The sequence below is a fragment of the Borostomias antarcticus genome, assembly GCF_949987555.1.
Source record: "Borostomias antarcticus genome assembly, chromosome: 2".
Classification (NCBI taxonomy): Eukaryota; Metazoa; Chordata; class Actinopteri; order Stomiiformes; family Stomiidae; genus Borostomias; species Borostomias antarcticus.
The window spans coordinates 16,505,251-16,577,339 of NC_140235.1; positions in this window are offsets into that span (position 1 = coordinate 16,505,251).

Genomic DNA, 72,089 nt, shown 5'->3' on the forward strand with positions numbered 1-72,089 from the left:
TCGTGTTTTATGGCGAAATGTCAAACTTTGGCGGGGCGCCACGGCAAGGGTGTTTGGTGAAAACTCAATTTTTCTGATAACTTTTGATCACAAAGGTCTTAAGATGAAGCTGACCCGATATGAAGTTGATCGGATGAAATCTGTAGGAGGAGTTCGTCGAAGTACGAGGCATGGAAATGGTCAAAACAAGGATAAAATGGCACATTAAAAGCAAAATGGCGGACTTCCTGTTGCATGTTGGGTATAGCTCTAAGAGACATTTTAGTGTGTCTCGATGAACTACATTTGCCCACCGAATTTCGTTCGCCTACATCAAACTGGAAGGTGGGGCTCGCCATTTAAAATTTTCCAGGGGGCGCTCTTGAGCCGTTTTGCCACACCCATTTCCGTCACCCATGAATTATCAAATTTTTCACCGGGACTGATGTATCTGCAAAGTTTCATCCGTTTTCATTGATGTTTAGGCCGCCAAAAAGGCATTTGTTTGGGGAGAAGAAGAAGGAGAAGGGAGAATAATAATAATCCTTCGAAATACAATAGGGCCTCGCACCGCCAGTGCTCGGGCCCTAATAATCCTTCGAAATTCAATAGGGCCTCGCACCGCCAGTGCTCGGGCCCTAATAATAATCCTTCGAAATTCAATAGGGCCTCGCACCGCCAGTGCTCGGGCCCTAATAATAATAATCCTTCGAGTTTCAATAGGGCCTCGCACCGCCAGTGCTCGGGCCCTAATAATAATCCTTCGAGTTTCAATAGGGCCTCGCACCGCCAGTGCTCGGGCCCTAACTAGTGCTGCGAGCAGCAGTGAGCGGGCCCTCGCACCCCACGCGGGTCGGGGTGTGGCGCCGTTAAAGGGTGTGCTATTTCGGTGTCCAGTACTGACAGAAACTTCCTGTCACCAGTAGGTAGCGCTCTAAGCGTGACTCAATACCGACGCATAGATGTGTTCAGGACAGTACCTTGATGAAGCGTGAGAAATGTTGTGTAAATCGGACAAAGTATGTAGGAGTTATGAGGACTTCCTGTTTCACCAGTAGGTGGCGCTGTAAGTGTGACTCAATACCGACACATACATGGGTTCAGAAGGCCACCTTCATGAAGCATCAGCAATTTGGTGCAAATCGGATGATGTATGCAGGAGTTATGAGGACTTCCTGTTTCACCAATAGGTGGCGCTATAAGTATGACGCAATACTGACACATAGATGTGTTCAGGACAGAACCGTCATGAAGCGTGAGATATATCGGACAAATCGGATAATGTATGGAGGAGTTATGAGGACTTCCTGTTTCACCAATAGGTGGCGCTATAAGTATGACGCAATACTGACACATAGATGTGTTCAGGACAGAACCGTTATGAAGCGTGAGATATATCGGACAAATTGGATAATGTATGGAGGAGTTATGAGGACTTCCTGTTTCACCAATAGGTGGCGCTATAAGTATGACGCAATACTGACACATAGATGTGTTCAGGACAGAACCGTCATGAAGCGTGAGACATATCGGACAAATCGAATAATGTATGGAGGAGTTATGAGGACTTCCTGTTTCACCAATAGGTGGCGCTATAAGTATGACGCAATACTGACACATAGATGTGTTCAGGACAGAACCTTCATGAAGCGTGAGATATATCGGACAAATTGGATAATGTATGGAGGAGTTATGAGGACTTCCTGTTTCACCAATAGGTGGCGCTATAAGTATGACGCAATACTGACACATAGTTGTGTTCAGGACAGAACCTTCATGAAGCGTGAAATATATCGGACGAATTGGATTATGTATGTAGGAGTTATGAGGACTTCCTGTTTCACCAATAGGTGGCGCTATAAGTATGATGCAATACTGAAACATAGATGTGTTCAGGACAGAACCTTCATGAAGCGTGAGATATATCGGACGAATTGGATAATGTATGTAGGAGTTATGAGGACTTCCTGTTTCACCAATAGGTGGCGCTATAAGTATGACGCAATACTGACACATAGATGTGTTCAGGACAGAACCTTCATGAAGCGTGAGATATATCGGACGAATTGGATAATGTATGTAGGAGTTATGAGGACTTCCTGTTTCACCAATAGGTGGCGCTATAAGTATGATGCAATACTGAAACATAGATGTGTACAGGACAGAACCGTCATGAAGCATGAGATATATCGGACAAATTGGATAATGTATGTAGGAGTTATGAGGACTTCGTGTTTTATGGCGAAATGTCAAACTTTGGCGGGGCGCCACGGCAAGGGTGTGTGGTGAAAACTCAATTTTTTTGATAACTTTTGATCACAAAGGTGTTAAAATGAAGCCGACCCGATATGAAGTTGATCGGATGAAATCTGTAGGAGGAGTTCGTTGAAGTACGAGGCATGGAAATGGTCAAAACAAGGACAAAATGGCACATTAAAAGCAAGATGGCGGACTTCCTGTTGCATGTTGGGTATAGCTCCAAGAGACATTTTAGTGTGTCTCGATGAACTACATATGCCCACCGAATTTCGTTCGACTACATCAAACTGAAAGGTGGGGCTCGCCATTTTAAATTTTCCAGGGGGCGCACTTGAGCCGTTTTGCCACGCCCATTTCCGTCACCCATGAATTATCAAATTTTTTACCGGGACTGACGTATGTGCAAAGTTTCATCCGTTTTCATCGATGTTAAGGCCGCCAAAAAGGCATTTGTTTGGGGAGAAGAAGAAGGAGAAGAAGGAGAAGGAGAAGAATAATAATAATAATCCTTCGAGTTTCAATAGGGCCTCGCACCGCCAGTGCTCGGGCCCTAATAATAATAATCCTTCGAGTTTCAATAGGGCCTCGCACCGCCAGTGCTCGGGCCCTAACTAGGGCTGCGAGCAGCAGTGAGCGGGCCCTCGCACCCCACGCGTGTCGTGGTGCTGCGCCGTTAAAGGCTGTGCTATTTCGGTGTGCAGTACTGAGAGAAACTTCCTGTCACCAGTAGGTGGCGCTCTAGGCGTGACTCAATACCGAAGCATAGATGTGTTCAGGACGGTACCTTGATGAAGCGTGAGAAATGTTGAGTAAATCGGATAATGTATGTAGGAGTTATGAGGACTTCCTGTTTCACCAGTAGGTGGCGCTGTAAGTGTGACTCAATACCGATGCATAGATGTGTTCAGGATGCGACCTTCATGAAGCGTGAGCAATTTGGTGTAAATCGGATAATGTATGTAGAAGTTATGAGGACTTCCTGTAAGCAGTAGATGGCGCTATAAGTATGACTCAATGCTGACACCCAGATGTGTTTAGGATGCGACCTTCATCAACCCTGAGCAATTTGGAGTAAATGGGATAACGTATGTAGGAGTGATGAGGACTTCCTTTTTCAGTCAGTAGATGGCGCCAAGTATGACTCAATTGTGACACATGTGTGCAGGACGGAACCGTGATGAAGCATGAAAAATCTGAGGCAAATTGGATAATGTATGGAGGAGTTATGAGGACTTACTGTTTCAACAGTAGGTGGCGCTGTAAGTGTGACTCAATACCGATGCATAGATGTGTTCAGGATGCGACCTTCATGAAGCGTGAGCAATTTGGAGTAAATGGGATAACGTATGTAGGAGTTATGAGGACTTCCTTTTCAGCCAGTAGATAGCGCCAAGTGTGACTCAATTGTGACACACAGATTTGTGCAGGACGGAACCTTGATGAAGCATGAGAAATCAGAGGCAAATTGGATAATATATGGAGGAGTTATGAGGACTTACTGTTTCACCAGTAGGTGGCGCTGTAAGTGTGACTCAATACCGATGCATGGATGTGTTCAGGATGCAACCTTCATAAAGCGTGAGCAATTTGGTGCAAATCGGATAATGTATATAGGAGTTTTGAGGACTTCCTGTTTCACCAATAGGTGGCGCTATAAGTATGACGCAATACTGACACATAGATGTGTTCAGGACAGAACCGTCATGAAGCGTGAGATATATCGGACAAATTGGATAATGTATGGAGGAGTTATGAGGACTTCCTGTTTCACCAATAGGTGGCGCTATAAGTATGACGCAATACTGACACATAGATGTGTTCAGGACAGAACCGTCATGAAGCGTGAGATATATCGGACAAATTGGATAATGTATGGAGGAGTTATGAGGACTTCCTGTTTCACCAATAGGTGGCGCTATAAGTATGACGCAATACTGACACATAGATGTGTTCAGGACAGAACCGTCATGAAGCGTGAGATATATCGGACAAATTGGATAATGTATGGAGGAGTTATGAGGACTTCCTGTTTCACCAATAGGTGGCGCTATTAGTATGACGCAATACTGACACATAGATGTGTTCAGGACAGAACCGTCATGAAGCGTGAGATATATCGGACAAATTGGATGATGTATGGAGGAGTTATGAAAACTTCCTGTTTCACCAATAGGTGGCGCTATAAGTATGATGCAATACTGACACATAGATGTGTTCAGGACAGAACCGTCATGAAGCGTGAGATATATCGGACAAATTGGATAATGTATGGAGGAGTTATGAGGACTTCCTGTTTCACCAATAGGTGGCGCTATTAGTATGACGCAATACTGACACATAGATGTGTTCAGGACAGAACCGTCATGAAGCGTGAGCAATTTGGTGCAAATCGGATAATGTATATAGGAGTTTTGAGGACTTCCTGTTTCACCAATAGGTGGCGCTATAAGTATGACGCAATACTGACACATAGATGTGTTCAGGACAGAACCGTCATGAAGCGTGAGATATATCGGACAAATTGGATAATGTATGGAGGAGTTATGAGGACTTCCTGTTTCACCAATAGGTGGCGCTATAAGTATGACGCAATACTGACACATAGATGTGTTCAGGACAGAACCGTCATGAAGCGTGAGATATATCGGACAAATTGGATAATGTATGGAGGAGTTATGAGGACTTCCTGTTTCACCAATAGGTGGCGCTATAAGTATGACGCAATACTGACACATAGATGTGTTCAGGACAGAACCGTCATGAAGCGTGAGATATATCGGACAAATTGGATAATGTATGGAGGAGTTATGAGGACTTCCTGTTTCACCAATAGGTGGCGCTATAAGTATGATGCAATACTGACACATAGATGTGTTCAGGACAGAACCGTCATGAAGCGTGAGATATATCAGACAAATTGGATAATGTATGGAGGAGTTATGAGGACTTCCTGTTTCACCAATAGGTGGCGCTATTAGTATGACGCAATACTGACACATAGATGTGTTCAGGACAGAACCGTCATGAAGCGTGAGATATATCGGACAAATCCGATAATGTATGGAGGAGTTAAGAGGACATCGTGTTTTATGGTGAAATGTCAAACTTTGGCGGGGCGCCACGGCAAGGGTGTTTGGTGAAAACTCAAATTTTTTGATAACGTTTGATCACAAAGGTCTTAAGATGAAGCTGACCGAATATGGAGTTGATCGGATGAAATCTGTAGGAGTATGTAGGTGTTATGAGGACTTCCTGTAAGCAGTAGGTGGCGCTGTAGGTATGACGCAATACTGACCTACAGATGTGTTCAAGATGCGACCTTCATCAAGCATGAGCAATTTGGAGTAAATCGGATAATGTATGTAGGAGTTATGAGTACTTCCTGTTTCACCAGTAGGTGGCGCTGTTAGTGTAACTCAATACTGACGCATAGATGTGTTCAGAAGGTGACCTTCATGAAGCGTCAGCAATTTGGTACAAATCGGATGATGTATGCAGGAGTTATGAGGACTTCCTGTTTCACCAATAGGTGGCGCTATAAGTATGACGCAATACTGACACATAGATGTGTTCAGGACAGAACCGTCATGAAGCGTGAGATAAATCGGACAAATCGGATAATGTATGGAGGAGTTATGAGGACTTCCTGTTTCACCAATAGGTGGCGCTATAAGTATGACGCAATACTGACACATAGATGTGTTCAGGACAGAACCGTCATGAAGCGTGAGATATATCGGACAAATCGGATAATGTATGGAGGAGTTATGAGGACTTCCTGTTTTACCAATAGGTGGCGCTATAAGTATGACGCAATACTGACACATAGATGTGTTCAGGACAGAACCTTCATGAAGCGTGAGATATATCGGACGAATTGGATAATGTATGGAGGAGTTATGAGGACTTCCTGTTTCACCAATAGGTGGCGCTATAAGTATGATGCAATACTGACACATAGATGTGTTCAGGACAGAACCGTCATGAAGCGTGAGATATATCGGTCAAATCGGATAATGTATGGAGGAGTTATGAGGACTTCGTGTTTTATGGCGAAATGTCAAACTTTGGCGGGGCGCCACGGCAAGGGTGTGTGGTGAAAACTCATTTTTTTTGATAACTTTTGATCACAAAGGTCTTAAGATGAAGCTCACCGAATATCAAGTTGATCGGATGAAATCTGGAGGAGGAGTTCGTCGAAGTACGAGGCATGGAAATGGTCAAAACAAGGACAAAATGGCACATTAAAAGCAAAATGGCTGACTTCCTGTTCGATGTTGGGTATAGGTCCAAGAGACATTTTAGTGTGTCTCGATGAACTACTTATGCCCATCGATTTTCGTTCGCCTACATCAAACTGAAAGGTGGGGCTCGCCATTTTAATTTTTCCAGGGGGCGCTCTTGAGCCGTTTTGCCACGCCCATTTCGGTCACCCATGAATTATCTAATTTTTCACCGGGACTGACGTATCTGCAAAGTTTCATCCGTTTTCATCGATGTTTAGGCCGCCAAAAAGGCATTTGTTTTGGAAGAAGAAGGTAGGAGAATAATAATAACTAGTGCTGCGAGCAGCAGTGAGCGGGCCCTCGCACCCCACGCGGGTCGGGGTGTGGCGCCGTTAAAGGGTGTGCTATTTCGGTGTCCAGTACTGACAGAAACTTCCTGTCACCAGTAGGTGGCGCTCTAAGCGTGACTCAATACCGACGCATAGATGTGTTCAGGACAGTACCTTGATGAAGCGTGAGAAATGTTGTGTAAATCGGACAAAGTATGTAGGAGTTATGAGGACTTCCTGTAAGCAGTAGGTGGCGCTGTAGGTATGACGCATTACTGACCTACAGATGTGTTCAAGATGCGACCTTCATCAAGCATGAGCAATTTGGATTAAATCGGATAATGTATGTAGGAGTTATGAGTACTTCCTGTTTCACCAGTAGGTGGCGCTGTAAGTGTAACTCAATACCGACGCATAGATGTGTTCAGAAGGTGACCTTCATGAAGCGTCAGCAATTTGGTGCAAATCGTATGATGTATGCAGGAGTTATGAGGACTTCCTGTTTCACCAATAGGTGGCGCTATAAGTATGACGCAATACTGACACATAGATGTGTTCAGGACAGAACCATTATGAAGCGTGAGATAAATCGGACAAATCGGATAATGTATGGAGGAGTTATGAGGACTTCCTGTTTCACCAATAGGTGGCGCTATAAGTATGACGCAATACTGACACATAGATGTGTTCAGGACAGAACCTTCATGAAGCGTGAGATATATCGGATGAATTGGATAATGTATGGAGGAGTTATGAGGACTTCCTGTTTCACCAATAGGTGGCGCTATAAGTATGATGCAATACTGACACATAGATGTGTTCAGGACAGAACCGTCATGAAGCGTGACATATATCGGACAAATCGGATAATGTATGGAGGAGTTATGAGGACATCGTGTTTTATGGCGAAATGTCAAACTTTGGCGGGGCGCCACGGCAAGGGTGTTTGGTGAAAACTCAATTTTTTTGATAACTTTTGATCACAAAGGCCTTAAGATGAAGCTGACCCGATATGAAGTTGATCGGATGAAATCTGTAGGAGGAGTTCGTAGAAGTACGAGGCATGGAAATGGTAAAAACAAGGGAAAATGGCACATTAAAAGCAAAATGGCGGACTTCCTGTTGCATGTTGGGTATAGCTCCAAGAGACATTTTAGTGTGGCTCGATGAAATACATATGCCCACCGAATTTCGTTCGCCTACATCAAACTGAAAGGTGGGGCTCGCCATTTTAAACTTTCCAGGGGGCGCTCTTGAGCCGTTTTGCCACGCCCATTTCCGTCACCCATGAATTATCAAATTTTTTACCGGGACTGACGTATGTGCAAAGTTTCATCCGTTTTCATCGATGTTAAGGCCGCCAAAAAGGCATTTGTTTGGGGAGAAGAAGGAGAAGGAGAAGAATAATAATAACTAGTGCTGCGAGCAGCAGTGAGCGGGCCCTCGCACCCCACGCGGGTCGGGGTGTGGCGCCCTTAAAGGGTGTGCTATTTCGGTGTCCAGTACTGACAGAAACTTCCTGTCACCAGTAGGTGGCGCTCTAAGCGTGACTCAATACCGACGCATAGATGTGTTCAGGACAGTACCTTGATGAAGCGTGAGAAATGTTGTGTAAATCGGACAAAGTATGTAGGAGTTATGAGGACTTCCTGTAAGCAGTAGGTGGCGCTGTAGGTATGACGCAATACTGACCTACAGATGTGTTCAAGATGCGACCTTCATCAAGCATGAGCAATTTGGAGTAAATCGGATAATGTATGTAGGAGTTATGAGTACTTCCTGTTTCACCAGTAGGTGGCGCTGTAAGTGTGACTCAATACCGATGCATGGATGTGTTCAGGATGCAACCTTCATGAAGCGTGAGCAATTTGGAGTAAATCGGATAACGTATGTAGGAGTAATGAGTACTTCCTCTTTCACCAGTAGGTGGCGCTGTAGGTATGATGCAATACTGACTTACAGATGTGTTCAAGATGCAACCTTCAATAAGCATGAGCAATTTGGAGTAAATCGGATAACGTATGTAGGGGTTATGAGTACTTCCTGTTTCACCAGTAGGTGGCGCTGTAAGTGTTACTCAATACCGATGCATAGATGTGTTCAGGACAGAACGGTCATGAAGCGTGAGATATATCGGACAAATTGGATAATGTATGGAGGAGTTATGAGGACTTCCTGTTTCACCAATAGGTGGCGCTATAAGTATGACGCAATACTGACACATAGATGTGTTCAGGACAGAACCGTCATGAAGCGTGAGATATATCGGACAAATTGGATAATGTATGGAGGAGTTATGAGGACTTCCTGTTTCACCAATAGGTGGCGCTATAAGTATGACGCAATACTGACACATAGATGTGTTCAGGACAGAACCGCCATGAAGCGTGAGATATATCGGACAAATTGGATAATGTATGGAGGAGTTATGAGGACTTCCTGTTTCACCAATAGGTGGCGCTATAAGTATGACGCAATACTGACACATAGATGTGTTCAGGACAGAACCGTCATGAAGCGTGAGCTATATCGGACAAATTGGATAATGTATGTAGGAGTTATGAGGACTTCCTGTTTCACCAATAGGTGGCGCTACTAGTATGACGCAATACTGACACATAGATGTGTTCAGGACAGAACCGTCATGAAGCGTGAGATATATCGGACAAATTGGATAATGTATGTTGGAGTTATGAGGACTTCCTGTTTCACCAATAGGTGGCGCTATAAGTATGACGCAATACTGACACATAGATGTGTTCAGGACAGAACCGTCATGAAGCGTGAGACATATCGGACAAATCGGATAATGTATGGAGGAGTTATGAGGACGTACTGTTTCACCAATAGGTGGCGCTATAAGTATGACGCAATACTGACACATAGATGTGTTCAGGACAGAACCGTCATGAAGCGTGACATATATCGGACAAATTGAATAATGTATGGAGGAGTTATGAGGACTTCGTGTTTTATGGCGAAATGTCAAACTTTGGCGGGGCGCCACGGCAAGGGTGTTTGGTGAAAACTCAATTTTTTTGATAACTTTTGATCACAAAGGTCTTAAGATGAAGCTGACCCGATATGAAGTTGATCGGATGAAATCTGTAGGAGGAGTTCGTCGAAGTACGAGGCATGGAAATGGTCAAAACAAGGACAAAATGGCACATTAAGAGCAAAATGGCGGACTTCCTGTTGCATGTTGGGTATAGCTCCAAGAGACATTTAAGTGTGGCTCGATGAAATACATATGCCCTCCGAATTTCGTTCGCCTACATCAAACTGAAAGGTGGGGCTCGCCATTTGAAACTTTCCAGGGGGCGCTCTTGAGCCGTTTTGCCACGCCCATTTCCGTCACCCATGAATTATCAAATTTTTCACCGGGACTGACGTATCTGCAAAGTTTCATCCGTTTTCATCGATGTTCAGGCCGCCTAAAAGGCATTTGTTTGGAGTAAAGGAGAAGAAGGAGAATAATAATAATCCTTCGAGTTTCAATAGGGCCTCGCACCGCCAGTGCTCGGGCCCTAATAATCCTTCGAGTTTCAATAGGGCCTCGCACCGCCAGTGCTCGGGCCCTAACTAGGGCTGCGAGCAGCATTGAGCGGGCCCTCGCACCCCACGCATGTCGGGGTGTGGCGCCGTTAAAGGCTGTGCTATTTCGGTGTCCAGTACAGAGAGAAACTTCCTGTCACCAGTAGGTGGCGCTCTGAGCGTGACTCAATACCGATGCATATGTGTGTTCAGGACGGTACCTTGATGAAGCCTGAGAAATGTTGAGTAAATCGGACAATGTATGTAGGAGTTATGATGACTTCCTGCTTGACCTGTAGGCGGCGCTATAAGTATGACTCAATACTGACCTACAGATGTGTTCAGGATGCGACCTTCATCAAGCGTGAGCAATTTGGACTAAATCGGATAACGTATGTAGGAGTTATGAGGACTTCCTGTTTCACCAGTAGGTGGCGCTGTAAGTATGACGCAATACTGACTTACAGATGTGTTCAAGGTGTGACCGTCATCAAGCATAAGCAATTTTGAGTAAATCGGATAACGTATGTAGGAGTTATGAGTACTTCCTGTTTCACCAGTAGGTGGCGCTGTAAGTGTGACTCAATACCGATGCATAGATGTGTTCAGAATGCGACCTTCATGAAGCGTCAGCAATTTGGTGCAAATCGGATGATGTATGCAGGAGTTATGAGGACTTCCTATTTCACCAGTAGGTGGCGCTGTAGGTATGACGCAATGCCTTTTTGGCGGCCTAAACATCGATGAAAACGGTTGAAACTTTGCAGATACGTCAGTCCCGGTGAGAAATTTGATAATTCATGGGTGACGGAAATGGGTGTGGCAAAACGGCTCAAGAGCGCCCCCTGGAAAATTTAAAATGGCGAGCCCCACCTTTCAGTTTGATGTAGGCGAACGAAATTCGGAGTGCATATGTATTTCATCGAGACACTAAAATGTCTCTTGGAGCTATACCCAACATGCCACAGGAAGTCAGCCATTTTGCTTTTTATGTGCCAGTTTGTCCTTGTTTTTACCATTTCCATGCCTCGTACTTCAACTCCTCCTCCTACAGATTTCATCCGATCAACTTCATATTCGGTCAGCTTCATCTTAAGACCTTTGTGATCAAAATGTATAAAAAAAAAAGAGTTTTCACCAAACACCCTTGCAGTGGCGCCTCGCCAAAGTTTGACATTTCGCCATCAAACACGAAGTCCTCATAACTCCTCAATACATTATCCAATTTGTCCGATATATCTCACGCTTCATGACGGTTCTGTCCTGAACACATCTATGTGTCAGTATTGCGTCATACTTATAGCGCCACCTATTGGTGAAACAAGAAGTCCTCATAACTCCTGCATACATTATCCAATTTGCACCAAATTGCTGAAGATTCATGAAGGTCGCATTCTGAACACATCTATGTGTCAGTATTGCGTCATACTTATAGCGCCACCTATTGGTGAAACTGGAAGTCCTCATAACTCCTACATACATTATCCGATTTACTCCAAATTGCTCATGCTTGATGAAGGTCGTATCTTGAACACAGCTGTAAGTCAGTATTGCGTCATTCCTACAGCGCCACCTACTGGTGAAACAGGAAGTCCTCATAACTCCTACATACGTTATCCGATTTGCACCAAATTGCTGACGATTCATGAAGGTCGCATTCTGAACACATCTATGCGCCTGTATTGAGTCACACTTATAGCGCCACCAAGCAGGAAGTCATCATAACTCCTGCATACATTGTCCGATTTACTCAACATTTCTCACGCTTCATCAAGGTACCGTCCTGAACACATCTATGCATCGGTATTGAGTCACACTTAGAGCGCCACCTACTGGTAAGGGAAGTTTCTCTCAGTACTGGACACCGAAATAGCACAGCCTTTAACGGCGCCACACCCCGACACGCGTGGGGTGCGAGGGCCCGCTCAATGCTGCTCGCAGCCCTAGTTATACATTTTATTTGGAATGCACTGTACATTTGATAACATCTCAAAGTGCTACAGAGAAACATGAGAATAAAAAATAGAAGCATAAAAAACAATAAAGCATGAAAACAGATCAAGTCAAAAAGTTGATTAAAAGTCAGAAAAGGTTCTGCTAAAAAGGAAGGATTTTAGTCCTTTTTTAAAGGCATCAACAGGCAGGTCAGAGACATCTTCCTGTCTGCTACTCTGAGGACAGAGCTCCTCATCATGGGTAACCTATCTTTGTCTCCCTATCTGTCTCTCTCTGTTTCAGGATGTCCAGTGGTCTCCTGAGGTCATCCATGGATCACTCTGTCCCAGAGGTGTGATGAAGCCGACCAGACCTGGTCCACACACCTCCGTCAGGACGCCAGACTATTCCTACTCTCTCCCGTCCTCTCTCTCTCTCTCTCTCGTTCTCTCATTCCTTCTCCAAACTTAAACACCTCCTGTATCATACAATCATCATCGTAGCCATGATCATCATCATTGTTAACATAATCTAAGATGCCTTTTTTCTGTGGACAGAAACATCAGTATGTTATTATCCACTGTACTGTAGTTCCTGTGTCCTCCCCTGTCTAAACGTACATGTCCTTGCTCTTTTTATATGATCATCTTATATTGTGTTATTATGTGTGTGACATGGAATCCATCTTTGTTTAAAAGCCATGCACGCTGCCATGTTTCCAGAACTTCCTCCTCCTCCTGCAGCCTGGGGACGCGTCATTGGCTAGTGACTGACCTTTCACCTTTTGTGTCTAAATGCTGTAAAAGCCAATCATTGGTGGTTCATCACCAGAACCCTCCAGTCCTCCACCCGTCTCTGCAGGGAGCTTGTGCATGTGTGACTCCTGTAGGGAGAAGGTTGCAGGGTGGGGCAGCAGAGGGTGTTAGATGCCCTATTCAGCTGGGGCATAAGGTGTCTGTCCATAAACAACCCCTCTCCTTGATCCCATCTCCTAGGTCCTATACCCTAGATCCCATCCTCTTGCTCCTATCCCCTAGGTCCTATCCCTTATGTCCTATCCCCTAGATCGCATCCCCTAGGCCCTATCCCCTAGGTCCTATCCCCTAGATCCTATCCCCCAGACCCTATCCCCTAGGTCTTATCCCCTAGATCCTATCCCCAAAGTCTCACCCCCTAGGTCATATCCCTCAGGTCCTATCCCCTAGCCACCAGCTCCCATCTCCTACCTTCTGTTCTAGTGACTAGGGCTCAGATCTGTGCTAGTGTACAGGGACTAGGGTTCAGAGTTCATCAGGAGTTCAGGGGTCGAGGGTGTGTTTCTGGGCGGGGCCTGTGCTGAGCAGACCCACTAAGTGCACTTTCCACTTCCTTATAAAGGTCGTCTTTCCTGTAATCTTTTCAGCTTTAATTTGTTTTTGTTTGTGGAGCCACAAATGACTGAGGAACAACATTTATGTAATACATCGGTTTTATTTGGGAATTGAATTGAATGCACAAAAATAAAATAATCATCGAAATGAAAGGTGTTTTACCTGCTTATGTTCAGAGGGTCCAATCATCCTGTGGTCTACTGGGGGATTGGGAAGATCCACCCCTCCATTCCTTCCTTGATTGACAGCGAGACTGAAGCACGGATTTCTCTTCTTAATGTTACAATCTTGTTACTTTTACTGCTGTTCATGTTGGTATGCATGTCTTCTTTTGTATCGTTTAGAAATGTAATCTTTCACAAACATCACAGCCATCATTCTGTAAATGCTAGATGATTCTAAAAGTTTATATACGAATGTAACCAAGATAATTATTGTTAAAACAAATAAAAAGATCCTTCTGTTCACAAGTTCCTGTCTATATTTCTCTATGATCATCTATTCCATCTCTCAGACTATCAGCATCCTTTAACCTGTCGATCTCCACACATAGTGCACACATCTATCTAGGTAGGGGAACCATCTCTGGTGAGAAGTTAAAGAACTTGGGTCTCGGGCAAGAAGGAGAGACGCGTCGCTTTTCTAACATACTCTTTATTATGATCTTATTTTTACCTCTGCGACAGCGCAGGGCAAGAGGTAATGTTTTTGGTGGCGTATGTTTGTCTGTTAGCAGGATTATGCAAAAACTACCTGACCAATTTTCATGAAACTTGGTGGAGCGGTGTAGCATGGGCCAACTTAAAAGCAATTACATTTTGGAGCAGATTCGAATCACGGGGTGGGTCCACGAGCCGCCCAAACATTACTGGTCATTCTTCTTTTTTTTTTTTATTCCCCCCACTCATTGTCAATGGGTGGAATTGAAATGGCCCTATCTCGACATGGGAAGGTCACAGAGACACGGGGTTTAGGTATAAAGCTCTCGACCTAACAAATGCAACAATGCCAAACATGTCCTGCTTCCACAGATGTGCGCGTGCACAGCCACGAAATGCATTCATGGGCGGAGGTCTGTTCTCTCCGAGCACCGTTTTAACAAAAAAAAACAAAAAAAAGACTTTGGGGACTTCAAGGGTCTTAATTGGCCACACAGTGAGACACACAACACATGTAAGTGAAGGGCAACAGCACGCACAACACAAACGCATGTCTTCAGTGGTCGCTGGTGGAAATTGTTCCCAGCATTTCTCCCATCCAAGCCATCCTCCAGGGGCAGCCAGGAGCAGTGGGCAGCCATCGTTCATGGCGCCCGGGGACCAAGTCCAAGTGCTCAGTCCAGGTCCTGGTCAGGGACCGGACTGAAGAGCCTCTGTTCTTCTGAGTGTTTTTCATATAGCGTTCTTTGGGAGGAAACCCCTGGCGAACATGGGGAGAACAAACTGCACAGAAAGACCCGGAGACCTGAGAGGCTCCTCCTGTCTCCTTCAGCTTCTCCACCACCTCAACCAGCATGGGGTTCCTCCTCAGAGCAGGCCTGGGAGTGAAGCTCTGCACTGGGGGCAGCTGTAGATTCCCTTCTGCTCATCCTGGTCCCAGCAACCCTGGACACAGCTGCTACAGTAGCTGTGGCCACAGGTGTGGGTGACTGGATCCTTAAGAGGTCCAGACAGAGAGAACAGCATAACTGGTCCTGGTCTAACAGGACTCCCTGCTGGGCCATGCTGGTGTGTTAGGAACATGGTCGCTCACTCACACAGACGCAGAGAGACGGAGAGATCAGTTTCCTTTTCCCAGAATAGAGAGAGAGAGGTGGGATGAGCCAGGGATTTCCTGGTTCTGCCAGAGGGCGTGGTATAGAGAGAAAGAGAGAGCATTGTACGCAATCCATTTGTGATAGAAAAGATAGATAGAACTCTAAACCAGATATGTTGACAGTTGATTGGCTCAATATGATTTCCAAATTATTAGTCGCACACTGGCTATCTCCACTATGCTGCCTTTCATCACTCAAAGTTATTTATGTATAAATATAATGACCACACATTTGACAGATTATTTTATTGATATCCTCAGTAGCATTGTGCACTACAGTTGAGAAAATAATACACCTTTTTATTAGGTGGGCTAACTTGCAAAGGCTAAAAATGTATGATATTCCCACTATTTCTTCTTCATAATAATAAAAATAATAATAATAATAATAATGTTATGATTATAATAAATAATAATAATAATAATTATTATTATTATAGTTCTATATAGTTATAGTTTTGGCCCTTAACTACTTTTTCTAGTAACTAGAAAGTACATTTCCTGGAGAAAATGTGAGGTGGGCTAGCTGCTGCAGCTGTATGTAACAGCTACTGCTAGAACTACTATGGTCAATCTCCATGCACCCACTAGCGAAGACCGTGCGTCTCTAGCCCACTCAGGGGCTGAATTGTGGGGTCCGTGGCGTGGACAGTGGCGCGGTGACGAGACTCCGCCCCCTCAGATCAGAGCTGGTCGGGGACAGTGTACCCCTCTCCGGGCCACCTACCCGCCCACACCGGTGAAGACCATGTGTCTCTAGCCCACTCAAGGGCTGAGTTGTGGGGCCCATGGCGTGGATAGTGGCGTGGTGGTGAAACTCCGCCCCCTCAGGTCAGAGCCAGTCGGGGACAGTGTACCCCTCTCCTAGCCACCTACCTGACTCCACCAGTGAAGACCGTGTGTTTCTAGCCCACTCATGGTCTGAGTTGTGGGGCCCGTGGCGTGGATAGTGGCGTGCTAGTTAGGCTCCGCCCCCTTGGGTCACAGCTAGTCGAGGACAGTACAGTGACCTCCGGGCAATTTCCATGCATCCACCATTGAAGACTGTGTGTCTCTAGCCCACTCAGGGGCTGAAAAGTGGGTTCTGTGGCGTGAATAGTGGCGTGGTGGCGAGGCTCCGCCCCTTTTGGTCATAGCCAGTCAGGGACGGTGTACTCCTCTCCAGGCTACCCACCGGCCCCCACCAGTGAAGATGATGTGTCTCTATTCCACTTTGGCTGAGTTCTGTGCTACCACATTAGTTATAAAAGGGTGCCTGTACCTTTAAGAGAGGCTGCACATGCACACATTTAAAAAAAGCAACAGCTGCCACCACTCTAATCCCAACTGACACTCTGATCCTAGACATGGATCCTTCAGACAGCTCTATGAATGTTACAGCTTATACGTATATTGACACCATACAGTAGGAATCCCGAGAACTTGCAGAACATTTCTATGTATAATATGTCCGTATAGCTTAAATACTGAAGGCATGGCGACAAGTTAGAAAAAGGGTAAAAATGCTAAATTAGCAGCTCAAAAGTTAGTGCGGCACCATACGTTTCAATGGTGAGCGTAGTTGCCGAACAAATCGCCATACAGCGAAAAGTATAAGTCACAAACCTTAGATACTTACATTGTACGAATCAGCACAGTTGTGTGAATGTTTGATATATAATATGTGTGTGAGCTTTCAAAACTGTAGGAGTGCCAGGAGTTTACAAAATGTGTAAATATTTTCAAAGCGACAGCTGCCACCACTCTAAAAATATGATACTGAACATTCCACCAGCAGTTTCAATGGCACAAAAATTACTATTAAAAGTTAAATTACAAAAAAACTATAAAAAATAACAAAAATCTGAATACATCCGTTAAAGAGCATAACATCGTGAACATTTTAAAGTTTGAATGAAGTTTCTAGCACAAAGTATGAAGAAGTTATAAAGGAGACAAAAAACAGGGAGAAATATACCTGCAAGCAGGAATGTGGGGGCCAAGCAGTTTAACTGCAAGCAGACAAGGAATCAGCTAGACTGACGTGGTGACATGTTTGACAAGGGTCAAGGATGGGCCCGAGATTTTCGGAAGTCAGACATATGGTTGAACGGGATTCGATCTCGGTACCTGCTGCTTGCAAGGCCAACATGCTAACCACTGTGCTACGCAGGATGTTACAAATGTCAATCACGCTAGTCCACAAGGCATGTTAGCCTTCACTAACCTATTAGCTGAATCCCAATCTGAGTCTGAGTCCTGAGCACTTTATTAATGTCAGCTGGAAGGGCCAGAGGGTGGAAGGGCCCTAAATTAAATGCTATTAAAGCATTTATGATACAACCCAAGTTCCTGTTTAGCGGCATTGTCGCCAAATGCAACTGGCTGTCACAAGCGAACGCATCCAAATCTCATATTGAACCTTTGTAGACTAGGATTGGTCTACAGATTATGTGTAGGCCTACCACGTTTCATGCAGATAGGAGAAAAATCTGACATGGGGTTGAACGAGATTTAAACTCAGTACCTGCTGCTTGCAAGGCCGACTTGCTATCCACTGTGCTACGCCTGATCTTGCAAAAGAGAATCGCCCTAGTCCACAAGGCATGTCAGCCGTTGCTTCCTCTCGATTGATTGAGGGGGGGTGTCGTCATTTAAATTAGCACATGGCGAAAAGTATACATAGCAGAGCGTAACTATTTACTTCTATAGAATCCAGACAATCACACAAACATTTTGAGGTATAATATGTCCTTCTGTCTTCAAAAGTGTAGGAGAGGTGACGAGTTAGAAACACAACATTGATTCAGTCATTTTCTGCTTCAAGTTAGAGCGTGGCTCCATTGGTTTCAATGGAGGGGGGGAGTCATCATTCAAACTGTCACACGGCAAAAAATTATACATCGGAGAGCTTAGCTTTTTGGATTTTACAAATCCCAAGAGTCATGTGAACATTTTTATATATAATATGTGTATAAGCTGTGCAAATTGGAAGAGGGATGGCAGTTTAGAAAATGTGTGACATTTTTCCTAAGTGTGTCTCTCCCCACTCTAAAATCTGTGAAATTTAGCAGAACACCAAAAGTGTAACTTGCATTCTGCATTCAAGAGAATGAAAAATAATGAAACCATGGTATGTTTTGAACTCGGCTTGACGCAAGGAATCCAATGATCCCTGAATCATTAAAATCGAACAAACGGTTCAAAAGTTACAAGCATAAACGTGACTCCAACTTTGACACGTTGGTGGCGCTAGAGTGCTCAACTTGTCAACATGTGACTTGGTTATAGAGGTCATGGGAGGGTCCCTAACCAGTCTGCTAAATGTGCTTTTGATACATTAAAGCATTTATGCGATATGTCCTAACTTCCTGTTTGGAGGCTTTGTCACCAAATTCAATTGGCTGTCACAAGCAAACGCATTGGAATATCAACAACTCAAATCAATCCTTTGTAGACATTGGTCTCCAGATTATGTGTATACATTTTTTTGCAGATTAGTGAAAATCTATAGGAGGAGTAGCATTTGAAGTGTTTTTCACTAAATCCAAAATGGCAGACAATCCAATATAGTATGCATGACGTAATAGGGTTCGTTTAACTCGGCTTGAGCCAAGGAATCATATGGCACCTTGATTTTGAAAATTGGACTTACGGGTCAAAAGTGGCGTGCATAAATGCATTGCCAACTTTGACATGTTGGTGGCGCTAGAGTGTAGGAGCTGAGGACATGGGTCTTGGTAAGAGGGGTCATGGGACTGTCCCGAATCAGTGTGCCAAATTTCATAACTTTCTACCATACAGTTCTATGGGCTGCTCTAGACTCCAATGGCAGAAGAGTATAATAAAGAAAGAAAGAAAAAAAGGATAATAATAAGAAAAGGTAGAAACATAATGGTGCAAGACTGACGTGGCGACATGTTTGACAAGGGTCAAGGCTGGTTCAGAGAATTTCGAAAGTCAGACATATGGTGGAACGGGATTTGATCTCTGTACCTGCTGCTTGCAAGGCCGACATGCTAACCACTGTGCTACGCAGGATGTTGCGGAGGTAAACCACCCTAGTCCACAAGGCATGTTAGCCTTTGCTAACCCTATTAGCTGAATCCCAATCTGAGTCTGAGTCCTGAGCACTTAATTAATGTCAGCTGGAAGGGTCGCTACCTCTCGGTTGAGTGAGAGGGGGGGGTGTCGTCGTTTAAATTGGCACACAGCGAAAAGTATACATAGCATAGCTCAACTATTTACTTCTTCAGAATCCAGACAATCATGCGAACATTTCCATGTATAATATGTCGTTCGGTCTTCAGAAGTGAAGAAGAGGTGACGAGTTAGAAAAATTAACACTGATTCTGTCATTTTCTAGAGTGTGGATCCATTGTTTTCAATGGAGGGGGGGAGTCGTCGTTCCAACTGTCACACAGTGAAAAATATACATCGGAGAGCTTAGCTTTTTTGATTTTATGAATCCCAAGAGTCGTGTGAACGTTTTGATATATAATATGTGTTTGAGCTGTGAGAATTGGAAGAGGGATGGCAGTTTAGAAAATGTGTGACTTTTTCCAAAATGCGCCTTTCACCACTCTGAAAGTGGTGAAATTGTGCAGAAGACAAAAAGTGTTCCTTGCATTCTGCAATCAAACAAATGAAGTAATAATGAAACCATTGGGTGCTTTGAACTCAGCATGAGCCAGGGAATCCATTGCTACCATCATTTTGAAGATTGGACATACAGTTAAAAAGTTACTGGCATAAACGCAACTCTAACTTTGACACGCTGGTGGCGCTAGAGTGCACGAGATGTCAACATGAGGCTTGGTGACAGATGTCATGGGTGTGTACCGGATGAGTGTGCTAAATGTGGTTCTGATAGATTAAAACATTACTGAGATATGACCCCAGTTCCTGTTTTGCAGCTTTTCTGCCAATTTTGATTGGCTGTCACGAGCGAACGCAATGGACAATCAGAAATCCCTGTAAGTTTTTTGTGGACATCGGTCTATAGATTGTGCATACTGCGTTTTGTGCAGATTGGTGAAAAAACCTAGGAGGAGATACATTTTAAGTGTTTTACACAAAGTACAAAATGGCGGGAAATCCAATATGGCAGACAATGACGTCATGAGGTGCGTTGAACTCGGCTTGAACCAAGGATTCCAAAGGTACCTCGTTTTTCAAAATCAGACTTACAGGTCAAAAGTTGCATGCATAAAAGCATTGCCAAATTTGACACGTTGGTGGCGCTAGAGGGTTCGAGCTGTGGACATGAGTCTTGGTGAGGAGACTCAGGGGACTGTCCTGAATGAGTGTGCACATTTTCATAACTTTCTACCATATGCTTCTATGGGCTGCCATAGACTCCAATGGCAGAAGAATAATAATAAATAACTAGTGCTGCGAGCAGCAGTGAGCGGGCCCTCGCACCCCATGCGGGTCGGGGTGTGGCGCCATCAAAGGGTGTGCTATTTCGGTGTCCAGTACTGAGAGAAACTTCCTGTCACCAGTAGGTGGCGCTCTAAGTGTGACTCAATACCAACACATAGATGTGTTCAGGACAGTACCTTGATGAAGCGTGAGAAATGTTGTGTAAATCAGACAATGTATGTAGGAGTTATGATGACTTCCTGTAAGCAGTAGGTGGCGCTATTAGTATGACCCAATGCTCACGCACAGATGTGTTCAGGATGCGACCTTCAACAACCCTGAGCAATTTGGAGTAAATGGGATAACGTATGTAGAAGTTATGAGGACTTCCTGCTTGACCTGTAGGCGGCGCTATAAGTATGACTCAATACTGACCTACAGATGTGTTCAGGATGTGACCTTCATCAACCCTGAGCAATTAGGAGAAAATGGGATAACATATGTAGGAGTTATGAGGACTTCCTGTTTCACCAATAGGTGGCGCTATAAGTATGACGCAATACTGACACATAGATGTGTTCAGGACAGAACCGTCATGAAGCGTGAGATATATGGGACCAATTGGATAATGAATGTAGGAGTTATGAGGACTTCCTGTTTCACCAATAGGTGGCGCTATAAGTATGACGCAATACTGACACATAGATGTGTTCAGGACAGAACCGTCATGAAGCGTGAGATATATCGGACAAATCGGATAATGTATGGAGGAGTTATGAGGACTTCCTGTTTTACCAATAGGTGGCGCTATAAGTATGATGCAATACTGACACATAGATGTGTTCAGGACAGAACCTTCATGAAGCGTGAGATATATTGGACGAATTGGATAATGTATGGAGGAGTAATGAGGACTTCCTGTTTCACCAATAGGTGGCGCTATAAGTATGATGCAATACTGACACATAGATGTGTTCGGGACAGAACCGTCATGAAGCGTGAGATATATCGGACAAATTGGATAATGTATGGAGGAGTTATGAGGACTTTGTGTTTTATGGCGAAATATCAAACTTTGGCGGTGTGCAGTACTGAGAGAAACTTCCTGTCACCAGTAGGTGGCGCTCTAGGCGTGACTCAATACCGAAGCATAGATTTGTTCAGGACGGTACCTTGATGAAGCGTGAGAAATGTTGAGTAAATCGGATAACGTATGTAGTAGTTATGAGGACTTCCTGTTTCACCAGTAGGTGGCGCTGTGAGTGTGACTCAATACCGACACATAGATGGGTTCAGAAGGCCACCTTCATGAAGCGTCAGCAATTTGGTGCAAATCGGATGATGTATGCAGGCGTTATGAGGACTTCCTGTTTCACCAATAGGTGGCGCTATACGTATGACGCAATACTGACACATAGATGTGTTCAGGACAGAACCGTCATGAAGCGTGAGAAATATCGGACAAATTGGATAATGTATGGAGGAGTTATGAGGACTTCGTGTTTTATGGCGAAATGTCAAACTTTGGCGGGGCGCCACGGCAAGGGTGTTTGGTGAAAACTCAATTTGTTTGATAACTTTTGATCACAAAGGTCTTAAGATGAAGCTGACCCGATATGAAGTTGATCGGATGAAATCTGTAGGAGGAGTTCGTCGAAGTACGAGGCATGGAAATGGTCAAAACAAGGACAAAATGGCACATTAAGAGCAAAATGGCGGACTTACTGTTGCATGTTGGGTATAGCTCCAAGAGACATTTACGTGTGGCTCGATGAAATACATATGCCCACCGAATTTCGTTCGCCTACATCAAACTGAAAGGTGGGGCTCGCCATTTTAAACTTTCCAGGGGGCGCTCTTGAGCCGTTTTGCCACACCCATTTCCGTCACCCATGAATTATCAAATTTTTCACCGGGACTGACGTATCTGCAAAGTTTCATCCGTTTTCATCGATGTTCAGGCCGCCTAAAAGGCATTTGTTTGGAGTAAAGAAGGAGAAGAAGGAGAATAATAATAATAACTAGTGCTGCGAGCAGCAGTGAGCGGGCCCTCGCACCCCACGCGTGTCGGGGTGCTGCGCCGTTAAAGGCTGTGCTATTTCGGTGTGCAGTATTGAGAGAAACTTCCTGTCACCAGTAGGTGGCGCTCTAGGTGTGACTCAATACCGAAGCATAGTTGTGTTCAGGACGGTACCTTGATGAAGCGTGAGAAATGTTGAGTAAATCGGATAATGTATGTAGGAGTTATGAGGACTTCCTGTTTCACCAGTAGGTGGCGCTGTAAGTGTGACTCAATACCGACACATAGATGGGTTCAGAAGGCCACCTTCATGAAGCGTCAGCAATTTGGTGCAAATCGGATGATGTATGCAGTAGTTATGAGGACTTCTTGTTTCACCAATAGGTGGCGCTATACGTATGACGCAATACTGACACATAGATGTGTTCAGGACAGAACCGTCATGAAGCGTGAGCTATATCGGACAAATTGGATAATGTATGGAGGAGTTATGAGGACTTCCTGTTTCACCAATAGGTGGCGCTATGAGTATGACGCAATACTGAAACATAGATGTGTTCAGGACAGAACCGTCATGAAGCGTGAGATATATCGGACAAATCGGATAATGTATGGAGGAGTTGTGAGGACTTCCTGTTTCACCAATAGGTGGCGCTATAAGTATGACGCAATACTGAAACATAGATGTGTTCAGGACAGAACCGTCATGAAGCGTGAGATATATCGGACAAATTGGATAATGTATGTAGTAGTTATGAGGACTTCCTGTTTCACCAATAGGTGGCGCTATAAGTATGATGCAATACTGACACATAGATGTGTTCAGGACAGAACCGTCATGAAGCGTGAGATATATCGGACGAATTGGATAATGTATGTAGGAGTTATGAGGACTTCCTGTTTCACCAATAGGTGGCGCTATAAGTATGACGCAATACTGACACATAGATGTGTTCAGGACAGAACCGTCATGAAGCGTGAGATATATCGGACAAATTGGATAATGTGTGGAGGAGTTATGAGGACTTCCTGTTTCACCAATAGGTGGCGCTATAAGTATGACGCAATACTGACACATAGATGTGTTCAGGACCGAACCGTCATGAAGCGTGAGATATATCGGACGAATTGGATAATGTATGTAGGAGTTATGAGGACTTCCTGTTTCACCAATAGCTGGCGCTATAAGTATGACGCAATACTGACACATAGATGTGTTCAGGACAGAACCGTCATGAAGCGTGAGATATATCGGACAAATTGGATAATGTATGTAGTAGTTATGAGGACTTCCTGTTTCACCAATAGGTGGCGCTATAAGTATGATGCAATACTGACACATAGATGTGTTCAGGACAGAACCGTCATGAAGCGTGAGATATATCGGACGAATTGGATAATGTATGTAGGAGTTATGAGGACTTCCTGTTTCACCAATAGGTGGCGCTATAAGTATGACGCAATACTGACACATAGATGTGTTCAGGACAGAACCGTCATGAAGCGTGAGATATATCGGACAAATTGGATAATGTATGGAGGAGTTATGAGGACTTCCTGTTTCACCAATAGGTGGCGCTATAAGTATGACGCAATACTGACACATAGATGTGTTCAGGACCGAACCGTCATGAAGCGTGAGATATATCGGACGAATTGGATAATGTATGTAGGAGTTATGAGGACTTCCTGTTTCACCAATAGGTGGAGCTATAAGTATGACGCAATACTGACACATAGATGTGTTCAGGACAGAACCGTCATGAAGCGTGAGATATATCGGACAAATCCGATAATGTATGGAGGAGTTATGGGGACTTCCTGTTTCACCAATAGGTGGCGCTATAAGTATGATGTAATACTGACACATAGATGTGTTCAGGACAGAACCGTCATGAAGCGTGAGATATATCGGACGAATTGGCTAATGTATGTAGGAGTTATGAGGACTTCCTGTTTCACCAATAGGTGGCGCTATAAGTATGACGCAATACTGACACATAGATGTGTTCAGGACGGAACCGTCATGAAGCGTGAGATATATCGGACAAATCCGATAATGTATGGAGGAGTTATGGGGACTTCCTGTTTCACCAATATGTGGCGCTATAAGTATGATGCAATACTGACACATAGATGTGTTCAGGACAGAACCGTCATGAAGCGTGAGATATATCGGACAAATTGGATAATGTATGTAGGAGTTATGAGGACTTCCTGTTTCACCAATAGGTGGCGCTATAAGTATGACGCAATACTGACACATAGATGTGTTCAGGACAGAACCGTCATGAAGCGTGAGATATATCGGACAAATTGGATAATGTATGGAGGAGTTATGAGGACTTCGTGTTTTATGGCGAAATGTCAAACTTTGGCGGGGCGCCACGGCAAGGGTGTTTGGTGAAAACTCAATTTTTTTGATAACTTTTGATCACAAAGGTCTTAAGATGAAGCTGACCCGATATGAAGTTGATCAGATGAAACCTGTAAGAGGAGTTCGTCGAAGTACGAGGCATGGAAATGGTCAAAACAAGGACAAAATGGCACATTAAGAGCAAAATGGCGGACTTCCTGTTGCATGTTGGGTATAGCTCCAAGAGACATTTAAGTGTGGCTCGATGAAATACATATGCCCACCGAATTTCGTTCGCCTACATCAAACTGAAAGGTGGGGCTCGCCATTTTAAATTTTCCAGGGGGCGCTCTTGAGCCGTTTTGCCACGCCCTTTTCCGTCACCCATGAATTATCAAATTTTTTACCGGGACTGACGTATCTGCAAAGTTTCATCCGTTTTCATCAATGTTTAGGCCGTCAAAAAGGCATTTGTTTCGGAAGAAGAAGGAGAATAATAATCCTTCGAAATACAATAGGGCCTCGCACCGCCAGTGCTCGGGCCCTAATAATAATCCTTCGAAATACAATAGGGCCTCGCACCGCCAGTGCTCGGGCCCTAACTAGTGCTGCGAGCAGCAGTGAGCGGGCCCTCGCACCCCACGCGTGTCGGGGTGCTGCGCCGTTAAAGGCTGTGCTATTTCGGTGTGCAGTACTGAGAGAAACTTCCTGTCACCAGTAGGTGGCGCTCTAGGCGTGACTCAATACCGAAGCATAGATGTGTTCAGGACGGTACCTTGATGAAGCGTGAGAAATGTTGAGTAAATCGGATAACGTATGTAGGAGTTATGAGGACTTCCTGTTTCACCAGTAGGTGGCGCTGTAAGTGTGACTCAATACCGACACATAGATGGGTTCAGAAGGCCACCTTCATGAAGCGTCAGCAATTTGGTGCAAATCGGATGATGTATGCAGGAGTTATGAGGACTTCCTGTTTCACCAATAGGTGGCGCTATACGTATGACGCAATACTGACACATAGATGTGTTCAGGACAGAACCGTCATGAAGCGTGAGCTATATCGGACAAATTGGATAATAAATGGAGGAGTTATGAGGACTTCCTGTTTCACCAATAGGTGGCGCTATAAGTATGACGCAATACTGACACATAGATGTGTTCAGGACAGAACCGTCATGAAGCGTGAGATATATCAGACAAATTGGATAATGTATGTAGTAGTTATGAGGACTTCCTGTTTCACCAATAGGTGGCGCTATAAGTATGACGCAATACTGACACATAGATGTGTTCAGGACAGAACCGTCATGAAGCGTGAGATATATCGGACAAATTGGATAATGTATGGAGGAGTTATGAGGACTTCCTGTTTCACCAATAGGTGGCGCTATAAGTATGACGCAATACTGACACAAAGATGTGTTCAGGACAGAACCGTCATGAAGCGTGAGATATATCGGACAAATTGGATAATGTATGGAGGAGTTATGAGGACTTCCTGTTTCACCAATAGGTGGCGCTATAAGTATGACGCAATACTGACACATAGATGTGTTCAGGACAGAACCGTCATGAAGCGTGAGATATATCGGACAAATTGGATAATGTATGGAGGAGTTATGAGGACTTCCTGTTTCACCAATAGGTGGCGCTATAAGTATGACGCAATACTGACACATAGATGTGTTCAGGACAGAACCGTCATGAAGCGTGAGATATATCGGACAAATTGGATAATGTATGGAGGAGTAATGAGGACTTCGTGTTTTATGGCGAAATGTCAAACTTTGGCAGGGCGCCACGGCAAGGGTGTTTGGTGAAAACTCAATTTTTTTGATAACTTTTGATCACAAAGGTCTTAAGATGAAGCTGACCCGATATGAAGTTGATCGGATGAAATCTGTCGGAGGAGTTCGTCGAAGTACGAGGCATGGAAATGGTCAAAACAAGGACAAAATGGCACATTAAGAGCAAAATGGCGGACTTCCTGTTGCATGTTGGGTATAGCTCCAAGAGACATTTAAGTGTGGCTCGATGAAATAAATATGCCCACCGGATTTCGTTAGCCTACATCAAACTGAAAGGTGGGGCTCGCCATTTTAAACTTTCCAGGGGGCGCTCTTGAGCCGTTTTGCCACGCCCATTTCCGTCACCCATGAATTATCAAATTTTTCACCGGGACTGACGTATCTGCAAAGTTTCATCCGTTTTCATCGATGTTCAGGCCGCCTAAAAGGCATTTGTTTGGAGTAAAGAAGGAGAAGGAGAAGGAGAAGGAGAAGGAGAAGAATAATAATAATCCTTCGAGTTTCAATAGGGCCTCGCACCGCCAGTGCTCGGGCCCTAACTAGTGCTGCGAGCAGCAGTGAGCGGGCCCTCGCACCCCACGCGGATTGGGGTGTGGCGCCGTTAAAGGGTGTGCTATTTCGGTGTCCAGTACTGACAGAAACTTCCTGTCACCAGTAGGTGGCGCTCTAAGCGTGACTCAATACCAAAGCATAGATGTGTTCAGGACAGTACCTTGATGAAGCGTAAGAAATGTTGTGTAAATCGGACAAAGTATGTAGGAGTTATGAGGACTTCCTGTAAGCAGTAGGTGGCGCTGTAGGTATGACGCAATACTGACCTACAGATGTGTTCAAGATGCGACCTTCATCAAGCATGAGCAATTTGGAGTAAATCGGATAATGTATGTAGGAGTTATGAGTACTTCCTGTTTCACCAGTAGGTGGCGCTGTAAGTGTAACTCAAAACCGACGCATAGATGTGTTCAGAAGGTGACGTTCATGAAGCGTCAGCAATTTGGTGCAAATCGGATGATGTATGCAGGAGTTATGAGGACTTCCTGTTTCACCAATAGGTGGCGCTATAAGTATGACGCAATACTGACACAAAGATGTGTTCAGGACAGAACCGTCATGAAGCGTGAGATATATCGGACGAATCGGATAATGTATGGAGGAGTTATGAGGACTTCCTGTTTCACCAATAGGTGGCGCTATAAGTATGATGCAATACTGACACATAGATGTGTTCAGGACAGAACCGTCATGAAGCGTGAGATATATCGGACGAATCGGATAATGTATGGAGGAGTTATGAGGACTTCCTGTTTCACCAATAGGTGGCGCTATAAGTATGATGCAATACTGACACATAGACGTGTTCAGGACAGAACCGTCATGAAGCGTGAGATATATCGGACGAATCGGATAATGTATGGAGGAGTTATGAGGACTTCTTGTTTCACCAATAGGTGGCGCTATAAGTATGATGCAATACTGACACATAGATGTGTTCAGGACAGAACCGTCATGAAGCGTGAGATATATCGGACGAATCGGATAATGTATGGAGGAGTTATGAGGACTTCCTGTTTCACCAATAGGTGGCGCTATAAGTATGATGCAATACTGACACATAGATGTGTTCAGGACAGAACCGTCATGAAGCGTGAGATATATCGGACAAATTGGATAATGTATGGAGGAGTTATGAGGACTTCCTGTTTCACCAATAGGTGGCGCTATAAGTATGACGCAATACTGACACATAGATGTGTTCAGGACAGAACCCTCATGAAGCGTGAGATATATCGGACAAATTGGATAATGTATGGAGGAGTTATGAGGACTTCGTGTTTTATGGCGAAATGTCAAACTTTGGCGGGGCGCCACGGCAAGGGTGTTTGGTGAAAACTCAATTTTTTTGATAACTTTTGATCACAAAGGTCTTAAGATGAAGCTGACCCGATATGAAGTTGATCGGATGAAATCTGTAGGAGGAGTTCGTCGAAGTACGAGGCATGGAAATGGTCAAAACAAGGACAAAATGGCACATTAAGAGCAAAATGGCGGACTTCCTGTTGCATGTTGGGTATAGCTCCAAGAGACATTTAAGTGTGGCTCGATGAAATACATATGCCCACCGAATTTCGTTAGCCTACATCAAACTGAAAGGTGGGGCTCGCCATTTTAAACTTTCCAGGGGGCGCTCTTGAGCCGTTTTGCCACGCCCATTTCCGTCACCCATGAATTATCAAATTTTTCACCGGGACTGACGTATCTGCAAAGTTTCATCCGTTTTCATCGATGTTTAGGCCGCCAAAAATGCATTTGTTTTGGAAGAAGGAGGAGAATAATAATAACTAGTGCTGCGAGCAGCAGTGAGCAGGCCCTCGCACCCCACGCGTGTCGGGGTGCTGCGCCGTTAAAGGCTGTGCTATTTCGGTGTGCAGTACTGAGAGAAACTTCCTGTCACCAGTAGGTGGCGCTCTAGGCGTGACTCAATACCGAAGCATAGATGTGTTCAGGACGGTACCTTGATGAAGCGTGAGAAATGTTGGGTAAATCGGATAACGTTTGTAGGAGTTATGAGGACTTCCTGTTTCACCAGTAGGTGGCGCTGTAAGTGTGACTCAATACCGACACATAGATGGGTTCAGAAGGCCACCTTCATGAAGCGTCAGCAATTTGGTGCAAATCGGATGATGTATGCAGGAGTTATGAGGACTTCCTGTTTCACCAATAGGTGGCGCTATACGTATGACGCAATACTGACACATAGATGTGTTCAGGACAGAACCGTCATGAAGCGTGAGCTATATCGGACAAATTGGATAATGTATGGAGGAGTTATGAGGACTTCCTGTTTCACCAATAGGTGGCGCTATAAGTATGACGCAATACTGAAAAATAGATGTGTTCAGGACAGAACCGTCATGAAGCGTGAGCTATATCGGACAAATTGGATAATGTATGGAGGAGTTATGAGGACTTCCTGTTTCACCAATAGGTGGCGCTATAAGTATGACGCAATACTGAAACATAGATGTGTTCAGGACAGAACCGTCATGAAGCGTGAGATATATCGGACAAATTGGATAATGTATAGAGGAGTTATGAGGACTTCCTGTTTCACCAATAGGTGGCGCTATAAGTATGATGCAATACTGACACATAGATGTGTTCAGGACAGAACTGTCATGAAGCGTGAGATATATCGGACAAATTGGATAATGTATGTAGTAGTTATGAGGACTTCCTGTTTCACCAATAGGTGGCGCTATAAGTATGATGCAATACTGACACATAGATGTGTTCAGGACAGAACCTTCATGAAGCGTGAGATATATCGGACAAATTGGATAATGTATGTAGGAGTTATGAGGACTTCCTGTTTCACCAATAGGTGGCGCAATAAGTATGATGCAATACTGACACATAGATGTGTTCAGGACAGAACCGTCATGAAGCGTGAGATATATCGGAAAAATTGGATAATGTATGGAGGAGTTATGAGGACTTCATGTTTCACCAATAGGTGGCGCTATAAGTATGACGCAATACTGACACATAGATGTGTTCAGGACAGAACCGTCATGAAGCGTGAGATATATCGGACAAATTGGATAATGTATGGAGGAGTTATGAGGACTTCCTGTTTCACCAATAGGTGGCGCTATAAGTATGACGCAATACTGACACATAGATGTGTTCAGGACAGAACCTTCATGAAGCGTGAGATATATCGGACAAATTGGATAATGTATGGAGGAGTTATGAGGACTTCCTGTTTCACCAATAGGTGGCGCTATAAGTATGACGCAATACTGAAACATAGATGTGTTCAGGACAGAACCGTCATGAAGCGTGAGATATATCGGACAAATCGGATAATGTATGGAGGAGTTATGAGGACTTCCTGTTTCACCAATAGGTGGCGCTATAAGTATGACGCAATACTGACACATAGATGTGTTCAGGACAGAACCGTCATGAAGCGTGAGATATATCGGACAAATTGGATAATGTATGTAGGAGTTATGAGGACTTCGTGTTTTATGGCGAAATGTCAAACTTTGGCGGGGCGCCACGGCAAGGGTGTTTGGTGAAAACTCAATTTTTTTGATAACTTTTGATCACAAAGGTCTTAAGATGAAGCTGACCCGATATGAAGTTGATCGGATGAAATCTGTAGGAGGAGTTCGTCGAAGTACGAGGCATGGAAATGGTCAAAACAAGGACAAAATGGCACATTAAGAGCAAAATGGCGGACTTCCTGTTGCATGTTGGGTATAGCTCCAAGAGACATTTAAGTGTGGCTCGATGAAATACATATGCCCACCGAATTTCGTTCGCCTACATCAAACTGAAAGGTGGGGCTCGCCATTTTAAACTTTCCAGGGGGCGCTCTTGAGCCGTTTTGCCACGCCCATTTCCGTCACCAATGAAATATCCGTTTTTCACCGGGTCTGATGTATCTGCAAAGTTTCATCCGTTTTCATCGATGTTTAGGCCGCCAAAAAGGCATTTGTTTGGGGAGAAGAAGGAGAATAATAATCCTTCGAAATACAATAGGGCCTCGCACCGCCAGTGCTCGGGCCCTAACTAGTGCTGCGAGCAGCAGTGAGCGGGCCCTCGCACCCCACGCGTGTCGGGGTGCTGCGCTGTTAAAGGCTGTGCTATTTCGGTGTGCAGTACTGAGAGAAACTTCCTGTCACCAGTAGGTGGCGCTCTAGGTGTGACTCAATACCGAAGCATAGATGTGTTCAGGACGGTACCTTGATGAAGCGTGAGAAATGTTGAGTAAATCGGATAACGTATGTAGGAGTTATGAGGACTTCCTGTTTCACCAGTAGGTGGCGCTGTAAGTGTGACTCAATACCGACACATAGATGGGTTCAGAAGGCCACCTTCATGAAGCGTCAGCAATTTGGTGCAAATCGGATGATGTATGCAGGAGTTATGAGGACTTCCTGTTTCACCAATAGGTGGCGCTATAAGTATGACGCAATACTGACACATAGATGTGTTCAGGACAGAACCGTCATGAAGCGTGAGATATATCGGACAAATTGGATAATGTATGGAGGAGTTATGAGGACTTCCTGTTTCACCAATAGGTGGCGCTATAAGTATGACGCAATACTGACACAGATGTGTTCAGGACAGAACCGTCATGAAGCGTGAGATATATTGGACAAATTGGATAATGTATGGAGGAGTTATGAGGACTTCCTGTTTCACCAATAGGTGGCGCTATAAGTATGACGCAATACTGACACATAGATGTGTTCAGGACAGAACCGTCATGAAGCGTGAGATATATCGGACAAATTGGATAATGTATGGATGAGTTATGAGGACTTCCTGTTTCACCAATAGGTGGCGCTATAAGTATGACGCAATACTGACACATAGATGTGTTCAGGACAGAACCGTCATGAAGCGTGAGATATATCGGACAAATTGGATAATGTATGGAGGAGTTATGAGGACTCCCTGTTTCACCAATAGGTGGCGCTATAAGTATGACACAATACGGACACATAGATCTGTTCAGGACAGAACCGTCATGAAGCGTGAGATATATCGGACAAATCCGATAATGTATGGAGGAGTTACGGGGACTTCCTGTTTCACCAATAGGTGGCGCTATAAGTATGATGCAATACTGACACATAGATGTGTTGAGGGACAGAACTGTCATGAAGCGTGAGATATATCGGACAAATTGGATAATGTATGTAGTAGTTATTAGGACTTCATGTTTCACCAATAGGTGGCGCTATAAGTATGATGCAATACTGACACATAGATGTATTCAGGACAGAACCGTCATGAAGCGTGAGATATATCGGACAAATTGGATAATGTAAGTAGTAGTTATGAGGACTTCCTGTTTCACCAATAGGTGGCGCTATGAAGCGTGAGATATATCGGACAAATTGGATAATGTATGTAGTATTTATTAGGACTTCATGTTTCACCAATAGGTGGCGCTATAAGAATGACGCAATACTGACACATAGATGTGTTCAGGACAGAACCGTCATGAAGCGTGAGATATATCGGACAAATTGGATAATGTATGTAGTAGTTATGAGGACTTCCTGTTTCACCAATAGGTGGCGCTATAAGTATGATGCAACACTGACACATAGACGTGTTCAGGACAGAACCTTCATGAAGCGTGAGATATATCGGACGAATTGGATAATGTATGGAGGAGTTATGAGGACTTCCTGTTTCACCAATAGGTGGCGCTATAAGTATGATGCAATACTGACACATAGATGTGTTCAGGACAGAACCGTCATGAAGCGTGAGATATATCGGACAAATTGGATAATGTAAGTAGTAGTTATGAGGACTTCCTGTTTCACCAATAGGTGGCGCTATAAGTATGACGCAATACTGACACATAGATGTGTTCAGGACAGAACCGTCATGAAGCGTGAGATATATCGGACAAATCCGATAATGTATGGAGGAGTTATGGGGACTTCCTGTTTCACCAATAGGTGGCGCTATAAGTATGATGCAATACTGACACATAGATGTGTTCAGGACAGAACCGTCATGAAGCGTGAGATATATCGGACAAATTGGATAATGTATGTAGTAGTTATGAGGACTTCCTGTTTCACCAATAGGTGGCGCTATAAGTATGATGCAATACTGACACATAGATGTGTTCAGGACAGAACCTTCATGAAGCGTGAGATATATCGGACGAATTGGATAATGTATGGAGGAGTTATGAGGACTTCCTGTTTCACCAATAGGTGGCGCTATAAGTATGATGCAATACTGACACATAGATGTGTTCAGGACAGAACCGTCATGAAGCGTGAGATATATCGGACAAATTGGATAATGTATGTAGGAGTTATGAGGACTTCCTGTTTTACCAATAGGTGGCGCAATAAGTATGACGCAATACTGACATATAGATGTGTTCAGGACAGAACCGTCATGAAGCGTGAGATATATCGGACAAATTGGATAATGTATGTAGGAGTTATGAGGACTTCCTGTTTTACCAATAGGTGGCGCAATAAGTATGACGCAATACTGACACATAGATGTGTTCAGGACAGAACCGTCATGAAGCGTGAGATATATCGGACAAATTGGATAATGTATGGAGGAGTTATGAGGACTTCCTCTTTCACCAATAGGTGGCGCTATAAGTATGACGCAATACTGACACATAGATGTGTTCAGGACAGAACCGTCATGAAGCGTGAGATATATCGGACAAATTAGATAATGTATGGAGGAGTTATGAGGACTTCGTGTTTTATGGCGAAATGTCAAACTTTGGCGGGGCGCCACGGCAAGGGTGTTTGGTGAAAACTCAATTTTTTTGATAACTTTTGATCACAAAGGTCTTAAGATGAAGCTGACCCGATATGAAGTTGATCAGATGAAATCTGTAGGAGGAGTTCGTCGAAGTACGAGGCATGGAAATGGTCAAAACAAGGACAAAATGGCACATTAAGAGCAAAATGGCGGACTTCCTGTTGCATGTTGGGTATAGCTCCAAGAGACATTTTAGTGTGGCTCTATGAAATACATATGCCCACCGACTTTCGTTCGCCTACATCAAACTGAAAGGTGGGGCTCGCCATTTTAAACTCTCCAGGGGGCGCTCTTGAGCCGTTTTGCCACGCCCATTTCCGTCACCAATGAAATATCCGATTTTCACCGGGACTGATGTATCTGCAAAGTTTCATCCGTTTTCATCGATGTTTAGGCCGCCAAAAAGGCATTTGTTTGGGGAGAAGAAGAAGGAGAAGGAGAAGGAGAATAATAATAATCCTTCGAAATACAATAGGGCCTCGCACCGCCAGTGCTCGGGCCCTAACTAGTGCTGCGAGCAGCAGTGAGCGGGCCCTCGCACCCCACGCGGGTCGGGGTGTGGCGCCGTTAAAGGGTGTGCTATTTCGGTGTCCAGTACTGACAGAAACTTCCTGTCACCAGTAGGTAGCGCTCTAAGCGTGACTCAATACCGACGCATAGATGTGTTCAGGACAGTACCTTGATGAAGCGTGAGAAATGTTGTGTAAATCGGACAAAGTATGTAGGAGTTATGAGGACTTCCTGTTTCACCAGTAGGTGGCGCTGTAAGTGTGACTCAATACCGACACATAGATGGGTTCAGAAGGCCACCTTCATGAAGCATCAGCAATTTGGTGCAAATCGGATGATGTATGCAGGAGTTATGAGGACTTCCTGTTTCACCAATAGGTGGCGCTATAAGTATGACGCAATACTGACACATAGATGTGTTCAGGACAGAACCGTCATGAAGCGTGAGATATATCGGACAAATCGGATAATGTATGGAGGAGTTATGAGGACTTCCTGTTTCACCAATAGGTGGCGCTATAAGTATGACGCAATACTGACACATAGATGTGTTCAGGACAGAACCGTCATGAAGCGTGAGATATATCGGACAAATCGGATAATGTATGGAGGAGTTATGAGGACTTCCTGTTTCACCAATAGGTGGCGCTATAAGTATGACGCAATACTGACACATAGATGTGTTCAGGACAGAACCGTTATGAAGCGTGAGATATATCGGACAAATTGGATAATGTATGGAGGAGTTATGAGGACTTCCTGTTTCACCAATAGGTGGCGCTATAAGTATGACGCAATACTGACACATAGATGTGTTCAGGACAGAACCGTCATGAAGCGTGAGATATATCGGACAAATTGGATAATGTATGGAGGAGTTATGAGGACTTCCTGTTTCACCAATAGGTGGCGCTATAAGTATGACGCAATACTGACACATAGATGTGTTCAGGACAGAACCGTCATGAAGCGTGAGATATATCGGACAAATTGGATAATGTATGGAGGAGTTATGAGGACTTCCTGTTTCACCAATAGGTGGCGCTATAAGTATGACGCAATACTGACACATAGATGTGTTCAGGACAGAACCGTCATGAAGCGTGAGACATATCGGACAAATCGGATAATGTATGGAGGAGTTATGAGGACGTACTGTTTCACCAATAGGTGGCGCTATAAGTATGACGCAATACTGACACATAGATGTGTTCAGGACAGAACCGTCATGAAGCGTGACATATATCGGACAAATTGAATAATGTATGGAGGAGTTATGAGGACTTCGTGTTTTATGGCGAAATGTCAAACTTTGGCGGGGCGCCACGGCAAGGGTGTTTGGTGAAAACTAAATTTTTTTGATAACTTTTGATCACAAAGGTCTTAAGATGAAGCTGACCCGATATGAAGTTGATCGGATGAAATCTGTAGGAGGAGTTCGTCGAAGTACGAGGCATGGAAATGGTCAAAACAAGGACAAAATGGCACATAAAGAGCAAAATGGCGGACTTCCTGTTGCATGTTGGGTATAGCTCCAAGAGACATTTAAGTGTGGCTCGATGAAATACATATGCCCACCGAATTTCGTTAGCCTACATCAAACTGAAAGGTGGGGCTCGCCATTTTAAACTTTCCAGGGGGCGCTCTTGAGCCGTTTTGCCACGCCCATTTCCGTCACCCATGAATTATCAAATTTTTCACCGGGACTGACGTATCTGCAAAGTTTCATCCGTTTTCATCGATGTTCAGGCCGCCTAAAAGGCATTTGTTTGGAGTAAAGGAGAAGAAGAAGGAGAAGAAGGAGAAGAATAATAATCCTTTGAGTTTCAATAGGGCCTCGCACCGCCAGTGCTCGGGCCCTAACTAGTGCTGCGAGCAGCAGTGAGCGGGCCCTCGCACCCCACGTGGGTCGGGGTGTGGCGCTGTTAAAGGGTGTGCTATTTCGGTGTCCAGTACTGACAGAAACTTCCTGTCACCAGTAGGTGGCGCTCTAAGCGTGACTCAATAACGACGCATAGATGTGTTCAGGACAGTACCTTGATGAAGCGTGAGAAATGTTGTGTAAATCGGACAAAGTATGCAGGAGTTATGAGGACTTCCTGTAAGCAGTAGGTGGCGCTGTAGGTATGACGCAATACTGACCTACAGATGTGTTCAAGATGCGACCTTCATCAAGCATGAGCAATTTGGAGTAAATCGGATAATGTATGTAGGAGTTATGAGTACTTCCTGTTTCACCAGTAGGTGGCGCTGTAAGTGTAACTCAATACCGACGCATAGATGTGTTCAGAAGGTGACCTTCATGAAGCGTCAGCAATTTGGTGCAAATCGGATGATGTATGCAGGAGTTATGAGGACTTCCTGTTTCACCAATAGGTGGCGCTATAAGTATGACGCAATACTGGCACATAGATGTGTTCAGGACAGAACCGTCATGAAGCGTGAGATATATCGGACGAATCGGATAATGTATGTAGGAGTTATGAGGACTTCCTGTTTCACCAATAGGTGGCGCTATAAGTATGACGCAATACTGACACATAGATGTGTTCAGGACAGAACCGTCATGAAGCGTGAGATATATCGGACAAATCGGATAATGTATGGAGGAGTTATGGGGACTTCCTGTTTCACCAATAGGTGGCGCTATAAGTATGACGCAATACTGACACATAGATGTGTTCAGGACAGAACCATCATGAAGCGTGAGAAATATGGGACAAATCGGATAATGTATGGAGGAGTTATGAGTACTTCCTGTATTACCAACAGGTGGCGCTATAAGTATGATGCAATACTGACACAAAGATGTGTTCAGGACAGAACCGTCATGAAGCGTGAGATATATCGGACAAATTGGATAATGTATGGAGGAGTTATGAGGACTTCCTGTTTCACCAATAGGTGGCGCAATAAGTATGACGCAATACTGACACAAAGATGTGTTCAGGACAGAACCGTCATGAAGCGTGAGATATATCGGACAAATTGGATAATGTATGGAGGAGTTATGAGGACTTCGTGTTTTATGGCGAAATGTCAAACTTTGGCGGGGCGCCACGGCAAGGGTGTTTGGTGAAAACTCAATTTTTTTGATAACTTTTGATCACAAAGGTCTTAAGATGAAGCTGACCCGATATGAAGTTGATCGGATGAAATCTGTAGGAGGAGTTCGTCGAAGTACGAGGCATGGAAATGGTCAAAACAAGGACAAAATGGCACATTAAGAGCAAAATGGCGGACTTCCTGTTGCATGTTGGGTATAGCTCCAAGAGACATTTAAGTGTGGCTCGATGAAATACATATGCCCTCCGAATTTCGTTCGCCTACATCAAACTGAAAGGTGGGGCTCGCCATTTGAAACTTTCCAGGGGGCGCTCTTGAGCCGTTTTGCCACGCCCATTTCCGTCACCCATGAATTATCAAATTTTTCACCGGGACTGACGTATCTGCAAAGTTTCATCCGTTTTCATCGATGTTCAGGCCGCCTAAAAGGCATTTGTTTGGAGTAAAGGAGAAGAAGGAGAATAATAATCCTTCGAGTTTCAATAGGGCCTCGCACCGCCAGTGCTCGGGCCCTAACTAGGGCTGCGAGCAGCAGTGAGCGGGCCCTCGCACCCCATGCGTGTCGGGGTGTGGCGCCGTTAAAGGCTGTGCTATTTCGGTGTGCAGTACTGAGAGAAACTTCCTGTCACCAGTAGGTGGCGCTCTAGGCGTGACTCAATACCGAAGCATAGATGTGTTCAGGACGGTACCTTGATGAAGCGTGAGAAATGTTGAGTAAATTGGATAACGTATGTAGGAGTTATGAGGACTTCCTGTTTCACCAGTAGGTGGCGCTGTAAGTGTGACTCAATACCGACACATAGATGGGTTCAGAAGGCCACCTTCATGAAGCGTCAGCAATTTGGTGCAAATCGGATGATGTATGCAGGAGTTATGAGGACTTCCTGTTTCACCAATAGGTGGCGCTATAAGTATGACGCAATACTGACACATAGATGTGTTCAGGACAGAACTGTCATGAAGCGTGAGACATATCGGACAAATCGGATAATGTATGGAGGAGTTATGAGGACATACTGTTTCACCAATAGGTGGCGCTATAAGTATGACGCAATACTGACACATAGATGTGTTCAGGACAGAACTGTCATGAAGCGTGAGACATATCGGACAAATCGGATAATGTATGGAGGAGTTATGAGGACGTACTGTTTCACCAATAGGTGGCGCTATAAGTATGACGCAATACTGACACATAGATGTGTTCAGGACAGAACCGTCATGAAGCGTGAGATATATCGGACAAATTGGATAATGTATGGAGGAGTTATGAGGACTTCCTGTTTCACCAATAGGTGGCGCTATAAGTATGACGCAATACTGACACATAGATGTGTTCAGGACAGAACCGTCATGAAGCGTGAGATATATCGGACAAATCGGATAATGTATGGAGGAGTTATGGGGACTTCCTGTTTCACCAATAGGTGGCGCTATAAGTATGACGCAATACTGACACATAGATGTGTTCAGGACAGAACCGTCATGAAGCGTGAGATATATCGGACAAATTGGATAATGTATGGAGGAGTTATGAGGACTTCCTGTTTCACCAATAGGTGGCGCTATAAGTATGACGCAATACTGACACATAGATGTGTTCAGGACAGAACCGTCATGAAGCGTGAGATATATCGGACAAATCGGATAATGTATGGAGGAGTTATGGGGACTTCCTGTTTCACCAATAGGTGGCGCTATAAGTATGACGCAATACTGACACATAGATGTGTTCAGGACAGAACCGTCATGGAGCGTGAGATATATCGGACAAATTGGATAATGTATGTAGGAGTTATGAGGACTTCGTGTTTCACCAGTAGGTGGCGCTGTAGGTATGACGCAATACTGACTTACAGATGTGTTCAAGATGTGACCGTCATCAAGCATGAGCAACTTGGAGCAAATCGGATAACGTATGTAGGAGTTATGAGTACTTCCTGTTTCACCAGTAGGTGGCGCTCTAAGTGTGACTCAATACCGATGCATAGATGCGTTCAGAAGGTGACCTTCATGAAGCATCAGCAATTTGGTGCAAATCGGATGATGTATGCAGGAGTTATGAGGACTTCCAGTTTCACCAATAGGTGGCGCTATAAGTATGACGCAATACTGACACATAGATGTGTTCAGGACAGAACCGTCATGAAGCGTGAGATATATCGGACAAATTGGATAATGTATGGAGGAGTTATGAGGACTTCGTGTTTTATGGCGAAATGTCAAACTTTGGCGGGGCGCCACGGCAAGGGTGTTTGGTGAAAACTCAATTTTTTTGATAAATTTTGATCACAAAGGTCTTAAGATGAAGCTGACCCGATATGAAGTTGATCGGATGAAATCTGTAGGAGGAGTTCGTCGAAGTACGAGGCATGGAAATGGTCAAAACAAGGACAAAATGGCACATTAAAAGCAAAATGGCGGACTTCCTGTTGCATGTTGGGTATAGCTCCAAGAGACATTTTAGTGTGGCTCGATGAAATACATATGCCCACCGAATTTCGTTCGCCTACATCAAACTGAAAGGTGGGGCTCGCCATTTTAAACTTTCCAGGGGGCGCTCTTGAGCCGTTTTGCCACACCCATTTCCCTCACCCATGAATTATCAAATTTTTCACCGGGACTGACGTATCTGCAAAGTTTCATTCGTTTTCATCGATGTTTAGGCCGCCAAAAAGGCATTTGTTTGGGGAGAAGAAGAATAACAAGAAGGTAGGAGAATAATAATAATCCTTCGAAATACAATAGGGCCTCGCACCGCCAGTGCTCGGGCCCTAATAATCCTTCGAGTTTCAATAGGGCCTCGCACCGCCAGTGCTCGGGCCCTAATAATAATCCTTCGAGTTTCAATAGGGCCTCGCACAGCCAGTGCTCGGGCCCTAATAACTAGGGCTGCGAGCAGCAGTGAGCGGGCCCTCGCACCCCATGCGTGTCGGGGTGTGGCGCCGTTAAAGGGTGTGCTATTTCGGTGTGCAGTACTGAGAGAAACTTTCTGTCACCAGTAGGTGGCGCTCTAAGCGTGACTCAATACCGATGCATAGATGTGTTCAGGGCCGTACCTTGATGAAGCGTGAGAAGTGTTGAGTAAATGGGATAATGTATGTAGGAGTTATGAGGACTTCCTGTTTCACCAGTAGGTGGCGCTGTAAGTGTGACTCAATACCGACACATAGATGGGTTCAGAAGGCCACCTTCATGAAGCGTCAGCAATTTGGTGCAAATCGGATGATGTATGCAGGAGTTATGAGGACTTCCTGTTTCACCAATAGGTGGCGCTATACGTATGACGCAATACTGACACATAGATGTGTTCAGGACAGAACCGTCATGAAGCGTGAGATATATCGGACAAATCCGATAATGTATGGAGGAGTTATGGGGACTTCCTGTTTCACCAATAGGTGGCGCAATAAGTATGATGCAATACTGACACAAAGATGTGTTCAGGACAGAACCGTCATGAAGCGTGAGATATATCGGACAAATTGGATAATGTATGGAGGAGTTATGAGGACTTCCTGTTTCACCAATAGGTGGCGCTATAAGTATGACGCAATACTGACACATAGATGTGTTCAGGACAGAACCGTCATGAAGCGTGAGATATATCAGACGCATTGGATAATGTATGTAGGAGTTATGAAGACTTCCTGTTTCACCAATAGGTGGCGCTATAAGTATGACGCAATACTGAAACATAGATGTGTTCAGGACAGAACCTTCATGAAGCGTGAGATATATCGGACGAATTGGATAATGTATGGAGGAGTTATAAGGACTTCCTGTTTCACCAATAGGTGGCGCTATAAGTATGACGCAATACTGACACAAAGTTGTGTTCAGGACAGAACCGTCATGAAGCGTGAGATATATCGGACAAATTGGATAATGTATGGAGGAGTTATGAGGACTTCGTGTTTTATGGCGAAATGTCAAACTTTGGCGGGGCGCCACGGCAAGGGTGTTTGGTGAAAACTCAATTTTTTTGATAAATTTTGATCACAAAGGTCTTAAGATGAATCTGACCCGATATGAAGTTGATCGGATGAAATCTGTAGGAGGAGTTCGTCGAAGTACGAGGCATGGAAATGGTCAAAACAAGGACAAAATGGCACATTAAAAGCAAAATGGCGGACTTCCTGTTGCATGTTGGGTATAGCTCCAAGAGACATTTTAGTGTGGCTCGATGAAATACATATGCCCACCGAATTTCGTTCGCCTACATCAAACTGAAAGGTGGGGCTCGCCATTTTAAACTTTCCAGGGGGCGCTCTTGAGCCGTTTTGCCACACCCATTTCCCTCACCCATGAATTATCAAATTTTTCACCGGGACTGACGTATCTGCAAAGTTTCATTCGTTTTCATCGATGTTTAGGCCGCCAAAAAGGCATTTGTTTGGGGAGAAGAAGAATAACAAGAAGGTAGGAGAATAATAATAATCCTTCGAAATACAATAGGGCCTCGCACCGCCAGTGCTCGGGCCCTAATAATCCTTCGAGTTTCAATAGGGCCTCGCACCGCCAGTGCTCGGGCCCTAATAATAATCCTTCGAGTTTCAATAGGGCCTCGCACAGCCAGTGCTCGGGCCCTAATAACTAGGGCTGCGAGCAGCAGTGAGCGGGCCCTCGCACCCCATGCGTGTCGGGGTGTGGCGCCGTTAAAGGGTGTGCTATTTCGGTGTGCAGTACTGAGAGAAACTTTCTGTCACCAGTAGGTGGCGCTCTAAGCGTGACTCAATACCGATGCATAGATGTGTTCAGGGCCGTACCTTGATGAAGCGTGAGAAGTGTTGAGTAAATGGGATAATGTATGTAGGAGTTATGAGGACTTCCTGTTTCACCAGTAGGTGGCGCTGTAAGTGTGACTCAATACCGACACATAGATGGGTTCAGAAGGCCACCTTCATGAAGCGTCAGCAATTTGGTGCAAATCGGATGATGTATGCAGGAGTTATGAGGACTTCCTGTTTCACCAATAGGTGGCGCTATACGTATGACGCAATACTGACACATAGATGTGTTCAGGACAGAACCGTCATGAAGCGTGAGATATATCGGACAAATCCGATAATGTATGGAGGAGTTATGGGGACTTCCTGTTTCACCAATAGGTGGCGCAATAAGTATGATGCAATACTGACACAAAGATGTGTTCAGGACAGAACCGTCATGAAGCGTGAGATATATCGGACAAATTGGATAATGTATGGAGGAGTTATGAGGACTTCCTGTTTCACCAATAGGTGGCGCTATAAGTATGACGCAATACTGACACATAGATGTGTTCAGGACAGAACCGTCATGAAGCGTGAGATATATCAGACGCATTGGATAATGTATGTAGGAGTTATGAAGACTTCCTGTTTCACCAATAGGTGGCGCTATAAGTATGACGCAATACTGAAACATAGATGTGTTCAGGACAGAACCTTCATGAAGCGTGAGATATATCGGACGAATTGGATAATGTATGGAGGAGTTATAAGGACTTCCTGTTTCACCAATAGGTGGCGCTATAAGTATGACGCAATACTGACACATAGATGTGTTCAGGACAGAACCGTCATGAAGCGTGAGATATATCGGACAAATTGGATAATGTATGGAGGAGTTATGAGGACTTCCTGTTTCACCAATAGGTGGCGCTATAAGTATGACGCAATACTGACACATAGATGTGTTCAGGACAGAACCGTCATGAAGCGTGAGATATATCGGACAAATTGGATAATGTATGGAGGAGTTATGAGGACTTCGTGTTTTATGGCGAAATGTCAAACTTTGGCGGGGCGCCACGGCAAGGGTGTTTGGTGAAAACTCAATTTTTTTGATAACTTTTGATCACAAAGGTCTTAAGATGAAGCTGACCCGATATGAAGTTGATCGGATGAAATCTGTAGGAGGAGTTGGTCGAAGTACGAGGCATGGAAATGGTCAAAACAAGGACAAAATGGCACATTAAAAGCAAAATGGCGGACTTCCTGTTGCATGTTGGGTATAGCTCCAAGAGACATTTAAGTGTGGCTCGATGAAATACATATGCCCACCGAATTTCGTTCGCCTACATCAAACTGAAAGGTGGGGCTCGCCATTTTAGATTTTCCAGGGGGCGCTCTTGAGCCGTTTTGCCACGCCCGTTTCCGTCACCCATGAATTATCAAATTTTTCACCGGGACTGACGTATCTGCAAAGTTTCATCCGTTTTCATCGATGTTCAGGCCGCCTAAAAGGCATTTGTTTGGAGTAAAGAAGGAGAAGGAGAATAATAATTAAAGCTGCAAGCAGCGTTGTGGGGGCCAAGCGGGACGCACGACCAGCGCATCAAAGACAACAAGCAAAACATGTCAAAAGTCAGACATGGTTGAACAGGATTCGATCTCTGTACCTGCTGCTTGCAAGGCCGACACGCTAACCACTGTGCCACGCAGGATGTTGCGAAAGTGAACCACCCTAGTCCACAAGGCATGTGAGCCTTCCCTAACCCCGTGAGTCTGAGTCCTGAGCACTTAATTAATATCACCTGGCAGGGTTGCTTCCTCTTGGTAGAGTGAGAGGGGGGGGTGTCGTTGTTTAAATTGGCACACAGCGAAAAGTATACATAGCATAGCTCAACTATTTACTTCTTCAGAATCCAGACAATCACGCGAACATTTCCATGTATAAAATGTCCTTCGGTCTTCAGAAGTGTAGGAGAGGTGAAGAGTTAGAAACAGTTAGAGATTCTAGAGCGAAGAGAGATTTTCTAGAGCGTGGCTCCATTGATTTCAATGGAGGGGGGGGAGTCATTATTCGAACTGTCCCAGAGTGAAAAATATACATTGAAAAGCTTAGCTTTTTTGATTTTATGAATCCCAAGAGTCGTGTGAACGTTTTGATATATAAAATGTGTATGAGCTGTGAGAATTAGAAGAGGGATGGCAGTTTAGAAAATGTGTGACTTTTTCCAAAAACCTCTGAAACTGGTGAAATTGTGCAGAGGACAAAAAGTGTTTCTTTCATTCTGCAATCAAACAAATAAAGTAATAATGAAACCATGGGGTGTTTTGAACTCGGCATGAGCCAGGGAATCCATTGCTACCATCATTTTGAAGATTGGACATACAGTTCAAAAGTTACTGGCATAAACGCAACTCCAACTTTGACACGCTGGTGGCGCTAGAGTGCATGAGATGTCAACGTAAGGCTTGGTGACAGATGTCATGGGTGTGTCCCGGATGAGTGTGCCAAATGTGGTTTTGATAGATTAAAACATTACTGAGATATGACCCCAGTTCCTGTTTTGCAGCTTTTCGGCCAATTTTGATTGGCTGTCACGAGGGAACGCAATGGACAATCAAAAATCCCTGTAAGACTTTTGTGGACATCGGTCTATAGATTGTGCATACTGCGTGTGGTGCAGATTGGTGAAAAAACCTAGGAGGAGATACATTTTGAGTGTTTTACACTAAATCCAATATGGCGGGAAATCCAATATGGTGGAAAATGATGTCATAGGGTGCGTTGAACTTGGCTTGAGGGAAGGAATCCAACGCTGCCTCGTTTTTGAAAATCAGGCTTACAGGTCAAAAGTTGCATGCACAAATGCACTTCCAACTTTGACACGTTGGTGGCGCTAGAGCGTTCAAGCTGTGGACATGGGTCTTGGTGAGAAGACTTTGGGGACTGTCATAAATGAGTGTGCCAATTTTCCCAACTTTTTACCATACGGTTCTATGGGCTGCCATAGACTCCAATGGCAGAAGAATAATAAATAATAATAAATAATAAGAAAAGGTACAAGAACAATGGGTGCCAGCGCTTAGCGCTTCGCTGCTTGGCCCCCAATAATAACTAGGGCTGCGAGCAGCAGTGAGCGGGCCCTCGCACCCCATGCGTGTCGGGGTGCTGCGCCGTTAAAGGCTGTGCTATTTCGGTGTGCAGTACTGAGAGAAACTTCCTGTCACCAGTAGGTGGCGCTCTAGGCGTGACTCAATACCGAAGCATAGATGTGTTCAGGACGGTACCTTGATGAAGCGTGAGAAATGTTGAGTAAATCGGATAACGTATGTAGGAGTTATGAGGACTTCCTGTTTCACCAGTAGGTGGCGCTGTAAGTGTGACTCAATACCGACACATAGATGGGTTCAGAAGGCCACCTTCATGAAGCATCAGCAATTTGGTGCAAATCGGATGATGTATGCAGGAGTTATGAGGACTTCCTGTTTCACCAATAGGTGGCGCTATACGTATGACGCAATACTGACACATAGATGTGTTCAGGACAGAACCGTCATGAAGCGTGAGATATATCGGACAAATTGGATAATGTATGGAGGAGTTATGAGGACTTCCTGTTTCACCAATAGGTGGCGCTATAAGTATGACGCAATACTGACACATAGATGTGTTCAGGACAGAACCGTCATGAAGCGTGAGATATATCGGACAAATTGGATAATGTATGGAGGAGTTATGAGGACTTCCTGTTTCACCAATAGGTGGCGCTATAAGTATGACGCAATACTGACACATAGATGTGTTCAGGACAGAACCGTCATGAAGCGTGAGATATATCGGACAAATTGGATAATGTATGGAGGAGTTATGAGGACTTCCTGTTTCACCAATAGGTGGCGCTATAAGTATGACGCAATACTGACACATAGATGTGTTCAGGACAGAACCGTCATGAAGCGTGAGATATATCGGACAAATTGGATAATGTATGTAGGAGTTATAAGGACTTCGTGTTTTATGGCGAAATGTCAAACTTTGGCGGGGCGCCACGGCAAGGGTGTTTGGTGAAAACTCAATTTTCTTGATAACTTTTGATCACAAAGGTCTTAAGATGAAGCTGACCCGATATGAAGTTGATCGGATGAAATCTGTAGGAGTTCGTCGAAGTACGAGGCATGGAAATGGTCAAAACAAGGACAAAATGGCACATTAAAAGCAAAATGGCGGCCTTCCTGTTGCATGTTGGGTATAGCTTTAAGAGACATTTTAGTGCGTCTCGATGAACTACATATGCCCTCCGAATTTCGTTCGCCTACATCAAACTGAAAGGTGGGGCTCGCCATTTTAGATTTTCCAGGGGGCGCTCTTGAGCCGTTTTGCCACGCCCATTTCCGTCACCCATAAATTATCAAATTTTTCACCGGGACTGACGTATCTGCAAAGTTTCATCCGTTTTCATCGATGGTTAGGCCGCCAAAAAGGCATTTGTTTGGGGAGAAGGAGAAGGTAGAAGGTAGAAGGTAGAATAATAATCCTTCGAAATACAATAGGGCCTCGCACCGCCAGTGCTCGGGCCCTAACTAGTGCTGCGAGCAGCAGTGAGCGGGCCCTCGCACCCCACGCGGGTCGGGGTGTGGCGCCGTTAAAGGGTGTGCTATTTCGGTGTCCAGTACTGACAGAAACTTCCTGTCACCAGTAGGTGGCGCTCTAAGCGTGACTCAATACCGACGCATAGATGTGTTCAGGACAGTACCTTGATGAAGCGTGAGAAATGTTGTGTAAATCGGACAATGTATGTAGGAGTTATGATGACTTCCTGTAAGCAGTAGGTGGCGCTATTTGTATGACCCAATGCTCATGCAGAGATGTGTTCATGATGCGACCTTCATCAAGCGTGAGCAATTTGGAGTAAATCGGATAACGTATGTAGGAGTTATGAGTACTTCCTGTTTCACCAGTAGGTGGCGCTGTAAGAGTGACTCAATCCGGACGCATAGATGTGTTCAGAATGCGACCTTCATGAATCGTCAGCAATTTGGTGCAAATCGGATAATGTATGTAGGAGTTATGAGGACTTCCTTTTTCACCAATAGGTGGCGCTATAAGTATGACGCAGTACTGACACATAGATGTGTTCAGGACTGAACCGTCATGAAGCGTGAGATATATCGGACAGATTGGATAATGTATGTAGGAGTTATGAGGACTTCCTGTTTCACAGATAGGTGGCGCTATAAGTATGACGCAATACTGACACATAGATGTGTTCAGGACGCAAACATGATGAAGCGTGAGATATATCGGACAAATCGGATAATGTATGGAGGAGTTATGAGGACTTCGTGTTTTATGGCGAAATGTCAAACTTTGGCGGGGCGCCACGGCAAGGGTGTTTGGTGAAAACTCAATTTTTTTGATAACTTTTGATCACAAAGGTCTTAAGATGAAGCTGACCCGATATGAAGTTGATCGGATGAAATCTGTAGGAGGAGTTCGTCGAAGTACGAGGCATGGAAATGGTCAAAACAAGGACAAAATGGCACATTAAGAGCAAAATGGCGGACTTCCTGTTTGTCGACCTGGCAGCCAATACCACAGGTTCGCCTGCTTGGGATTCAACCGTTAGTATTCAACCTATGGTCAGAGTTACCAGTAGGGAGACAGGGGTATCAGACGAAGGAAAGAAAAGGTTAGTTAAAGCGGATAAGAAGAAGTTTCATGTCAGGATCCCTACATCAGATTGGAGGAAAATGACTAAGCAAGAGAGGTCAGTCGTTTTGGAGGAAAGGAACAGAGAGGCACAAGCAAGGAGATTGAGTAAGGTAATTAAGACTGAGGCCCAGCCAGAACCAGGGCAAGCTGAGATTAAACAAGAGCCAGAGCAGCCAAACTGGACCTTTGGATCACTTGACCCCCAGTACACCCCCATTGATCCCCACAGCATTGAGGCCGCTCTTCTGAGTTACTCGAATATGGGACAAGACCCTGTCAGTAGAGGTTTTTCCAGAGATCCTTTCGTAGGCCTCACAGGAGAGAGATTCACAGGGCCAAGTATGATCGACCTCCCTGTTGAGATCACTAGGCCTGTTAGCGTAGGCCTCACAGGAGAGGGAAGTACAGAGCAGAGCATGATCGACCTCCCGGCTGCGGCCCCTGGGCCTGCTGGGACAGAAGATTGCATAACCGCCATACGGAGGTTAACAGATTCTTACGTGTAACACCTTGATGGACGCGAACCTGATCTGTCGACTGTGCTCATCCGTGCTGAATGCTAATCTGATCTGTTGAAAAGTGCTTGAATATTGCTGTGCTAACACGCTTACAGTTGGACAAAGCAACATGGAAGGTAGGAGAAAACATAGACACACACACACGCAGACATTCAGACGCACACACACGCAGACTCAGAACAATGAAAGAGCAAATATACACCTGTTACAAATACATAAACTATATTTTTAAGATGTAATAGAAATGTGTTTAAGTTTAGTCATAAGAAATGATTTGTTTGAAAGAAAGAATGTGAAAGCATTGAAAGATTTTAACTTTAGAAGGAGATTACAGTATGTTTTACATGTGCCCGGGCGGCACACCATGTCGTAACCACTTTTGAGTTTTTGTTTAGAAGCTCGGTGATGAAAGATTGAGAGGAAGTGGGATGTGGAGCAATTGCCTGCTTGGTGCTACGCTACACAGAACACACACTTTTGGCCTCATGACACTGTAGGCCTATGAACTGAACATTCTACAAACTGACTGTTTAAAGGTACAATGAGTGACTTTCAGAGGGATGTTTCTCATGTGAGAGTCCCTCTGGAGGTCTAAGTACTGTTACAAAAGGCATGATACGATCACGTGTACAAGAGGTGGCTTGGGGACTTTCCATTGGCGGCATGCTGAGATGGGACAAAATGGTGGCTTCCAAATATGGTGAGGCTGAAGATTCACCGGTTGATTCGAAGGTTCTCGAAGGCGAGCATGGGGTATATAAGGAAGATTTGACTGTTAGTCAGATGAGATGTCTACACTGCCCGCGAGTCTCGCCCGACCCTCCCGAAGCAGACGTTCCGACTGAAAGACTCTCCCAGTTCTACATCCACGGCGTTCCGACGGGCTGTCTCCGTCTCCTCTTTGCAGAGAAAACCAGACTTTGCAGCAGCCGTTGCGACACGACCAACATCCCCTTCCGTTCCGGAGGGGCCGCGCCTGGGTGAGAATTGTGTTCTGTGGTGAAAGCGAGTACCATGGCCAGGTGTTCTTTGCGCCACTAAACATCCCATTCTTTTACTCTCGATCACGGTATAACGGGTTTTCCATGTTTGCATATTGTTGATTGAATAGAGTTTTAAGGTGAAGTTTATATTACTAATTGTGTGTCATTTAATCATAGGTTCATTGGCAGGATAAATTCTTATTATATATATAGGACAGGACACATAATTACCATTTAGAATGTATAGGTATACATAAAATTAATATGTTTTGTATTTTGATCATAAGGTTAGTACTGATGTGGTTTATTATTTTCATCAAAGTGTTATTGCTGTGCTCAATTGTGCGCTCTTGGTGGCTGGCAATGTGTAACAAGTAAGACTTGTATGATCAGTTAATCATTAAATTTGTATAACCATTTTAATCATTTAATTCATTAAAATTTCCTCTAAAGGGACTGAGTTTTCATTCATCATTATTATTCCTGTAATGTAAATAATTAAGCTGTCCAGGCATAACATCTCAAGCTCTTTAAAGGTTGATTCTAGACTCAGTGTGATAATACTCCCTTGCAGTAAATAATATTGCTAATCATCCTAACCCGACACGTAACAGCTGTCAATAAGGAACAGAGCGGTCGTGAACCAGAGTGGTATACGAGCGGGTGCCTCTCTCTCTTAAGGTCACAGAGGAGGCGTCCCAGTAAACTGTAATAGGGAGAGCTCTGGGAAGAAGACCGTTAGCAGTCGGGCGCGTCTGTTCGATTTACCGGTCGTAGCGCACACGATTACGCAACTCTCTGTGAGGGGTAAATACCCTGGGAGCGTAAAGCGTGACGGCATCCTTAGAAGATGACCGGTACTGTAATCCCATAACACCGCAGGGATTTCAGGGAGACATTTTTGGCGTCCCTGGGTGGGCACGATTTGATTGAAATCGTCCACCAAACAGAAAAGTGAACTGTCATTACTTGGTAATCTCTTGTTTTTGTGATTACAGATCCAGGGGGTACCCCTAAGGGACAAAGTAAAGTTCTGAAGGTACAGTATAAGACAGAACACAGACCAACTAAGAGTTGGGGAAGTGCTCGAGGCGGCAGCTACAGTAGTGAGACTGCTGGTGGCTGTTGCAAGAGTAAGGGCAGACCGCAGGCAGGAAGCCGCGCGGTGAGTAGGACCCAAGCAGGTGGGACATCGGTGTAGAGAAAACCGACTACCACAGTGTTGAAGCAGTTGAGTGTAAACTATTGCAAAGGTTTAACTCGACTGTCTTCAAGTGACCTAACGAGCTGAGCTAGACCACTTTTCTAGTGCTCTGTAAACGTGACAGAGGAGATTAGTGGAACAGCGACTCGGCAGCCGATCATGTCAAAAGAGGGAAGTCCCCATGAAAGCCAAAGTGGTTTCGTAAGAGACGATGATGAAATAAGACAAGGCACAGGGGCCGGGAGCGGTGAGAGCTCCGGGCCAAATGCAGTAGTGACACTGCTACCTATGGGGGGTGCTTGGGAGGACCTAGACCCCCAGGTGCAGGACACATTGAAGAGATGTGTGGGCATGCAACAGGGCGAAGCATATCGCCACTATGGTGAAGCCCGTGTCGCAGGGAAAAGGTGGTACGCCCATGAGGCACAGAAGGCGGGTCATGACCCATCCATAATAGTAGTCCTTCCAGGGCCCCAATTATTGGGTCCACCAGCGGTGGAGGAATGGCTAGGATGGGTGACGCGAGTGCTAGAAGGGCGACAGGACCTCCTTCCTGGACTAGTAGGGCAGATGATGAGTCCGAATACAGATCATGATTCGATGGTAAAAATGATGGCTCAAACCGCAGGTCTGGGATATCAGCTGTGTGCTACGGTATCAGAGGTGCGAGCAGAGCCAATCAAAAAAGACAATAGAGAGAAAGCGGAACAGCTAAGAAAGTGGGCTCGGGAAGAGAGGGAGAGAGAGAACAGAGCCCAGACTGCAATGCTGCGTAAAACAGAAAGTACAGACACACTGGGGTTGAGTGAAGAGGGGGAGGAGGACCTCCCCAGGGGACCCGGAGGAGGGCAGGGCCTTCCAGAAGGGTTTCTCAATGGTAGACACACCCCAGTTAAAGCACTATCTATAGAAAGTCAGCTAATTTCCAATGCTGCGCAACTATTGAGTGCTGTGAAGGAATCACAGGTCCGGATAGAGGCGGGGATGAGCAGAGGCATGCAGGGAGGGTTCCCCATGCCTCAGCTGAGCTCCCCGCCATCGAGTACCCTGGGTCCGCTTACATCTCTCCAAGGTTCGCCAAAGTCTCAGTCCCAAGGCGGGGCTCCCAAAAGGGGCCCTGGCCAGGAGACAAGGTGGCAGGAGGAACCGCCTGCAGGAAGTCGGTGTGACCCTGGGCCGGGGACAGTCAAGGCGTTTGGAAAGCATGTTTCCAAGCGTAAGGACTACCCAGACCCAGAGGAGCAATACACCGCAGAGCTGCGAAAGATAATAAAGGAGAAGTTAGAATATATACCGGACCATGTAGAAGACATAGAGAATGCCGCTGGTGATGGTGTCAGTGTGTACCGTTGGGTGGGGGGAATAAATGATATTCAATCCGATGGTATAGTGGTAGCTACAACACGGATGTTGAAGATTCATAAGCCTGAAGAACGTATGCTAGTGGCCAGGGAGGCCACTGGGGCGTTCAAAGAGGCTTTGGATCTGGCCATACGGAGGCAGGTGGACCCTGAGCATACCAGACATGTGGTAGTACTCAGATCGTCTCATCTGCAGGCCAGAACGATAATCCACACTGTGCTTGAACCGAGGAAGAATGATAAGGACGAAGCCCAGGAACTCTGTGTGCAGTTGGCTACCCAGAGGGCGCTGGAGGAGGCCAACTCACTAGGGATGAAACGGGTGATGATAGGCCTAAACGCTATGAGGGCTGCAGGATGCAGCTGGTCAGCAGTGGAGGCTGGGATCATGAGAGCGGTGAAAGAACAGTGTGGCTATGATTGTGGCGCTGTAAGGGAAATAATAGTTGCCTACACAGAAGAGCAGGAACAGGCATGGCTGGAGCGAACTAAGTATCGCGAAGGTGCAGGGAGTGTGAGGGATCGATCAGGGGGTGCAGACCATTCCTATAGCTCACAACGTGAGGCGAAGTCTCCCCAGAGGAGGGAGACTAGGGCCTCTTCCCGTGCATCCAGGCCATCGGTCCTCAGAAAGGACCAGGGGGCTGGTGAGAGGCACACAGTGAGAGCGTTGACTCCCAGGCCCCAAGGGAAGGAGACCTCAGAATGGTGTCCTGACGAGGGTTTTGAGTTAGGAGCCCCAAAAATCCCTGTGAGAAAGCCCCATTGGGGGAGGCAGAGAATCCTGAGCACCTCAGAGAGCTCAGAGGAGGAGTTACCAGAGGAGGAAGCTGGGATGACTGCACAGAAAGCGGGCTCAAGGGCGAGCAGGGTCTCGGAGTGGAGGCTCCACACCGAGGGGCCGTGGCAAGCCCTAAAGTCGGCTAGTATGAGAAGGGCTAAGAAGCCTGTAGTGGTCAAGGACCCACTCAAGGCCTCAGAGAGACTGGCTCGTACGTTGGTATATGGTCCACTAGAGGCAAAGGATGGGCGTAAAGTGCACATCCCTGAGGTAGGTCAGAAGGATTTCACCGTCCCCAGAAGGTGGGCCACCAAGCCTCAGGATGAGGTAAAAATTGGTGTGGCCCTTACACTGGGAGAGATGGGAAATCTTCTGGCCATGCCTCCGTATGCTAAGTTGATCGAGGACCCCAGGTTGACGGCCCCCTTTAGGGAGGCATACCTGGGAGTAGCGTACGACACCATGCTAAAGAGGCTCAAGAAAGCCGCCTGGAAATGGGCTCGGGAGAACCCAGACACAGACCCTGAGGTACTGTCTTCCTCTGACGAGGAAAGGCAGCTAGGGGATGTGAGACCAGGTGTGTCACTCGAGCGGGCTGTACGACAGTTAAGCCTGTCACCCGGTAGGGGGAGAGGTAAATCTCCTATGCGGTCTGCAGCCTCAGTGGTCTCAGGAAGAAGTCCCAATAGATGGGATGACTTCAAAGAGTTAAAAAAGATCCAAGCCATGGTACGGAACATAGACCCAGGGGAGTCCAAACAGGACTACCTGGTTGAGGTCTGGCCCATGGTGAGGGGAGCCACTGAGTGCGAGGCCGCCCGAAGGGGCTGGCTAGGTCGAGTGATAGGGACGGCTTTGAGGGGTAGGCTAACCGCTGAGGAGCATTATGCTCGATACACTAATGAGGATGAGGGGGATGAGGAGGCTCTGATACAACGAGGTCGAAAGAAACTGAGAGATGATGGTTCTCTGTCTGGGGTATGGTATGCCATGAAAGACGAGATCCCGGTGGACCGCCAGGTGAGGGTGCTACAGGCTCTTACCAAGGGGTTCCCCGGGGAAATGGACTTTGTCAAACTCCCCAAAAGGGGAATGTTTGACAAGGACATAGACCGAGCGGTAGTGTCGTGGGACCAGGCTAGGCGCTGGTATAACGAGAAGGCACGAAACGGTGCTAAGCAGGGCCTCCCCACTGAAAAGGGGAAGGAGAACTCTGTGAGACAGGCCCCGGCCAAAGGGAGGTGGGGGCCACCTCCCGTGACTGGCGCGTCTGCCGTAAAGGCGGCAGCTCCCCAAGGGGGGGAGGGGCAACAGGGAGCTCAGGCTCCGCCCAGAACCGCAGCCCAGCGGAAGCAAGGGGGAGGGCGTAATTACGTACCTCCTGAGGAGTTCGCTAAAATGACACCGGAAGAGAAGAAGGCACTCTTCGATGCTCGAGCTCAGGCTCGAGAGCAAGAGAAGTAATGGCAGCACTGCGTCGGGTCACCTTGGAGAATGCCTATTGGGTAGGGGATGAGATCTTCACTAAGGTGGAGGGAGAACCCTACTTAGTAGACACTGGGGCCGAGGTATCGATGACCCGACGGATACTCCCGGTAAGGGGGTATTTAAAGGTGCGGCTAGCCGATGGCATGGTGCGCTCAATGACCTATGGGGTCTGGAGTGGCATTGTGTGGCTACTGGGGCCTTCTAATTTGATAACTACGAGAGATTTGGCGAATCTCCATAAACCTCGCAGGCAGCGAAGGGATGTGGTGGAGGCGGAGAAGGTGCTTTGTGCACGGGTATTGGGACTAGGTAGTCTCACTAGTGCTTCTCTAATACAACCATGGTATAAACCAATTGATGTTGCGGAGGCCACTGAGCACAGGGTGCTAGAGAGTGACCTCACCCCGGAGGGGAAGGAACGCCTGAGAGGCATATTGGCGAGAGCAAGTGTGTCAAGGTTCAAGAATGATTGTGGGAAGCTGGGGCCGGAGTTCACTCACACCATAGAGGGTGGGGTGCATCCGCCGGTGCGGCAGTATCCACTGAACCCAGGAGCAGTAGAGGAGATGGACAAGATTGTCCATGAACTACTGGCTCTGGGGGTAATCAGGGTTGAACAAAATCCCATCACCAATAGCCCTATACAGGCCGTAAAAAAGCCTGAGAGTAGCGGGGGTGGATGGCGACCGGTGATCAACTTTAAAGCTCTGAACAGACGCACGATCTCCAATAGGGCGAGTCTAATAAACCCTCAGGGGACGCTGAAGACGTTAGAAGTCAAGCGGTTTAAATCATGCATTGATCTGGCAAATGGGTTTTTCAGTTTACCTCTGGCAAAAGCCTCCCAAGGCAAAACAGCATTTACTCATAAATGCAGGAGTTATGTATGGGAGAGGCTTCCACAAGGCTACAAAAACAGTCCGAATGTGTTCCAAGCAGCGGTAATGGAAGTGTTGGCTGGCCTCGGTGCTACGGTATACATAGATGATGTGTACATAGCAGATGACGAGGAGGAGGCACACCTAGACCGGCTAGAACAGGTGGTGAGTAGACTCACACAAGCGGGACTGAAGTTGAGCCTAAAGAAATGCCAGTTTGGGCAGTTCCAAGTCAATTACCTGGGGTTCCAGGTATCGACAGAATTGGGACTGTCTGAGGGGTATCGAGAGAAGGTGGCCAGGATTAGGCCGCCAGGCTCATTGAATGAGCTACAGAAGGTGCTAGGACTCTGTAACTATGTGCGTGACCATGTGGAGGGATACCAAAAGTATGCCCGTCCACTGTATGCTCGGCTGAGAAAGCCTGAGGGCGAGATGCCCATAGGCAAGAAAGCTTGGGCGTGGTCAGCCACAGATCAGAGTAACCTAGAGGCACTAAAAACAGCTATTCTACGAGCAGTGACTCTCGAGCCTAGGACACTGGAATGTGGCCTAGATGTCACAATCTATGTCGAGGACGACAGCGCAGTGGTGCGTGTGAAAAACCACGGTGGGGGTCTGGTAACGCTATGGAGCTACACTCTATCCTCGGTGGAGCATAAGTATCCACTGGAGGAGAAAGAACTAGCAACGTTAGCAAAGTACTGGGGCCCCCTAAAAGAGCTGGCTCAAGGTCAGAAAATCAAAGTGACAACACAAAGTGTGGTGCATCGTTTCTTGATGAAGGAAACGATCGAAAGCACCAAGGCCACGAATATCCGATGGGGTAGGTGGAGGGATATTCTCCTTGACCCTGATCTGGATATAGGCCCGGAGGGCCCGGCTAAGAGAACTAAGCCAAAACCGGATGTGACAAAAGAAGCCTGGCAGTGGGAACTGTACACGGATGGCTCCAGAAAAGGGAGCGACTCTAAGGCTATCTGGGGCTTCATCCTCAAGGAGGATGGAGTAGAGAGAAGCCGCCAGAGAGGCCGTGTGTCCGGTACAGCTCAAACTGGAGAGGTGAACGCAGTGTTAGAGGGATTGCTCGAGCTTGAGAAAAATAAGATCAAAAGAGCTCGAGTAATTACTGACAGCTACTACTGCGCCCAGGCCTTGAAAGAGGACTTAGAGATATGGCAAGAGAACGGGTTCGAGGGGGCAAAGGGGAAACCTGTGGCCCATCGAGACCTGTGGCTCAAGATTGCCGAGCTGATATTAAATATGACATTGGAGGTGGTGCACCAGAGGGCGCACACCACCAAGGGGGAACATTGGCGGGGCAATGCGGAAGTAGACCGCTATGTGCAAGAGAGACAAATTGTTTTGATCGGTGCTGAGAAGTGGGACAGAACACCCAAGGGTAGGGTGGTCCCAGATGAGTGTGTGGGTGAAGTAGTCACGGCGGTGCATGAAGCACTGGGTCACGTCGGACTATTTCCCACACGAAAGGAGCTGGGAAAGCAAAATCTCTGGATCTCAGAGGTAAAAGTTCGCCGAGTATTGGCGGCGTGTGATGCATGTGCTAAATATAACGCTGGAAGGCGAGGACAGAGAGTTGGAGGCCAGACCATAAAAAGTACTGTGCCCTGGGGATCCGTGTGCATGGATGTCGCGGGCCCCATGGGGGTGAACGGGAAAAAGGGTGAAAGATACCTGTTGGTTTTGGTGGACTCTATGTCAGGGTTTGTAATTGTCAAACCAGTCCGAGCTGCTAATGGTAGCAGTGTGGTAACCATGCTAGATCAGACCTGTGCTACACTGGGGGTGCCCAGAGAACTGAGAACAGATAATGGTTCTCACTTCAAGAACGCACAGGTAGATGCATGGTGCCAAAGGCACGGTGTCATAAGGGTCTATTCACCTCCCTACACTCCACAGGCGAATGGAGTGGTAGAAAGGACAATAGGCTTAGTTAAAGGATGGATCGCTAAGAACGCGAATACCCGAGACTGGAGCACGAAGGCCTTAGACATAGGTCTAGCTCTAAATGACAGACACCGAGCCAAGCGGGACTCGCCGGCTGAGCAACTCAACCAGCGCCCTTTCCGGTCTGAGGACATAGGGAGGGGCCAGGATAAAGGGGGAGGGCTTAGAATGAGAGTCCCTCTTAGAGTTGGTCAGAAAGTGTGGATTAAAGCTAGGCTACACCCAACAGACGCAGCAGTAAAAGCGAAGTATGAGAAAGAAGATACTGTAGTGAGAATAGTTGACAGTAACACAGTAGAGTTAGAGAAGTATGGGATCCAAGGAGTAGAACAGCTAAAACCAGTTTCAATCTAGAATCAACTAGGAGCTTTTTAATGGCTGAAAGCCTGTCCAAGGTCCTTATGAGGCCAGATAGCTTACCACCCTGGATTCGTGCAGCCACGGTAAAGGGGGTGGTTATTACTAGGAGAACCAAGGAAGTTTTGTGGGTAGGACGAGCGTTAGCCAAGTTGAAGGAGGCTAAAAAAGGTAAGATAACAACAGAACCAGAGAAACTGGTGTGGAGCAGACTAGTAGCAGGATGTGTAGTCTGCCTAAATGGGCCTGAGCTAGATATTTTATACCTAGGACCAGGCGACAGTAGGCCTCAGGTCTTTTTACGAACAGGACCTAAGTCCTATGGGGGTGTGGCATCACCATGCATGGTTATGCATAATTATGTCTGTGGTCAGTGTCGGGTGAAAGAACTGGCGAGACTCGAGTTCTATGCACAGCATAGTACTGAGTCAGGATTAAAGGATTTTGACTGGTTGGCCAATGAGTGTCAATGCCTATGGGATGGCGAGAAACTCCAGAGTTGTGGAGTGTGCCAATTTGCCCTGGGGAGGACATCAGGAGGCCCACGGTCTATAGTCTGTGCCAGCCAAGGGAGTGGTTGGCAGGTGAGAAAAGCCTGGGACCCATTGATGAGATTCGATGGAGTGGACGGGCTAGGTCTCAGGGGATTGATGTCCCACTATGATGGTGGAGCAGGGTGGAAACCAGCAGGGGACTGGTCGCTTCCATATACCGGAAACGGTGACATGCTGAGCCTGATGGCAGGGCCCTCTGTAACCGATGGTATAATCCTGCGTAGGAGCGCGGGGGTGGACTATGCGGCATGGGAGAGGGTGTTGTCAGAAGGATGGCCAGATGAGTATTGGGAATACAATACCGAAGGAGAGAGAGGCTGGTTATCTCAGACCAAGGGGCAACTCTTGAGGGTCTGGAGAGAGGAGTCCAGCCAGCCCACAGATGTGGGCTGTGGAGTAGAGGTACCGAGTAATATGGTCCAAAGGTCAGTAGGCAATCCCTCCTTTGGGAGGGACCCCGCAGGATGGGAGCCTGCTAATGTGGCCTGGAATAGGTTCCTCCGAGACCAGGATGGAAAAGGCCTACCAGCGGGGTTCGCTGATAAATGGACAGGACCATGGGGGCTCACAAATTGGGGAACGCTGTTAAGAGAACTGCTCCATGACCGCCCTGAACCTTGGATCAACCTTGATCATCCCCTGCCAAGGGAATGTGGGTCGAGGGACTCAAAACTGACCTTTATGGGGACCCAGCTGGATGGCTGGAACCTAAGGGGAGTTGAGACCAAGGAAAAGAGGGTGAGGGTATGCATCACCCCGGAGGACAGACTCAGGGATGACAGACCGCAGGTGATAGGGTCACTAGTCGAAAGGGCTGCAAGCCCAAAGTATCCATTACTGACAGCCCATGTGGAAGTAGTTTTCAAAGCAGTGGTGGTGCCACTAGAGGGCATGTATTCATTGGGGGTGGATATCATCCCAATACGATCGGCAGCAAATCCATATATGTGGGATAGTAGGGCAGTTCCAGGACCCTTGGAGATCCTACATTCTCCTCTCCAGCATGCGATGGCTGAGGGAGCGAGTGGAGGGGGACAGTACTTGATCTCCGAAGCCGGGGTTCTGCCTGGCAGTTCGGGGGTGGATTGGTTGCCTGTAGGGTCACCAATGAGTGGTACAAGTCTGCCTGAAAGCACAGCAGGGTCGAGAGGCCCGTCAGAAGGGAAGGAGGGTAGAGACACACCCCCAGCCCTTGAGAAAGAGGTAGCCCTTGAGAAAGAGGTAGTAGGAGGAGCAAAGAAGCAGGTTAAAAAGAAGTCTAGCCGAAAGTCAAAAGGTTTAGCAGCGGTGTGCAGTAAGCTGCTGAAAAAGAAACAGACCGGTAAACCTGTTCCCTCGCTTCAGAGTAAGCCCTCAACTTAGTCTCTCCTTAGTTATGAGTCAACCTGCGGGGGTTAACCGTCAGAGGAAAAGGAGGAAAAAGACGGCAGGAGAAAGAACCCCGCGGGATGGCCCTAACAATGAGGAAGGAGCATTAGAGGAGTGCGAATGGGGGCATTATAGAATTACAACCCAACGAATTCCTTTTAGAGACGGACCTCGAACTCCAGTGCTGGATACATGTGATCCAGTAGAAGGTGAGGTGGAGTTAGCGGAGGTTTTAGTCTGGGAAAAGGAGTCAAAATGGCCATGGGGCTATATGGGGCAGGCAGCCCCATATTACCCCTGGGCACATGAGGCTTGGTTATCACACAGACGGCCGGCGCCTTGGGACAGGACTAGGCTAGTTCTGTCCAAAACAACATTGTTTGGAGGTTGGATAACCTGCCGAACAGGGCCAAACTATATCAGTCCTCAGAAAGGAGAGTTCATTGAGATTTGGGTGCATAATCGTTTATGCTTTACCAATTGCTCATGGATGTCTGCTTGGCTGAGGGAGATACGTTTGGGGAGCTCAGGGAGGGGCGAGGTGATGCTCGAGGAGTATGAAAACCTCCCCCTCAGAGTGATCACGGAAGTGAAGGGGTGGGGCCAGATGGGAAGGCCTGCCCTACAAATGGATCTGCATGGATGGCAGAGACGAGTCTTAACAGAGTACAGACTGGGAGATGTGCCATTGGTGCGATGGGTTATCTATTTGAGTCCATGGTATGAGTCACCACGGACCGCTGAAATAGATGAACATTGCCTGACTGGAAATTGTCAGAAAGGGCACCTTGACCATTCAGGAAGTCTGTGGTACCACAGAGGGATTCACGTACGAGGTAGGGAATTTCAGATCTGTGAATTCCCTGAACCCCTGGTCACGGACCGGGTGCTCCTTGAGAGAGGAAGTGAGACAGTGGACGAGCTACCTTTCTCGGTGCATGGCACGAGGAGTTACCTTGGTTTACTGTCTAGTTGGAACGTACTCCAGGAACCTCGCCTGCCCTTTCACCTTCGGGTGTGGAGGGCTTGGAGATTCCAGTGGAGAGGGTTCAGTGAGTTGAATAGGCCAGTGGAAAGCCTGTTGACTCTGGGGGCATTGTCAGAGGTGAGGCCTCGGTACGAGCTGGACCACACTCAAGTGGACTTGCAGATCAAACAGATGAGCCTGCTCTTTACCCACAGTATTCTCAAAAGTAGAAGGGCTGTGGAGGGGTACGCAGGGGAAGGTTTGAAGCAAGCAAGAGAGTGGGCCAGAGGCCAGGCTGGTTGGGAAGGGTCAGCACCTATGTGGGTAGGTTTGGCTGACAAAGAACCAGAACCTCGGTTAGGAGACTTTGTACAGGTGCTTGACTTGAAACATCACCAGTACTACGTAGAGTCATGGACGGAGGGGTCCTAAGGCCGCGACAACGGAGGTTGAGAGCGCGGGCCGGAAGGCTGAGGGAGGACCCAGGCCGGGGTCCTGGGTATGGAGTAGCTGCTAAAATCGTGGTGGGGGTGGCAGGAATATCGATGATATTGGCCGCCGTACTCTGCCACGTATTGGGTCAGGGAAGCTCAGGTGGAGCTCAAAACCCAATTGTGAAAAGGATTGCATTAGAACATGGCGAAACTGTGTATTACCAGCAGAGGTGTTGGGAAACTCAGTTGAGACATACAGTAATAAACATGTCGGGTCCAGGGGAGAGGGCCTGTGTCAAGGGATGGAGAACCATGATAAGACGGTGGTACAGAGAGACTGGGGCCGAGGGGCAGAGTATGCGAATAGTCATGACTGGATTAATGACCATAGTGAGCTCGCATAAATGTACACCCCAGGGAGCAACGTGGTCGGTGATTTGCACGTTGATGCAGGCTAAGGGCCTGGTGCAAGGCCTGGAGGTCAGGAATAGGACTATCGTAATACATTGGCTTGAAAAGACTGTGGAGGTGCTACGGCCTGGCCAGTGTAATTGGATACGTCCTATAGACCCAGAAACAGGTGTCGCCGCAGCCCTCCCCAGTTATTACTGTAACCACTTTTGTGTACAAGAACCTACGCTGGACTGGTCCTATTGGAAGTATGGACAACCCACCCTGACATTTCCTCAATCCTCAAGAAAGGTAAATGTGACATGTTATGATATTCTCCCCGAAAATAAAGATCGGTGGGGATATTTAGATCTCACGTGTGGGCGGAAGGCCCATAGTAAGCTGCAAAAGCAGAGGAAAAGGTTATTTGGGCCTCGACCTTTGCGTAGGAAGCGGAGAAGCACACCAATAACTAGTATATGGCAGCATCCTATATTAAATAAGAATCCCATATCGGAGGTTTTAAATGATCAGCCGGGACCGGCAAGAGAGAGGTATAACCAAGTATGGGATAACACTGTGCAGTATGCTATTAAGTCTAAAGCAGAGCAATGGCAGAGCCAGCAACGAAAACGTCTGCAACAGAACAAGCAGTGCTTGGCAGAGGTTATGGATAAAATGGAGCCTTGTTATTGGTCAACAAGTAATCGGTGTGAGGGTCAGAAATATTTGGTTTTAGCTTCTGGTAGCATTTGGAGTGCACACGAAATGTATGGTAGTAAAATACTGGAAATAGTGTACTCTATGTATAAACCAACAACATGGGGAGGGCCCTCCTCTATACCAGTAACATATGACGCTAGAATAAATGAGACTTTACCATGGGTATGGTATACGCCAGTATCCCACCTGATTGGATGGGGATACCCCAGAGGGGAGTTTAACTTCCTGGGCCCGCGTAACCAGGAAATGTATATTCAGAAATTACCAAACCCAGATGATTTGCGGAATGCCCCTAAGGATCAGTTTCAGAAAATAGACGAATGTGTAGTACAACGGTTGCATCATGCACTCAATAACACAGACTGGGTAGATACCGGAAATTCTCCGAGGTGTGAACTATGGCAGGTGTGGGTGAATGACTGGGGTACATGGCGATATGATTGTGATGGTATGTTGAGGAATCAGACAGTTAAAGGTAGTTTACAGGGCTGGCCTGAACATCATAAACGTGACATGGACACCACTTGGTTTGGATGGCAAGAGCAGGAGATGCAGGATTGGGTGAGGCCTTGTCTAAAACCGGAATATAATTACTGGATAAAATACCAATATGTCGCAACAGTATACTCTAAATATCGTAAAAGATATTCTTATAATGCATACAAAGAGGCGGCTGTGGAACCCCGCCCTTGGATGCTGGTCTGTGACAGCGCGAACACAACCTGCGATATTCAGTTAGCAAGAGTTGACTGTTCAAATTTAAAAGATTGGGACACATTCTGCGCAAAACGGTATGAAGGTGATTTCCAAACCTATTATCAAGGGGCGAGATGGGTTAAGTCCAGAGACGGTACATGGGAACGTTTTAGGAACAAAGCGGGTTGTTATGCGGGTTTCATGGGTAGAATGTTGTCAAGGACAAAGGTGACGTACGCTACAGTAATACCGTATGTTGCTGACGCGGCGCATGGATATGCTGAGGGTCAGGCCTTCCGTCAAAACCTCTGTCAAGGAAAAGAGATGATTGGTTTTGAGTGGGTTGGCCCGAACCGCCTGTACAACAATGGAACTTGCCAAAGCCCATCAGAACACTGGTTGCATTGCTCTCTCGGAGGTGACCACGAGTGCACCTGGATTGAGTTGGCGGGGTCGTGGATCTGGGGGGAAGTGAAAACCGTTGGAGGAGCGGTGCTGGAGGAGATAGGTGAAGGCGTAGCAGCAGTAGGCAAGGTTGCCTTTAGTTTGTTACATGGTTTCTTCGCGGCGATGTGGCCGTATCTCCTAGCTGGAGTTGGGGTATTGGGCGGATGCCTGATGACCTTTGTCCTCTATAAGGGGGGCATAAAGGCTGCTTTTGGGCGGTGTGACGGGCGAGGCCCGACGAAAACCTCAGGTGAGGGGGCAGAGTCAGTAGAAATGATGATTCTTAAGGAGGAGGAGCCGGAGGAGGTGATGATTCAGAAGGAGGTGCCGAAGCCAAAGGGCGTAATAACTAGTCAGAATCGGAAGTAAATGTCATTCAATTTCACATCAACATCGGAGATAGTACTGTAAAATTGAGTGATAAGATCTCAAACTTTAACGATGGCGAACCAAACGTCAATATTCGAACAAGATATCCAAAAAGACATTCCACTTGATGTGAGTAATAGTTTGATTCATTTTTGGTTAATAGAGACAATTTGGGTATTATATTCTTTGGTAGGAACCTGGAGACCTTTTGAACCAGCACGGTTTACTTGTATAATAGCAGCAATGATAGAAGAAGTTAAGAACAATGTGTTGAACAATAGACAACGATTTGTTTTAACCTGGTTTATAGTATATATGTTGGGGCGATATAAATTATCAGAGATGAGGACCTGGAGAGGAGCATTGAAAAGAGGCTTAATCCTTCTTTGGGCTACGTGTACAATGATAGGGGCTTTCTATCCATTATCAGAGATATTGGCAGCGATCTGTATGGGTACCATGGTTTCAGGCATGTTGATTTCTCAAATAGAATTAATATGTAGGATTAAACATCACCCAGCTCCTTGGGTGCGGGGGGTTGTTTCCTTGATTCTTTGGGCGATAGTGTGGGCCGTATTAGGTGTTTTAATATTACTCAAATTACTAAGGACCGAGCCTTTAGTTGCATGGTTCATGACATATGCTGCATTCTTTCCAGGAAAGTCAACTAGAAGGCCTGATAGTCATACGGGTTCTGTTACAATGCCTGTTTCTTCTCCTCTCACTGCTAGGGCCAGAAGAGCTAGCTTACAGCGAGGAGCAAGTCCTCCGCAATAGGGAAGTGGGGTTCACGCCCTACCAGGCCTAGTTTATAAGAGGAAGCCTAACTGTTTGTTTTATGTTGTGTTGCGTTTGTTTTGTTTTGTGTTGTGTTATGTTTGTTTGTCAATACGGTGTTACGTGTACAGGGGAACGTCCGGTGCGGTCGATGTTCGGTACATCTGGGAGTTAGCGGAAGCTATCTCTGGGTTTACGGACCGCAGGAATGGCTGTACTGTAACCAGTGTTTTCCCACGTGTAACGGTGGGAGAGACGAGCCAGATGACTGGCTCATTCATGGTGTCCTGATTCACCCAGGCTCGCCATGGATGATGAAATTCTACCGAGAAGGTGCAATGAGAGAGCTAGCGCTCACGGCCCGCATTGTCAGACAGTCCCTACTAGGGGCAGGGGGATGGCAAAGCGGGCCAAATAACAGTGGAGACGGGATCTTTCGTCCCGTGTCAGTGTTGGGTTGGGCCTACGAATATGGTCCAAACCGGGGGAAATATCGCATTTCTACTCACTTGCCAGAATGCAGTGTTTTGAGAATGAGTGCGATATTATCCTCATTAGATCCCCCCCTTGAGGGGACAGATCTGGTAACGGATGACCCAATCAGGCGTGGTGGGGGTGTCGACCTGGCAGCCAATACCACAGGTTCGCCTGCTTGGGATTCAACCGTTAGTATTCAACCTATGGTCAGAGTTACCAGTAGGGAGACAGGGGTATCAGACGAAGGAAAGAAAAGGTTAGTTAAAGCGGATAAGAAGAAGTTTCATGTCAGGATCCCTACATCAGATTGGAGGAAAATGACTAAGCAAGAGAGGTCAGTCGTTTTGGAGGAAAGGAACAGAGAGGCACAAGCAAGGAGATTGAGTAAGGTAATTAAGACTGAGGCCCAGCCAGAACCAGGGCAAGCTGAGATTAAACAAGAGCCAGAGCAGCCAAACTGGACCTTTGGATCACTTGACCCCCAGTACACCCCCATTGATCCCCACAGCATTGAGGCCGCTCTTCTGAGTTACTCGAATATGGGACAAGACCCTGTCAGTAGAGGTTTTTCCAGAGATCCTTTCGTAGGCCTCACAGGAGAGAGATTCACAGGGCCAAGTATGATCGACCTCCCTGTTGAGATCACTAGGCCTGTTAGCGTAGGCCTCACAGGAGAGGGAAGTACAGAGCAGAGCATGATCGACCTCCCGGCTGCGGCCCCTGGGCCTGCTGGGACAGAAGATTGCATAACCGCCATACGGAGGTTAACAGATTCTTACGTGTAACACCTTGATGGACGCGAACCTGATCTGTCGACTGTGCTCATCCGTGCTGAATGCTAATCTGATCTGTTGAAAAGTGCTTGAATATTGCTGTGCTAACACGCTTACAGTTGGACAAAGCAACATGGAAGGTAGGAGAAAACATAGACACACACACACGCAGACATTCAGACGCACACACACGCAGACTCAGAACAATGAAAGAGCAAATATACACCTGTTACAAATACATAAACTATATTTTTAAGATGTAATAGAAATGTGTTTAAGTTTAGTCATAAGAAATGATTTGTTTGAAAGAAAGAATGTGAAAGCATTGAAAGATTTTAACTTTAGAAGGAGATTACAGTATGTTTTACATGTGCCCGGGCGGCACACCATGTCGTAACCACTTTTGAGTTTTTGTTTAGAAGCTCGGTGATGAAAGATTGAGAGGAAGTGGGATGTGGAGCAATTGCCTGCTTGGTGCTACGCTACACAGAACACACACTTTTGGCCTCATGACACTGTAGGCCTATGAACTGAACATTCTACAAACTGACTGTTTAAAGGTACAATGAGTGACTTTCAGAGGGATGTTTCTCATGTGAGAGTCCCTCTGGAGGTCTAAGTACTGTTACAAAAGGCATGATACGATCACGTGTACAAGAGGTGGCTTGGGGACTTTCCATTGGCGGCATGCTGAGATGGGACAAAATGGTGGCTTCCAAATATGGTGAGGCTGAAGATTCACCGGTTGATTCGAAGGTTCTCGAAGGCGAGCATGGGGTATATAAGGAAGATTTGACTGTTAGTCAGATGAGATGTCTACACTGCCCGCGAGTCTCGCCCGACCCTCCCGAAGCAGACGTTCCGACTGAAAGACTCTCCCAGTTCTACATCCACGGCGTTCCGACGGGCTGTCTCCGTCTCCTCTTTGCAGAGAAAACCAGACTTTGCAGCAGCCGTTGCGACACGACCAACATCCCCTTCCGTTCCGGAGGGGCCGCGCCTGGGTGAGAATTGTGTTCTGTGGTGAAAGCGAGTACCATGGCCAGGTGTTCTTTGCGCCACTAAACATCCCATTCTTTTACTCTCGATCACGGTATAACGGGTTTTCCATGTTTGCATATTGTTGATTGAATAGAGTTTTAAGGTGAAGTTTATATTACTAATTGTGTGTCATTTAATCATAGGTTCATTGGCAGGATAAATTCTTATTATATATATAGGACAGGACACATAATTACCATTTAGAATGTATAGGTATACATAAAATTAATATGTTTTGTATTTTGATCATAAGGTTAGTACTGATGTGGTTTATTATTTTCATCAAAGTGTTATTGCTGTGCTCAATTGTGCGCTCTTGGTGGCTGGCAATGTGTAACAAGTAAGACTTGTATGATCAGTTAATCATTAAATTTGTATAACCATTTTAATCATTTAATTCATTAAAATTTCCTCTAAAGGGACTGAGTTTTCATTCATCATTATTATTCCTGTAATGTAAATAATTAAGCTGTCCAGGCATAACATCTCAAGCTCTTTAAAGGTTGATTCTAGACTCAGTGTGATAATACTCCCTTGCAGTAAATAATATTGCTAATCATCCTAACCCGACACGTAACAGCTGTCAATAAGGAACAGAGCGGTCGTGAACCAGAGTGGTATACGAGCGGGTGCCTCTCTCTCTTAAGGTCACAGAGGAGGCGTCCCAGTAAACTGTAATAGGGAGAGCTCTGGGAAGAAGACCGTTAGCAGTCGGGCGCGTCTGTTCGATTTACCGGTCGTAGCGCACACGATTACGCAACTCTCTGTGAGGGGTAAATACCCTGGGAGCGTAAAGCGTGACGGCATCCTTAGAAGATGACCGGTACTGTAATCCCATAACACCGCAGGGATTTCAGGGAGACATGTTGCATGTTGGGTATAGCTCCAAGAGACATTTAAGTGTGGCTCGATGAAATACATATGCCCACCGAATTTCGTTCGCCTACATCAAACTGAAAGGTGGGGCTCGCCATTTTAAACTTTCCAGGGGGCGCTCTTGAGCCGTTTTGCCACACCCATTTCCGTCACCCATGAATTATCAAATTTTTCACCGGGACTGACGTATCTGCAAAGTTTCATTCGTTTTCATCGATGTTTAGGCCGCCAAAAAGGCATTTGTTTGGGGAGAAGAATAACAAGAAGGTAGGAGAATAATAATAACTAGTGCTGCGAGCAGCAGTGAGCGGGCCCTCGCACCCCACGCGGGTCGGGGTGTGGCGCCGTTAAAGGGTGTGCTATTTCGGTGTCCAGTACTGACAGAAACTTCCTGTCACCAGTAGGTGGCGCTCTAAGCGTGACTCAATACCGACGCATAGATGTGTTCAGGACAGTACCTTGATGAAGCGTGAGAAATGTTGTGTAAATCGGACAAAGTATGTAGGAGTTATGAGGACTTCCTGTAAGCAGTAGGTGGCGCTGTAGGTATGACGCAATACTGACCTACAGATGTGTTCAAGATGCGACCTTCATCAAGCACGAGCAATTTGGAGTAAATCGGATAATGTATGTAGGAGTTTTGAGTACTTCCTGTTTCACCAGTAGGTGGCGCTGTAAGTGTAACTCAATACCGACGCATAGATGTGTTCAGAAGGTGACCTTCATGAAGCGTCAGCAATTTGGTGCAAATCGTATGATGTATGCAGGGGTTATGAGGACTTCCTGTTTCACCAATAGGTGGAGCTATAAGTATGACGCAATACTGACACATAGATGTGTTCAGGACAGAACCATCATGAAGCGTGAGATAAATCGGACAAATCGGATAATGTATGGAGGAGTTATGAGGACTTCCTGTTTCACCAATAGGTGGCGCTATAAGTATGACGCAATACTGACACATAGATGTGTTCAGGACAGAACCTTCATGAAGCGTGAGATATATCGGACGAATTGGATAATGTATGGAGGAGTTATGAGGACTTCCTGTTTCACCAATAGGTGGCGCTATAAGTATGATGCAATACTGACACATAGATGTGTTCAGGACAGAACCGTCATGAAGCGTGAGATATATCGGACAAATCGGATAATATATGGAGGAGTTATGAGGACTTCGTGTTTTATGGCGAAATGTCAAACTTTGGCGGGGCGCCACGGCAAGGGTGTTTGGTGAAAACTCAATTTTTTTGATAACTTTTGATCACAAAGGCCTTAAGATGAAGCTGACCCGATATGAAGTTGATCGGATGAAATCTGTAGGAGGAGTTCGTTGAAGTACGAGGCATGGAAATGGTAAAAACAAGGGAAAATGGCACATAAAAAGCAAAATGGCGGACTTCCTGTTGCATGTTGGGTATAGCTCCAAGAGCCATTTTAGTGTGGCTCGATGAAATACATATGCCCAGCGAATTTCGTTCGCCTACATCAAACTGAAAGGTGGGGCTCGCCATTTTAAACTTTCCAGGGGGCGCTCTTGAGCCGTTTTGCCACGCCCATTTCCGTCACCCATGAATTATCAAATTTTTCACCGGGACTGACGTATCTGCAAAGTTTCATCCGTTTTCATCGATGTTTAGGCCGCCAAAAAGGCATTTGTTTGGGGAGAAGAACAAGAAGAACAAGAACTAGTGCTGCGAGCAGCAGTGAGCGGGCCCTCGCACCCCACGCGTGTCGGGGTGTGGCGCCGTTAAAGGGTGTGCTATTTCGCTGTGCAGTACTGAGAGAAACTTCCTGTCACCAGTTGGTGGCGCTCTAGGCGTGACTCAATACCGAAGCATAAATGTGTTCAGGACGGTACCTTGATGAAGCGTGAGAAATGTTGAGTAAATCGGATAACGTATGTAGGAGTTATGAGGACTTCCTGTTTCACCAGTAGGTGGCGCTGTAAGTGTGACTCAATACCGACGCATAGATGGGTTCAGAAGGCCACCTTCATGAAGCGTCAGCAATTTGGTGCAAATCGGAAAATGTATGCAGGAGTTATGAGGACTTCCTCTTTCACCAATAGGTGGCGCTATAAGTATGACGCAATACTGACACATAGATGTGTTCAGGACAGAACCGTCATGAAGCGTGAGATATATCGGACAAATCGGATAATGTATGGAGGAGTTATGAGGACTTCCTGTTTCACCAATAGGTGGCGCTATAAGATTGACGCAATACTGAAACATAGATGTGTTCAGGACAGAACCGTCATGAAGCGTGAGATATATCGGACAAATTGGATAATGTATGGAGGAGTTATGAGGACTTCCTGTTTCACCAATAGGTGGCGCTATAAGTATGACGCAATACTGACACATAGATGTGTTCAGGACAGAACCGTCATGAAGCGTGAGATATATCGGACAAATCGGATAATGTATGGAGGAGTTATGGGGACTTCCTTTTTCACCAATAGGTGGCGCTATAAGTATGACGCAATACTGACACATAGATGTGTTCAGGACAGAACCGTCATGAAGCGTGAGATATATCGGACAAATCGGATAATGTATGGAGGAGTTATGGGGACTTCCTGTTTCACCAATAGGTGGCGCTATAAGTATGACGCAATACTGACACATAGATGTGTTCAGGACAGAACCGTCATGAAGCGTGAGATATATCGGACAAATCGGATAATGTATGGAGGAGTTATGAGGACTTCCTGTTTCACCAATAGGTGGCGCTATAAGTATGACGCAATACTGACACATAGATGTGTTCAGGACAGAACCGTCATGAAGCGTGAGATATATCGGACGAATCGGATAATGTATGGAGGAGTTATGAGGACTTCCTGTTTCACCAATAGGTGGCGCTATAAGTATGATGCAATACTGACACATAGATGTGTTCAGGACAGAACCGTCATGAAGCGTGAGATATATCGGACGAATCGGATAATGTATGGAGGAGTTATGAGGACTTCCTGTTTCACCAATAGGTGTCGCTATAAGTATGACGCAATACTGACACATAGATGTGTTCAGGACAGAACCGTCATGAAGCGTGAGATATATCGGACTATTTGGATAATGTATGGAGGAGTTATGAGGACTTCCTGTTTCACCAATAGGTGGCGCTATAAGTATGACGCAATACTGACACATAGATGTGTTCAGGACAGAACCGTCATGAAGCGTGAGATATATCGGACAAATTGGATAATGTATGTAGGAGTTATGAGGACTTCCTGTTTCACCAATAGGTGGCGCTATAAGTATGACGCAATACTGACACATAGATGTGTTCAGGACAGAACCGTCATGAAGCGTGAGATATATCGGACAAATCGGATAATGTATGGAGGAGTTATGGGGACTTCCTGTTTCACCAATAGGTGGCGCTATAAGTATGACGCAATACTGACACATAGATGTGTTCAGGACAGAACCGTCATGAAGCGTGAGATATATCGGACAAATTGGATAATGTATGGAGGAGTTATGAGGACTTCCTGTTTCACCAATAGGTGGCGCTATAAGTATGACGCAATACTGACACATAGATGTGTTCAGGACAGAACCGTCATGAAGCGTGAGATATATCGGACAAATCGGATAATGTATGGAGGAGTTATGGGGACTTCCTGTTTCACCAATAGGTGGCGCTATAAGTATGACGCAATACTGACACATAGATGTGTTCAGGACAGAACCGTCATGAAGCGTGAGATATATCGGACAAATCGGATAATGTATGGAGGAGTTATGGGGACTTCCTTTTTCACCAATAGGTGGCGCTATAAGTATGACGCAATACTGACACATAGATGTGTTCAGGACAGAACCGTCATGAAGCGTGAGATATATCGGACAAATCGGATAATGTATGGAGGAGTTATGGGGACTTCCTGTTTCACCAATAGGTGGCGCTATAAGTATGACGCAATACTGACACATAGATGTGTTCAGGACAGAACCGTCATGAAGCGTGAGATATATCGGACAAATCGGATAATGTATGGAGGAGTTATGAGGACTTCCTGTTTCACCAATAGGTGGCGCTATAAGTATGACGCAATACTGACACATAGATGTGTTCAGGACAGAACCGTCATGAAGCGTGAGATATATCGGACGAATCGGATAATGTATGGAGGAGTTATGAGGACTTCCTGTTTCACCAATAGGTGGCGCTATAAGTATGATGCAATACTGACACATAGATGTGTTCAGGACAGAACCGTCATGAAGCGTGAGATATATCGGACGAATCGGATAATGTATGGAGGAGTTATGAGGACTTCCTGTTTCACCAATAGGTGTCGCTATAAGTATGACGCAATA